General features: G+C 42.6%; 1 protein-coding gene and 1 pseudogene across 1 annotated transcript in view; one reads left to right on the top strand and one right to left on the bottom strand.

The window, feature by feature from the left end:
• Positions 1 to 39863: 39863 nt before the first annotated feature.
• On the top strand, positions 39864 to 43781 carry LOC132493225 (3-hydroxyisobutyrate dehydrogenase, mitochondrial-like; annotated as a pseudogene).
• A 24144-nt stretch (positions 43782 to 67925) lies between these two features.
• Positions 67926 to 72089, bottom strand: part of LOC132494216 (speedy protein E4-like) — a 6184-nt gene continuing 2020 nt past the window's right edge. The window contains exons 4-7 of the mRNA XM_060105227.1: positions 71827 to 71912; positions 70141 to 70309; positions 69856 to 69980; positions 67926 to 68055 (exon numbers count right to left, since the gene is read on the bottom strand). Coding sequence (XP_059961210.1) covers positions 67926 to 68055; positions 69856 to 69980; positions 70141 to 70309; positions 71827 to 71912 — 510 coding nt within the window. The remainder of the gene's footprint in view (positions 68056 to 69855; positions 69981 to 70140; positions 70310 to 71826; positions 71913 to 72089) is intronic.

Here is a 72089-nt window from a genome sequence, read left to right as displayed (position 1 = left end):
GTTCCCTGGCCAGAGATGGAACCCATGCTCCCTGCACTGGAAGCACGGAGTCTTAACCACTGGACCACTAGGGAAATCCCAGGGTTGTATGTATATTTTTGAATTAGAGTTTTCTCCGGGTCTATGCCCAGGAGTGGAATTGCCGGACCCTATGGCAGCTGTATCTGTTCTCTGCACGTCTCACATCAACCTCCTGCACTCCAATCCTTGCTCTCAACGTCATCTTCGGGGAACCCAACCTGTGACAGGGACCTTGACAAGAAGAAATGGCTCAGGGAAAAGCTACCTGGACAGGGAGGAGATAGAGGCCATCGACCCTGGGGTGTGGCGGGGAGAGTGGGCACAGAGATTTGTCATTTCACCCCCGATACTCAGCCCTCCTGGCTGCCCCACTCTAGGTCACCTCGGGATACAGAGGTGACCCGGTTAGAGTCCCTGCCTGTGCAGGAATCTAGGGGCACCAGCGGGTCTGAATAATATTAGTGCAGGGTCTCCTCCACGGCACTGGGGTTATTTGGAGCAGGTCATCCTCTGCTGGGGGCCCCTCCTGGGCACTGTGTGGGGTTCAGCAGCATCCCTGGCCCCACCCATTTGATTCCAGGGGCCTCTGCACCCCAGTAGTGACCACCACAGATTTTCCCAGACATCACCAAAAAACTGGGGGAGGCGGGGGCAGGATGACCCTGGGTGAGGACAGCTGTGTTGAAGCAACCAGCCTGGCCCAGGGCAAGGTCTGCCCCAATCCCGTCAGAGCCTGCATTTAGAACTGCCCCTTCCCTCTCACACCTCCCCTGCCCTGCAGTGGTCTCCGAGACATCATCCCCATGTAATCCATCACACCTTCTCAGTTTACTGTCCCCAGCACCTAGAGGAGTGTCTGATGTGTAGTAGATGCTTCATCAATACTTGCTGAATAAAGGAGTTGAATAAAGGGATGAGTGGATGAATGAATGAAGGTTACCATGGAAGGAGGGGGGAGATTCCCTTTCTGGCTCTCGGGGGTTGGGAGATCAAGTGAGAGATCCGTGCTAAATAGGCTGACCAGCCTTCTGGGTTTCCCCGGGAATGAGGGTTTCCCCACAGTTCCAGCGCTCAAACCTGAGCGGTCCTGGGCAAACTGGGGGTGGGTGTTGGTCACCCTATGTAAACAGTAACAATTCCAACTGCAATAGCAATGGCCAAGGACCTCTAGGGTCTTACTGACCAGGCAGAGTTCTTTACCTGGCAGGGAAAGTGACACAGGAGGGAGGGAGGAGTCTAAGGAAGAACATCCCACACGACAATGTGTGCCAATGGCCCTGGGCCCAAGGTCACACCTGACCAGGGCTTGCTTTTTTTTTTTCTACTTTACTTTTTCCCACGTGGGTATGCAATTGTCCAAATGCCATTTATTGAAAACTCCTTAATTTCCCCACTTTCTGTCATATCAAGTTCTCATATATCTCTTTCTGGACCTTTATTCTATACCATAGAGCTTTACGTCCCATCCTTGCACCACTAGGGCTGTTTCATCACTCTAACTTTATTTTTTATTCATTTATTTTTTTGGCCGTGCCGTGCGGCATGTGGGATTTTATTTCCCTGACCAGGGATCGAACCCGCGCCCCCTGCAGTGGAAACTCGGAGTCTTAATCGCTGGACCTCCAGGGAAGTCCCCAGGGCTTGCTCTAACATCCATCGAATGGTGGCGGGTGGACTCGGGGAGCAGCTGTCTGTGAGCCATCCTGTGTAGAAATGCAGGGTGGAGGGCAGGACAGCTGGAGCGGGAGGGGAAGAGGCGGAGGAGGGAGGGAGGGAGGGCGGACGAGAGACAGACAGAGAGTTTCCGGAGACAATAGCTCTGGCCATGTCCTAGGGCATGAAAGCTGAAAATAGCTCCTAGTGCCAGGAGCCTTGGAGCCGCAGCCTGTGAGCCAGGGTGACTGACTCTCCTCCCTGGTGTGTGTGTGTGGGGGTAGCTCTGGGCTTCTCAGGCTGGGAATGGGATGCACGGAGCAGGGACGGAGTAGGGACCCTTCTCTCTGGGACCTCGCGGGCCATCCTTAGCTCACAAAGCTGAGCCACTCCTGGCCCTACGAGTGGGGGGCTTATCCTCCCTGTCCCCTGGATCACACCCCCTCACACACAACTTCCCCATGTGTGCTCCCAGCAGCCAAGAGAATCTGTTTTTAAAAGATTTGGGGGAGGGGGGTAAACATACAAACAAGAGCAGAATGGATACTTTTTCAGAATGGGAATGGCTCTGTGTAACCCCACCCCCAGGGAAACCACAGTCCTGACCTCTAACACCCTTGACGAGTCAGCCTTGGTCTGGGCTTGCGGACCCATGGAAGCTTCCTCATCCCCTCTTTCAGACCCTGTCTCTCCCTCGGCATCTTTGTGAGAAGCACCTGGGGAAGTGGCACTGCTAGGCTGTACTGCTGCTAGAACTCCACCTGGGCTCCACCAGGCTCCAGCCCCCCGCCCTGTGCACCTCTCTGACCCTGAGGCACCTCAACTGGTAGGAGCGGCATCACCTTCCCTCCCGGGACTTGTGACACTTAAGGGAGACACCGAAAAGACAAGCGTTTGGCTCCCTGGCTGGCAAAGGGCAGGTGCTCAATTGTCATAGGTGTCCGTATCAGTGAGGCTTCTCCAGACAAACAGAATCCATAGGGTGTGTGTGTGTATATACACACACACACGTACATATGTACACGCATACAAAACTATACAGCTGTGTATATATGCAGTATGCATACAGACATATACACATATAGTATATGCAATACACACATACATATATAGACACATATATAAAATGCATCGTTTGTATATATACAGTATGTATACACACATACAATACACATACACATATACACTATACATACACACATATAAAATGCATAGTTTGTATATATACAGTATGTACACATGCATATAACATATGCAATAGACACACCTAGTACATATATATCATACATATATACACACATACAAAGATATTTAGATGTGTATGTATACAGTATACATACATATATAATATATGCAATACACCTACATACATATAGGCACATATATACACCTACATATAAAAGCATGTAGCATAAAAATATATATTACTGTACATATAAATTCATCATATATATCATATATATAAGATATATACACATATATATACACAATGTATACACACACATACACACCTATATGTAAATATGCGCATGTACATACACATATAAATACATATGCAAGTGTGTCTATATATAGTATATACATATGTACATATAATACCTATGCAACATATACACATACAGGTATACAACATATATACACACCTATATATAAATATACACTGTATACATACATACGTACAGCGTACATATACTGTATATATACACACACCCATATATCAATATATGGGTGTGTGTATATATACAGCATGTTCACATTTATAATATGTATACTATATATATACACATACATACATGTATACAATATATACACCCACATATATAGGCTTGTATGTATACTGTATATAGTACTTACACATATAATACAAACGCACGCACATATAAACATGTGTATACATATATATAATATGTATACACACATATAAAAATTAATGGGCTTGTATATATTCAGTATTTTTACATATATAGTTTTGTTTTAAGGAGTTGACTCATGTGACTGTGAGGCAGGCAAGTCCGGGCAGGACTCCGGGCTGGAGACACAGGGAAGAGCTGATGTCCCAAGGCCACTGGAGGAACAGTTCCCTCTTTCTGGGGAACCTCATTTTTCTCTCCAGTCCTTCAACTGATGGACGAGGCCCACCCACGCCGCGGCATTGACAGTCTCCTTTACGCAAAGTGGACCAATTTCAGTGTTAATCTCTTCTGAAAAATACCTTCCTGGCCACATCTGGAATAATGTTTGTGGTTGCCGGGGCCCCACGCAGTGCGCACATGAGATTAACCATCCCCGTGGCGATGATGACACTTTATTTTCTCCCTTGACCATTGTCCCTACTATTCCAATTAAAATGGCAGTGCCAGGAGGGCAGGGCATTTCCTTTTTTGCCAGTACTGAGCGTCCGCGGTCTGGTGCCTAGCATAGGCTAAATACACGGCATTTTTGTGAACAGAAGCCGGGATTCCAGCTGTCATATTTAATGAGGAATTATAGTCTTCTTATTGGGGGGGAGGGGGGGTGTCACGGTACGTCAAGGGCGGGAGTCGAACCCGCCACCCCAGGCCCCGAGGGGTCTCCTCGGGTCCCCACTTCGGGCCGGTGGGTGTGGCTGGGAGCAGCCGAAGACGTGCGTGCGTGCGTGCGTGCGTGAGAGCGGGCGTGTCCACAGGGTGGGCCGCGCGCGCCGCGAGTGGTTCGGCCTGTTCCCCGGCTCATTGTGCTCGCCTCACGCAGGCCTGAGTTCGCAGCAGCGCTGGAGGCCCGGGGCCTGTGACCACAAAGAGGGAGCCGCGGGCCGGACAGGAGCGCGGCGGCGGCGGCTGAGGCCCAGGCCAAGCCCCCTCCCCTCACTGCCCGGCTGCCTGTTTGCTCCGCCCCCGCCGGCGGCGCCGCGCCCCTCCCCCAACCGCCAGACTAGCACGGTGCGGGGGCGGCGCGCGAAGACATGGGGGAGAAGCTGGAGCTGAGGCTGGAATCGCTCGTGGGGGCCGAGCCCGCCGTCTGCCCGTGGCCGCTGCCGTTCTACGTAAGTGCCACCCGTCCCCTCCTCCCGGACCCCCGCCCCTCTTCCCCCACGGCGCGTGCTGAGCCCACCGAGAAACGGAGCGACTCGAGTCGCCAGACCTTCTTTGGAGCCCCCCTTCCCGCCCCGCCGTGGTTCTCCGCGGCCTTTTCCAGCCCCCGCGCGCAGGGTGGGCAGAGGGGAGCCGGCGCCGGCCGGGGGCGCAGACTCGGCCGCGGGGACCCCGGGCTTCTGAGGGGCGCCCGAGCCGGTCTGCGGTTGGCTCTGCAGGGCTGGGGACCCCGGTCTCCCCGGGCCTGGACTGCCGGCGGGCTTGCCCTTCTGTACTTTAGGATTTGACATGTAGGGTTTCTTTTGCCTGGTAGTTTATTCTTAGCGCTGTCAACGTGCTTAGGTTTTTTGTTTTTTTTTTTGAGGGCACCCTTTCCTCCTTCTCTCCAGTTTTTTGTGTTTCTGTTTTGTTTTGTTTTAGTTAGGCATTTTGTCCCTCTGATCTTGAGTGGGTGGGCTGGCAGGACACTTGGAGAGGAGGCGTGATCTTGAGTGGCCTTTGGAAAATGACACGCCAAAGGGAAATTTACACACAAGTCCGGTGATTCCAGAAATGCAGGGTGTCCGGCCAGGTGGGCGCCCGGCCCCTCGTCCCCTGTGGCGGCGTGGTGCGCGTGTACCTTGTCTCAGGGTTTACGCTTGGGCCCCGCAGCCCACCTTCCGGAGGGAAAGCGCAGCGGGCGGCTTGGGCCGGCGCCTTTGGGGCGCCCTTTCGTGCGCTCAGCTTGCGGGGGACCGGCCTCCAGGCGACCCGGCGGGGAAGCCCGCGCGACTCGCGCGTGTGTGTCAGTTTTGTGGAAAGTGTGCCGCGGCCGGGGTCGGGACGCTGGGACCGCCTGGAGCCGATGTTGACTCCGAGTCCCGGTTCTCCGCAGTTATCTGAGGTCCGAGGGTTTCCAGCCCTCCACTGCGCACTGGCGCTTTCTATTTTTGCCCTTCCTGTGCGTGGAGGCGCGGCTGAGCCTGGGCTCTGGCTTTTCCGGTTGGGTAACTCCAGGCGGCCCGGGTGGGCGGCCTGAGCAGCAGCGGGCCGGGCGGGGAGACATGCCAGGGGAGGGAAACTGAAAGTGGGGAGAACCTTCAGAACTCCAGCTGATCCACTTGCCTCGCCTCCCCGCCCCTCTTACTGCATTTGTCATGCCGGGGATGGCTGGTCGGCACATTTTTCAAAATGTAATAACTTGTGTATCCTTAGTAGCCGTGAAGCATAGTTCACTTGTAGTGCACAGTTGTAGGAGTTTTGATCGCCATCAGGCGGCAGAGCAATCCTGTCATCCTATTTGCTGCCCTTTGGCGCCAGGGTGCCTCTAGCCTCTTGGCCACTAATCTCCTCTCCGTCCCTAAGGTTTTGGCTTTTCCAGAAAGTCAGATAAACGGAACAACAGCATGTAGCTTTTTGATTCTGGCTGCTTTGGCTCAGCAAAACCTATGCGAGATTCCTCCCGGGTTTGTTTTTTTTGTTGTTGTTGTTTTAAATATTTATTTAGGTAGTTATTTACTTGGCTGTGCTGGGTCTTGTTGCGGCACATGGGATCGTCATTGCCGTGTGCAGTATGTTTTAGTTGCGGCGTGGGGGATCTAGTTCCCTGAGCAGGGATGGACCCCGGGCCCCTTGCATTGGGAGTGTGGAGTCTTAGCCACTGGACCACCAGGGAAGTCCGTCATCCCTGTTGTTGCGGGTATGAGAAGCCACTCCTTTTTCTGGCTGTGTTGTATTCCCTTTTCCGTTTGTCCATTCGCCTGCGGGTGGCAGGACTTGTGGGATGTTTCCAGTTTTGAGGGGATCAGGAATAAAGCTGCTGTAAACATCCCAGGGCAGGTTTCCATGTGACCTTGGGTTTTTACCTCACTTGAGAAAATACTCAGGAGTGGGACTGGGGTCTGTGCTAAGTGTATGTTTAACAATCCTTCTGCATCTTAGAAATTGGTATTTTTGAATATTGGAAGAGTTGAGAAATCCACTGTGACCCAGCACCCAGGCACTTGAAACGAAGTTGAAAGTTCCTCTGGAGATGGTCACGTTGTCGCCGTCACTGTCTTTTATTCGAGGCAGAGCGAGGCCACAGATGTGTAACCCTTGTAAGGAAGGCCTCGTGTGTCCAGGCCCTGGCGGGACCTGGCTTTCTAGCGGTGGGCGGTTCTGCAGTGGAGAGCGTCTTTCCCTTGCTGGCCAGACCTCGCTTGGCAGGGTGCGGGGTGTGCTGCCTGCCTGGCCGGGCGCTCTTTCTGCCGGTCAGCAGCCGTTCCTGGTGTGTCTGTCCTACTACCAGGCAGGCGGTCAGGGGCCCTAGTGACGTGCTCAGCGAGCCGCAGCTTTCCTAAAGCTTTGCGGGTAATGTCTGCTACCCTCCCATTTCCCTGCTGAGGAATTTTGCTTTCTCATGGGAAGTGAGGGGCAGTACTTTATAAGAGTTCATATTTTGTGATGACTCGATGCTGAATACATTAAGAAAATGGGCTCCTTCCAGAAGCTTAACTTCTCAGAAGGTCACATTTCGCATGTGACTGCACGTTTGAAATGAGTGAGCTTGTTTGTTCATTGATTCATTGATTCTGCAAGCACCTCCTGGATATTTACAGTGAGTGTTCCAGGGGGCGTGGAGGACAGTAGACAGTATTCTTTTTTTTTTTGATTTTTGAATTTTATTTTATTTTTTTATACAGCATGCTCTTATTAGTCATCAATTTTATACACATCAGTGTATACACGTCAATCCGAGTCGCCCAGTTCAGCACACCACCATCCCCACCCCCCACGGCTTTCCTCCCTTGGTGTCCATACGTTTGTTCTCTACATCCGTGTCTCAACTTCTGCCCTGCAAACTGGTTCATCTGTTTGAGACAGCTTTGTACTTCCCGCTTCCAGGGGCTCTTGTGTGGGAGCTGCGAAGCGGGGTTTTAGATGGTGCAAGGTGGAGGGTGGGCACTAGAACCGGTGCCCAGTGTCCGGGTGTGCGTGCGCTAGATGGGGCGTGTGGCCTAGGACTCCTGCCGGCTCGGTGACCCCGGCCGAGTGCTCTAAGGCTTCTAGGTCTCAGTATTCTCATCTGTAGCATGGGCTGAACAGGACTCACTCTCTCTGAAGGTTACAAGGTCGAACTGTGTTAATGCTTGTAGACCCTACAATGTAGAACACTTAGGACAGTTTGGAGCATCGTTAATTGTTCCACAGATATTACCTGGTCTGTTGAACGACTTTGCCTGGTACACGCCAAAGCGATTAGGAAATTGGTATATCCCAGCTTCATTTCCTTTCCATTAAAACAGGGCTCAGGAAAAAAAAATCTGTTTTTCAGTAGTCGTATCATATAGTGGAAAGAGCACTGGTGTGAAGGCAGCCTAGGGTTTGAATTCCAGGGCTTATGCTGTCTGTGGCCTGGGCAGGTTACTTTTGAACTGCAATCCCCACACTTGTAAAATGACATTAATAACCACTCTTTCTGTGGGTTCTTAGAATTAATTAAGCAGGTTATGTGTGTAAAGTATCCTGGCACTTGAATGAGTTGTCAGAACCAAGGGCTGCTGGAGACGATGCTTCCGCCCTAGGTAATCTCCCCTTCTACTGGGCGGCAGGTAAGCACAAGCACAGTAGTCAGTGCTCTGGAAGAAGTGAGTTCTGGTGCTACAGAGCACAGAATCTTTCTTTTTAATTTAATTATTATTTTATATTGGAGGATAGTTGATGTACAATATTGTGTTAGTTTCAGGCGTACAGTAAAGTGATTCCGTTATACATATATCCATTCCTTTTCAGATTCTTTTCCCGTACAGTTTGTTCCAGGCCATGGTGTAGAGTTCCCTGTGCTGTGCAGTAGGTGCTTGTTGATGATCTGTTTGATATAGAGTCATGTGTCTATGTTAACGCCAAAGTCCTAATGTACCCCTCCCCCCCCCAACCTTTCCCCTTTGCAGAGCACAGAATCTTGGAAGGGAAAGTTCAGGGTAAGCTTCTTGGAGGAGGTGCCATCCTTTCTAAGGATATGTAGAAGCTCCTGGGGTGGCAGGAGGGAGCAGTGTGTGTCAAAGTTTGAGAAATATAAGAAAATATGGCAAAACTAATGTACAGGACTCGAACTCAGGGTTTGGGAAAGAAATGAGAGTTGATACTGGAAACCTAGTGGGGCCCAACAGAACGGGGCCTTGTTTGTCCTGTCAGAAGTTTAGATGTTTATCCTGAAGGCTGTGGGAAACCCTAAAGAACAGTGAGATGGACTTCTGGTTTAGAGACTCACTTGGACCTCCATGTGCAAGGCACTTGATTGGGTGCAGGGTGAATTGTAATCTAAGGTTCCCACTTAAGTTATAAAAGGTTGGACTGGATTTTGCAGATCTGAGAGAGAATGGGTGGGGCCTGGTGACCAGTTAGAAAAGGGAGGGCAGCAAGCGTGGGTGACAGTTTACAGCTGCATCTTTTTGAGAGATACAGAGCACAGTAGGAAGGGATTGGGGGTGGGGAGAGGATCTTACTTCATCTTCAGTGCTTTAGAGGGGCCTGGTAGACAGGTCTGGGCCCAAGGTTCAGATCTGGGCTTTTGGGGAGGAGAGGTGTTTGAAGGCATGGGAGAGACTTAGGTTACCCACAAGAAGATCCAAAGAATCATAGGTCTGAGGGCTTTTTAAGTGGGTATACTGAGGAAGTTTATAAGCTGAAAGAAAGCAGCCAGCAGAGAAAGGGTGTGAAGATCTAGGAGAGGAAATGATTGTTCATTTGTTTTCAAAAAGCTGAATACTTATCGTGTGCCTGGCCCTTTTCTAGGATCTGGGGTTCTCACCATGTGTTACCTCTTCTGCAAGGACAGTTCAACTCATTCCCTGGTGAAGAGAAGTCAGATTATTCTTTGCATCCCATTCAGGTGTAGCAACTATTCTGTACCTCTGAAGGGACTTGACTTAACCAGAGTAATAAGTTAGAAATCAAAAGAAGTTAGAGCTGGAAGGGACCTTAAAAGCCACTGTACTTAATTTTGCCTAATATTTTACATTGATTGTAAGAAAAATGCAGAGCCCATTCTCTTCAGAATTCCTTCACTGAACTTTCTTTATGACTTTCATCCAGTGGGTCTAGCTTGTAAATTTTGGCCTCCTCCTAAATTTGCTTCTTCATCCACGTTACATTTTGCCCCGACTATGGCAGAAACTCCTGGGTGGTTTCGCGGCCCCTGGTCTCAGTTCCTCTAAGTTGATCTGCCTACTCGGGTTGAGTGATCTTCTAACATGACAAGATATGCCTAAAATAATGCTGCTAATGGCTTGCCCACACAGAGTTAGTGCATACTAGCCGCCCAGCGTGTGCTCTGCACAGAGGCCTGTAGTCTGAACTGTGCTTTGCCAAGCCTCCTGGGGCTCTTTGTCCCTGAGGAAGGGGAGCTTTTTGTGATCACTCTCTTTATCTAATTGGTCCTTCAGCTGCGGGGCGCCTTTTTCTAATCAGCGGAGGCATCCTTACTAAGCCAGTGGTAGCCCCAGGCCTCATCACTTGTGGGATACAAGCCATGCTCTCTCCCAGGCTTGCTTGGGCCAACATCTCTATTTTTATTTCTGTGTCTTCTCACACTTGGACCCCTGTTCTTTAGTCATCCCCACCTGCAGTATTTACAGTGCCCAGCAGGTGTCAGGCTTGAGTGTCTTTGCACAGGTGCTCCCTGTGCAGTTAATGCACCTCCTACTCCACCTCTGCATAGCCTCATCTTTCTAGACTGTACTTCAGGGTTATCATGAAGCCGTCACTTAGATACAACTTTGGCCTCCATAGGCACTTCTGTGCTTTATCTCATGTGATTGAAATTTTGACTTTATAGATCTTCCTCCTTAATGAGGCTTTAAGGACAGGAGTCATTTCTAATCCTTAGCACAGAGCAGATGCTTTTTAAAGGTGATAAAATGTATGGTTTAAATGACTCATTTTACAATAATTTTGCTTTAGCTTCTGATAGAAATAAAGTTTCCGGATGTTGTGTTCTTGCAATAAGAAATAAAGATGTGACCTTTCAGTTGTGTAAAGCTCATCAAAGCTGTGTAAGTGCGTCAGGTGCGCTAAGGAACGTGGAGCCAAGTGGGCTAGTTGTGAGAGAGAGAGACTTAACTATGTTAACAAAGGTAAGCCTTCATTGTGTCCTGCCAACATTTGACAGTTGCTTTTGGGCAAACTAAATTTATAAAATTTTAAACTGTTCCTCCCCATGAAAGGGATTGAATATTTGGCCACTTTGGTGCACCTGTGTCTTGCGAATTGTCCAATTGGAGATGGAGGTTTAGAAAGTGAGTTTCAGTCTTGTTTAAGTCTCTTCCCATCAGACTGGTCTCGTGATTTCCTACACACCATGTTACTTCCTGTCTACCTTTCCTTGGTGGTGTTCATGCGTGGATTGTCTCCTGTACCTGCTCAAACCTTGGTCCATTCTCATTTGTACCATGGAAGTTTGTCATGCCGGATACTGTCAGAACTCATTTTACTTCAGTTTGTGTTAAGGTGCAAAGCACACGTTTTGTATATTATCTGTTTTTTGTGTTTGCTTATATTTTTATGGTTTCTCTTCAAGAAATATTATGAGTAGGGAAATAACAAGACGTAAAGAGAAAAAACTCATCATTCTCTTTTAAGTTGTTAGAACACCTACCTGCAATCATAATGCACTGTGGTATGTGTTAAAATAGGAAATATATGTCATGTCCCGTAGGAGCAGGAAAGTCAGTGGTGTTAGTTAGCGTGTGTCATAGAAGTAATCACATGGCAGGTGACTGCTGGTTGGGGTCCTGAAACATTAGTGTGTGTTCCCTGTGTCCAGTAGTGGTCTGGAGAGGTCAGGAAGCGTGCCTTTCAATTTGAGGGAACAGAGGGTTTGAGGTCCTCTCTGTTCTATTGCTCTAGTATAGTACACTGCATAGCAGCTCATAAAATACTGTGTTTACAGTTGATATTTAAATCGCTGATTGATCATCAAGATTGGGATGTATCATTGGAAATGAAAATAGGAAGAGTCTTATGCTTTTTAGGTTTTTCCTTTTTTTCCAATGTCTCAGAAGGCTCTTTGATGGGGGACTTTTTATTCTCCCATACAATTGCACGAATACTTATACCCTGGCACTTATTTTAATGGCATTTTCAATTTATAAATGTCTCTGAAACACATACTGTAAACTATTTGAGGGTAATGACCATGGCCGTTGATGGCACATCTTAAATGTGCATCGTGTTAATGTTTGAGTGTCAGGTGGTCTACCATCAGTGCTTCCTTCTTTCACCCAGTTTTCTTCCTCATTTCCTTCTCCAAATTTGTCTCATTTTTCTACTCTCCTTTTGCTTCTCTATTCTTGCTTTCTCTTTCCCATTGCATGTGTCATTCTTCTTCTTTTTCTTCTTCTCCTTCTGACTTCATTATTATGGCCAACCAAAACCTTTTCTAGGATTGTCTCTATCTTCCTTTCCTCTTCATTGCCATCCACAAACTCTTAGAGAATATTCTTGCTTGACTCCCTTACTTCCTAGCATACCCATGTACTTCCTGGCCACTTTAGAACATTGAAAAGGGTTGGAATTTTAAAAAATAGGTAATTATAATCAGTCTTCTTTCACCTCTGGCATAAGACTCTTCTTCCTCAATCTGACTATTCTTAAATCTAGAAGTACTCCAGCTCATTGGTCTCCCTTACCCCCATGTTTAGGCCAAAGAACTTGTGAAACCTTAGCCCTGTTTAATACTTGAATTTATCAAAACAAAAGAGGGCTAATTCTGCCTAAGGGCACCAAAGAAGAATAAAGATGCCACAAAGAAATGTTTAGTCCAGATTTATAATGGACTCTTAAGTGCCTAGTTGAGTGCTAACAGTTAACTCACTTGAACAACAGGGAGGTCATGACCCAAACTAACATGTTAATTGTAAAGACACTTCACTTCACCATTCCTCAATGTAGCTGATAAACTGCATCCAGTTAGCTTAAATAACATGAATGATGAATTTCCCTGTGTATATAAATTGGGAGTTTCTAAAGTTTTCTTTTTCCCTTTGTACAACTACTGACTGGCACCTCGCTTGGTCAGTGCAATAGGAAATGATGACTAAGAAACACATTGTCTCAATATCAGTGGACATAATGTCCTAGTAGTCTATAAAAATCTCAAAATTCTTAATCTAAAAGGTAGGTCTGCCAATCTTATATCCTTTTCCTTTGTTAATATAAGTATCCAATCTATGAAGGTCTCAGTTTCCTTACTTAGAATATGAGGTGGATAGATTTGCTAATATCTAGGGACCTTTCCAATTTTAATATTCCCTAGTTATAAGGGCTGAGCCAAATACAATGGCTCCCTTAATCATTAACCTCGCTCATGATGAAAGTTATCAGCAAGTTCTACTTGTAAGAGATCAAACATTCATATCCATGTATATTGTAGCACATTGACTTTTACAGAACTCAAAGTAACATAACATAGTGACATTCATAGACTTAAGGTCACTGAGGTATACTTTACAATTTTTCTTTTCCCTAGGAAGGAAATGTAGATCCCTAGGAAGGGATTTCTTTCTCTGCCTTTCAGTAATGTAAGCCTTTTATTATCTCTTGGATCCTAAAAATGGGTAGGGTTTTGGCAGGTGGAGCTTAGGACAGACATTCCAGGTGACAGGGACAACAGGAGAAAGGGCAGAAGGAAGAATGGATTTTCAGAAAGACTTGATAGCTTACATGATGAGAGCAGCGTTTCACAATCTCTGTCCTGCAGAACACTGGTTTTAGATGATGTTAATGTAGTTACAAGACAGAAGCATTTGGGAAGAGCTGTACTCTACATCCCGACATGAAATTCAAGTTTCACTTTGTTACATTACATACTCTGAAAAGTTTTGGAGGAAGGAATTGATTTATTTTTGTTTAATTCAGTCTTACTCACAGTTACTTGACAAACCTATATTCAGCTGATGGGACTGTATTTTGTGAAAGGCCAATCGGAGAAATGGTGAGATGGAGCTTAGGCTATTTCTCTGTTGGGACAGGCATGTGATTATTTTTCTTATAATTCTTTACTGTTTGTCGTAACAATTGTTACTTTGCAGGAGTCAGTTTTTTTTTTTTACATCTTTATTGGAGTATAATTGCTTTACAGTGTTGTGTTAGTTTCTGCTGTGTAACAAAGTGAATCAGCTATATGCATACATATATCCCCAGGATTCAGTTTTAAGCCCTCTGTTTTTACCTGAGTTATTGGGAATCTTAGAAAGCTCAACAGTCCTGGAGTCTTCATCTCTGATGTAGTTTCCAGAAGCTCCTGGCACTTACCACTATTTCCTCTTGATTCTTTTCTTCCGACTTCAGACTTCTTATGATTATGAGCTGATGGTTTTCTCAGCCTCTAGTGTCAAAACCAGCTACCTCACTCATCTTCATTGTCTCAGTTACAAGGTGCAATATTTCCCATGTTTATATGTGTCAAAATATAAGTCAGGGATTGATACATAGCATATACATAATAAAAATTGTATTTCTTTTTTTTCTTTGTTCAGAGGTATCCAAACACTGGCCAAGTTCTTAAATTGAAAGTAGAGTGATCTAACTTATTCAGCTCATCCAACCATCAATGTTGAATATTTGTCTTTTTTCTTACACATATTTCTTGTATTCCAATTGTGACATTCTAGAGCACAGTGAGTACATTTATAACTTATTACTGCATTACTACCTTGGCTATTCCTTGACCAAAATTTACTTCATACAACTGACAGCCTAATTAACCTACTAGAGTTTTTTTTAATGTACGCATACATTAAAAAAAAAAACTCTAGTAGGTTAACTGCATTGCTAATAACTGAATTTTTACATCTCTATGCACCCATGTATGCAACACCAGATCAAGATATTATAAAATATTTCTAACACCCTACACGGTTCTCTGTTACTTCTTTCTGTTCCATACTCTCCCAGGGCAACACCTAAGCTGACCTCTATCACCATATATGAGATACATGGAAAGACACAGTGTGTATTCTTTGGTATCTGGCCTCTGGTTACATATCATTATATCAGTAGTTTATTGTTTTATTGTGTTTTCCTGATTTTTTAAACCTAGACATTCATACAGTGTCAAAGTACCACTGAGTTCTTCATATTATTATGCTGACCTCCATCTTCAGGGGCTTTCCACAGTCTTCCATGTGTCTTTCCACCTACTTTCTCTTCCATCTAATTATGTTTCATTTAACCAACCTCAGCCAGCCTTCCCCCATATTCCCCAACATGTAGCACTCCTGTGTTCAGCCAGTTTTGTCCCCTATTCCATAAGCCCTTTGTGCCATTCCTGACACTGTGCCTGTTCCCTGCCCGGAAGGCCTGTTCCCTACCCTCTATATACTTGTTCAAGACTCAGTTTAAATGCTACCTGTTCTGAGAAGTCTTCTCAGAAGAAGCCAGTACTTTTTGGAATCCTTCTTTAATGAAATCCCATAGCAAGTGTAATCTGTCCTCCCTGATCTGGTAATTAATTATCCATTGTTCCTATCATATAGTGTTTGTTTTCCTTGTGTGCTGTTATTATTTATTGAAGCAGATTACAGTGACTTGAACCAGGAACTGGGTCATTTTCCTCTTCCTTTTAGTGCAAGTTTCTGTGATATGAAGTTAAACTCTTTTTCCCTCACTTCCCATTCACCCTCAGCAGTTGTTAAACATGAAGTACAAGTGAAACTTATTGGTTAACAGGTTTTTGTGGTCCTTGGTTCTGGTCCCTAGGTCTAAGCTGCACTTCTGTAGTGTTAATTTGACTGATTTCTTATTGTCACATAACTCAGGCATTAACTAAATCATTACAAATTTAGCTACATATAAGATAGTATAAGAAAAACCCAGTGGATATCAAAAGTTTTGGCCTGGAGGAGAGTGTTGCATGAGTCCTAGTTTGGTGGGACTCACACTTAATGATCGAGCCTTCCAATATTCCACTGTAAGTAAGAAAGGGGTATGCAAATATATGGTTAATATTTAACAGTGTTGATAGAAAAGAGAAGAGAGAAAGGGACGACAGATACTTTGAGGGCCTTTTAGAATTCATGAACGATTATGATTGGATGGGGAAACAGAAGAACCGAGGGCTAACCTCCCACAAGTGAGGTCAGGAAAGAGAGAAGGGCTCATCTGGTATGCAGGTAGAGAGGTTTGACCTACAGAATCTTAGAAAACCTCAACAATCTGAGCAGCGTTGGCAAGAGGCAAACTAAAGGGCTAACAAAAGTCTGCAAAAGTCTCACACAAAGAACTCTAGCATGGTGTTCATCATCTAGCTAATCCTAACATGCAGACATTTATGAGAGTAAAGTCAGGTCCTTACCAGAGTGGGTTTCTTATTTGGGCAACTGGGTCAAATGAAGAAAGGCAGGTGTAGGCTGCCAGAGTAATAAATAAGGAGAGGAAAAACAAAAAGAATGAGACATATCATTCATCAGTGATTTCCCCCCAGTATTCTTAGCCTCCAGCTTATCTCTATCTTACTGCTAACACAGGAACTAGACTGAACAGTGAGGTAAAAGGTCTCTACAGAAACTGAGGTAATATAGAAAATAAAAAATAAAACATAAAATTGTAAATTTTCTTCCTAGGGGTAATTGAGATGATAGTTCAATAATAACATAAGATCAGGTGAAGTCTACAGCTTTTAGAAAAGCTGGATAAAGTAAGAAAACATCTGTTTGCTGGCATCTGAATGTTAGAGAGACACCAAGACATGTGGGCCAAGTTGTGGAGAGAAGGGAAACACAGACGCAAGCTTGACATTTGGTGCAGCTTTTCTCCTTTGGGCATTTGCTGATTCAAATCTTACAGCCTAGGAACTGAAAAGCCAAGGAGTTCAAAAGACTCTAACCACAGAAGCCAAAGGGCAACAGCTCAAGCTAAAGGCAACAACTAATGGAATGAGAAGCTAAGTGTATCTTTAGTCTCACAGGGCTGTGGGAACCATTACATTTAAAGCCTAACAAATACAAGGGTAGTTGGGAATAGGGAGAATCCGAACTTTCACATGGTAATCCCAAATGGCAACACCCGTAGGGAAGGACAAGACAGAAATAGACCAACCTTCACACAGACTGAAAAATGGCTTTGAATGAGCTCAAACTGAGAATGGACTAAGGTTACCAGTCCGTATAGTAAGTGTCTGCCTTGGGCCAAAGTAAATCTTTTCAAGAGAAAGATAACAACATCCAGAATGTGGAGGTATCTTTATAGTTTCTAAAATAAGTTAAGCCCAATTTTAGTATAAAAAATAATTGGACATAACCAGGAAAAAGACTAAATGATCAAAAGTTCAAAAAAAGAAGAAAGAAAGAAAAAAGACAACATAAATGGACACAGGAGGACAAGAGTTAGCAGGCCTTGGTTTAAAAAAAAAACAACAAAACTACTATGGTTAAACAAAGAAAATAGACACATGGCAAATAAGCATATGAAAAGATGCTACACATTCCATGTCATCAGTGAATTTTGAGTTAGAACAATAATGAGATACCACTACACACCTATTTAAATGGCTAAAATCCCCAAACTGAAATACCGAAGTTGGTGATGATGCAGAACAATTGGAATTCTCATTTGTGGCTAGTGGGATACTTGGCAGTTTCTTACAAAATAAACGTACTTTTACCATACAGTGATCTAGTAATCCTGCTCTTTGGTATTTACCCATAGGAACGGAAAAGTTCTGAAAAGTTATGAAAGTAAGAGCCTTTACAGTGAGAAAATTCTATGATTCTATGGTTTTTCAACTCATTAATTTGTGTAGTTCATCCATTTTACTCATTGTATACACTTAAGTATATTGTTCCTTGAAATGGCCATTCAAAGTTGTTTCCTGTGCCACACACTATTATTGTTAGGGTTGGTCCTGTGTAAATCTTACCCCCATTGAATTAGTATTAACCCTAAACAAGCAGCTTTCTTCCATAAGGAAACAAAAAAGAGGTTCAGAAATGTCCAAACTAAGGTTTTATAAAACTGTGTTATCAAATCTTATTTATCAAAAAACTTCAAACATAGCAGTATGAGTTCCCATATACCCTTTACTCAGCTTCCCCAAATGTTAACATTTTCTATTACTAGAGTATAATTATTGAAAGCAGAAAGTTTACATTGTCACAATGCTACTAACGATTTATAGACTGGTATTCAAATATTGCCTATTGTCTTGTGGTCCAGATTCAAATCTAGGATCCCTTATTGCATTTGCTTGTCATATCTCCCCATTCTTCTCTAATCTAGGATAGTTCCTCAGTCTTTTTTTGTCTGTTATGACCTTGAACTAATGGAAACTCCTAGCCAGTCATTTTGTAGAATTTTTCTCAAATAGGGTTTGTTTGATATTTTCTCATGGTTAGACTGAGGATATGTATTTCTTGACAAGAACACTTCAGGAGAGATATGCCATTTTCAGTACATATTAGAGGTACAAACAAATCTGTATGTCTCACTACTGGGGATATTAACTTTGATGACTTCGTTATAATGATAGCTGCAAAATCACTATTTTTCCCTTTGTAATTATTTGAGATTGTTCAAATATTCTGCTTCTTGTTTAATTTTCCCATACTAATTTTAGCATCCATCAATAATTTTTGACTCCACCCATTACTGTGGTGTTTGATGATTGTTCATTTTCTATTCCCATCATTCCCTCTACCTTTATTAACTATTATTTGAGTATAAGAAAGAGCTATTCTTCTCCTTCATTTATGTATTTATCTGGTTATTTGTTCATATATATACATACATCAGTGTGAACTTGTGGATATTTATTTTATTCTACGGGTTAAAATTTATTACTATCATTAATAGTTTTGTTTCTCAAAGTGTTCCATATTTGGTCACTGGTACTCCTTCCAGCTGTCTCCTATATTTTTCCTACATGGCCATACAATTTTTGAAGTAATATCTTATTTTCTGACACCACAAAATGCTCCAGACCCATCTTTTACTTTCCTCTGTCTCAGCCTTGAATCAGTCATTTCTCCATGGAGTTCTTGTTCCTTGCATTAATAATGGTATTCAGAAACCAGAATCTTGGTATGAGGTGGATTTATCACTATCCAAGCTACCTCATTGTGTTTTCATCAGAGAGAGCTAAAAATATATATACGAATACATAAAAATATACAAGTATCTCTATTTTCATATTATCTATCTGGGTGTGTGTGTATACACACACACGTGTGCACACACACACATTATCTATCATCTGTCTATCTACATATATATATAACTTCAAATTGATACATAAATTCAAATTGATACCTTGATTCCAATCCAACACCACAGGGTTTATTCTAGCCTCCCTTACCCTTTCCTTATTTGTAACTCTTTTCTTTAACAATTAGAAACCTAGGGCCTCCCTGGTGGCGCAAGTGGTTGAGAGTCCGCCTGCCGATGCAGGGGACGCGGGTTTGTGCCCCGGTCTGGGAGGATCCCATATGCCGCGGAGCGGCTGGGCCCGTGAGCCATGGCCGCTGAGCCTGCGCGTCCGGAGCCTGTGCTCCGCAACGGGGGAGGCCACAACAGTGAGAGGCCCGCGTACCACAAAAAAAAAAAAAACAAAAAAACAAAAAAACAATTAGAAACCTGATTCTCATTATTTGCAGTCTATTTATTCATTTGCTCAATTCTGGAATACACATAAAATATTTAAAAATCATTAACCTGTACACGTGTGAAAAATAAATTTACTAAGAAGTTCAATATTTTTGTAATTTCTTTTTTTTTATTAGTTGCTGCTTTATAACACAGTGAATCAGTCATACATATACATCTGTTCCCACATCCCTTCCCTCATGCATCTCACTCTCTCCCACCCTCCCCATCCCACCCCTCCAGGCGGTCACAAAGCACCGAGCTGATCTCCCTGTGCTCTGCGGCTGCTTCCCACTATCTATCTACCTTACGTTTGGTAGTGTATATATGTCCATGCCTCTCTTTCGCTTTGTCACAGCTTACCCTTCCCCCTCCCCATATCCTCAAGTCCATTCTCAAGTAGGTCTGTGTCTTTATTCCCGTTTTACCCCTAGGTTCTTCATGACACTTTTTAAAAATTCCATATATATGTGTTAGCATACTGTATTTGTCTTTCTCTTTCTGACTTACTTCACTCTGTATGACAGACTCTAGGTCTATCCACCTCATTACAAATAGCTCAGTTTCGTTTCTTTTTATGGCTGAGTAATATTCCATTGTATATATGTGCCACATCTTCTTTACCCATTCATCCGATGATGGACACTTAGGTTGTTTCCATCTCCGGGCTATTGTGAATAGAGCTGCAATGAACATTTTGGTACATGTCTCTTTTTGAATTATGGTTTTCTCAGGGTATATGCCTAGTAGTGGGATTGCTGGGTCATATGGTAGTTCTATTTGTAGTTTTTTAAGGAACCTCCATACTGTTCTCCATAGTGGCTGTACCAATTCACATTCCCACCAGCAGTGCAAGAGTGTTCCCTTTTCTCCACACCCTCTCCAGCATTTATTGTTTCTAGATTTCTTGATGATGTCCATTCTGACTGGTGTGAGATGATATCTCATTGTAGTTTTGATTTGCATTTCTCTAATGATTAATGATGCTGAGCATTCTTTCATGTGTTTGTTGGCAGTCTGTATATCTTCTTTGGAGAAATGCCTATATAAGTCTTCTGCCCATTTTTGGATTGGGTTGTTTGTTTTTTTGCTATTGAGCTGCATGAGCTGTTTATAAATTTTGGAGATTAATCCTTTGTCCGTTGCTTCATTTGCAAATATTTTCTCCCATTCTGAGGGTTGTCTTTTGGTCTTGTTTATGGTTTCCTTTGCTGTGCAAAAGCTTTGAAGTTTCATTAGGTCCCATTTGTTTATCTTTGTTTTGATTTCCATTTCTCTAGGAGGTGGGTCCAAAAGGATCTGGCTGTGATTTATGTCATAGAGTGTTCTGCCTATGTTTTCCTCTAAGAGTTTGATAGTGTCTGGCCTTACATTTAGGTCTTTAATCCATTTTGAGCTTAGTTTTGTGTATGGTGTTAGGGAATGATCTAATCTCATACTTTTACATGTCCCTGTCCAGTTTTCCCAGCACCACTTATTGAAGAGGCTTTCCTTTCTCCACTGTACATTCCTGCCTCCTTTATCAAAGATAAGTTGAGCATATGTGCGTGGGTTTATCTCTGGGCTTTCTATCCTGTTCCATTGATCTATCTTTCTGTTTTTGTGCCAGTACCACACTGTCTTGATTACTGTAGCTTTGTAGTATAGTCTGAAGTCAGGGAGCCTGATTCCTCCAGCTCTGTTTTTCGTTCTCAAGATTGCTTTGGCTATTCGGGGTCTTTTGTTTTTCCAAACAAATTTTGAAATTTTTTGTTCTAGTTCTGTGAAAAATGCCAGTGGTAGTTTGATAGGGATTGCATTGAATCTGTAGATTGCTTTGGGTAGTAGAGTCATTTTCACAATATTGATTCTTCCAATCCAGGAGCATGGTATATCTCTCCATCTATTTGTATCATCTTTAATTTCTTTCATCGGTGTCTTATAATTTTCTGCATACAGGTCTTTTGTCTCCTTAGGTAGGTTTATTCCTAGATATTTTATTCTTTTTGTTGCGATGGTAAATGGGAGTGTTTTCTTGATTTCACTTTCAGATTTTTCATCATTAGTATATAGGAATGCCAGAGATTTCTGTGCATTAATTTTGTATCCTGCTACTTTACCAAATTCATTGATTAGCTGTAGTAGTTTTCTGGTAGCCTCTTTAGGATTCTCTATGGATAGTATCTTGTCATCTGCAAACAGTGACAGCTTTACTTTTTCTTTTCCAATTTGGATTCCTTTTATTTCCTTTTCTTCTCTGATTGCTGTGGCTAAAACTTCCAAAACTAAGTTGAATAAGAGTGGTGAGAGTGGGCAGCCTTGTCTTGTTCCTGATCTTAGTGGAAATGGTTTCAGTTTTTCACCATTGAGGACAATGTTGGCTGTGGTTTTGTCATATATGGCCTTTATTATGTTGAGGAAAGTTCCCTCTATGCCTACTTTCTGCAAGGTTTTTATCATAAATGGGTGTTGAATTTTGTTGAAAGCTTTCTCTGCATCTATTGAGATGATCATATGGTTTTTCTTCTTCAGTTTGTTAATATGGTGTATCACATTGATTGATTTGCGTATATTGAAGAATCCTTGCATTGCTGGAATAAACCCCACTTGATCATGGTGTATGATCCTTTTAATGTGCTGTTGGATTCTGTTTGCTAGTATTTTGTTGAGGATTTTTGCATCTATGTTCATCAGTGATATTGGCCTGTAGTTTTCTTTCTTTGTGACATCCTTGCCTGGTTTTGGTATCAGGGTGATGGTGGCCTCGTAGAATGAGTTTGGGAGTGTTCCTTCCTCTGAAATTGTTCGGAAGAATTTGAGAAAGATGGGTGTTAGCTCTTCTCTAAATGTTTGATAGAATTTGCCTGTGAAGCCATCTGGTCCTGGGCTTTTGTTTGTTGGAAGATTTTTAATCACAGTTTCAATTTCAGTGCTTGTGATTGGTCTGTTCATATTTTCTATTTCTTCCTGATTCAGTCTTGGCAGGTTGTGCATTTCTAAGAATTTGTCCATTTCTTCCAGGTTGTCCATTTTATTGGCATAGAGTTGCTTGTAGTAATCTCTCCTGATCTTTTGTATTTCTGCAGTGTCAGTTGTTACTTCTCCTTTTTCATTTCTAATTCTATTGATTTGAGTCTTCTCCCTTTTTTTCTTGATGAGTCTGGCTAATGGTTTATCAATTTTGTTTATCTTCTCAAAGAACCAGCTTTTAGTTTTATTGATCTTTGCTATCGTTTCCTTCATTTCTTTTTCGTTTATTTCTGATCTGATCTTTATGATTTCTTTCCTTCTGCTAACTTTGGGGGTTTTTTGTTCTTCTTTCTCTAATTGCTTTAGGTGCAGGGTCAGGTTGTTTACTTGATGTTTCCTGTTTCTTAAGGTGGGATTGTATTGCTATAAACTTCCCTCTTAGAACTGCTTTTGCTGCGTCCCATAGGTTTTGGGTCGTCCTTTCTTCATTGTCATTTGTTTCTAGGTATTGTTTTATTTCCTCTTTGATTTCTTCAGTGATCACTTCGTTATTGAGTAGTGTATTGTTTAGCCTCCATGTGTTTGTACTTTTTACAGATCTTTTCCTGTAATTGTTGTCTAGTCTCATAGCATTGTGGTCGGAAAAGATACTTGATACAATTTCAATTTTCTTAAATTTACCAAGGCTTGATTTGTGACCCAAGATATGATCTATCCTGGAGAATGTTCCATGAGCACTTGAGAAAAATGTGTGTTCTGTTGTTTTTCGATGGAATGTCCTATAAATATCCATTAAGTCCATCTTGTTTAATGTATCATTTAAAGCTTGTGTTTCCTTATTTATTTTCATTTTGGATGATCTGTCCATTGGTGAAAGTGGGGTGTTAAAGTCCCCTACTATGAGTGTGTTACTGTCGATTTCCCCTTTTATGGCTGTTAGTATTTGCCTTATGTATTGAGGTGCTCCTATGTTGGGTGCATAAATATTTACAATTGTTATATCTTCTTCTTGGATCGATCCCTTTATCATTATGTAGTTTCCTTCTTTGTCTCTTCTAATAGTCTTTATTTTAAAGTCTATTTTGTCTGATATAAGAATTGGTACTCCAGCTTTCTTTTGATTTCCATTTGCATGGAATATCTTATTCCATCCCCTTACTTTCAATCTGTATGTGTCTCTAGGTCTGAAGTGGGTCTCTTGTAGACAGCATATATATGGGTCTTGTTTTTGTATCCATTCAGCCAATCTGTATCTTTTGGTGGGAGCATTTAGTCCATTTACATTTAAGGTAATTATTGATATGTATGTTCCTATTCCCATTTCCTTAATTGCTTTGGGTTCGTTATTGTAGGTATATTCCTTCTGTTGTGTTTCTTGCCTAGAGAAGTTCCTTTAGCATTTGTTGTAAAGCTGGTTTGGTGGTGCTGAACTCTCTCAGCTTTTGCTTGTCTGTAAAGTTTTTAATTTCTCCATCAAATCTGAATGAGATCCTTGCTGGGTAGAGTAATCTTGGTTGCAGGTTTGTCTCCTTCATCACTTTAATTATGTCCTGCCTCTCCCTTCTGGCTTGTAGAGTTTCTGCTGAGAGATCAGCTGTTAACCTGATGGGGATTCCCTTGTGTGTTATTTGTTGTTTTTCCCTTGCTGCTTTTAATATGTTTTCTTTGTGTTTAATTTTTGACAGTTTGATTAATATGTGTCTTGGCGTATTTCTCCTTGGATTTATTCTGTATGGGACTCTCTGTGCCTCCTGGACTTGATTAACTATTTCCTTTCCCATATTAGGGAAGTTTTCAACTATAATCTCTTCAAATATTTTCTCAGTCCCTTTCTTTTTCTCTTCTTCTTCTGGAACCCCTATAATTCGAATGTTGGTGCGTTTAATGTTGTCCCAGAGGTCTCTGAGACTGTCCTCTGTTCTTTTCATTCTTTTTTCTTTATTTTGCTCTGCATCAGTTATTTCCACTATTTTATCTTCCACCTCACTTATCCCTTCTTCTGCCTCAGTTATTCTGCTATTGATCCCATCTAGAGTATTTTTCATTTCATTTATTGTGTTTTTAATCGATGCTTGATTCATCTTTAGTTCTTCTAGGTCCTTGTTAACTGTTTCTTGCATTTTGTCTATTCTGTTTCCAAGATTTTGGATCTTGGAAATAGAATCTTGGATCATCTTTACTATCATTATTCTGAATTCTTTTTCAGGTAGACTGCCTATTACCTCTTCATTTGTTAGGTCTGGTAGGTTTTTATCTTGCTCCTTCACCTGCTGTGTGTTTTTCTGTCTTCTCATTTTGCTTCTCTTACTGTGTTTGGGGTCTCCTTTTTGCAGGCTGCAGATTCGTAGTTCCCGTTGTTTTTGGTGTCTGTCCCCAGTGGCTAAGGTTGTTTCAGTAGGTTGTGTAGGCTTCCTGGTGGGGGGGACTGGTGCCTGTGTTCTGGTGGTTGAGGCTCGATCTTGTCTTTCTGGTGGACAGGTCCATGTCTGGTGGTGTGTTTTGGGGTGCCTGTGGCCTTATTATGTTTTTAGGCAGCCTTTCTGCTAATGGTTGGGGTTGTGTTCCTGCCTTGCTAGTTGCTTGGCATAGGGTGACCAGCACTGTAGCCTGCTGGTCGTTGACTGAAGGTGGGTGCTGGTGTTGAAATGGAGATCTCTGGGAAATTTTCGCCGCTTGATATTATGTGGAGCTGGGAGGTCTCTTGTGGACCCGTGTCCTGAAGTTGGCTCTCCCACTTCAGAGGCACAGCACTGACTCCTGGCTGCAGCACCAAGAGCTTTTCATCTACCCGGCTCAGAATAAAAGGGAGAAAAAGTAGAAAGAAAGAATTAGTAGAAGAAAGAAAGAGAGAGAGAAAGAAAGGAAGGAAGAAAGAAAGGAGGGAGGGAGGGAGGAAGCACGGAAAGAAAGAAAAGGGAGGGAGGGAGGAAGGAAAGAAAAAGAAAGAGTGAATGGAAGAAGGGAGGGAGGAAGGAAAGAAAGACAGACAGGCGGGAGGGAGGGAGGAAGGAAAGAGAAAGAGTGAAAGGAAGAAGGGTGGGAGGGAGGGAGGAAGGAAAGACAGACAGGAGGGAGGGAGGGAGGGAGGAAGGAAAGAAAAAGAGTGAAAGGAAGAAGGGAGGGAGGGAGGAAGGAAAGAAAGAGAGAAAGAAGGGGCGGAGGGAGGGAGGGAGGAAGGGAAGGTAGGAAAAAAAGAGCAGGTAAAGTAAAATAGAATAAAGTATAAAATATAGTAGCGTTATTAAAATTAAAAAGTAATTATTGAAAAAAAAACGGACAGATAGAACCCTGGGACATATGGTGGAAGCAAAGCTATACAGAGAAAATCTCACACAGAAGCATACACATACACCTTCACAAAAAGAGATCAGGGGGAAAAATCGAAAATCTTCCTCTCAAAGTCCACCTCCTCAATTTGGGATAATTCGTTGTAAAAAGAGGAAAAGGGGGAAAAGTCTGAAATCTTGCTCTCAAAGTCCACCTCCTTAATTTGGGATAATTCGTTGTAAAAAGAGGAAAAGGGGGAAAAGTCTGAAATCTTGTCCTCAAAGTCCACCTCCTCAATTTGGGATGATTCGCTGTCCATTCATGCACTCCACAGACGCAGGGCACATCAAGTGGACCGTGGAGCTTTAATCCGCTGCCTCCGAGGCTGCACAGAGAGATTTCCCTGTCTCTTCTCTGCTCTCACAGCTCCCGGGTCTAAGCCTTGGACCTGGCCCCGCCTCTGCGCGTAGGTCGCTGGAGGGCGTCCGTTCTTCGCTCAGACAGGACGGGTTTAAAGGAGCCGCTGATTCGGGGGCTCTGGCTCACTCAGGCAGAGGGGAGGGAGGGGCGCGCAGTGTAGGGCGGGCCTTCGGCGGCAGAGGCCGGCGTGACGTTGCACCAGCCCGAGGCGCTGCGTGCGCTTTCCCGGGAAAGCCATCCCTGGGTCCCGGGACCCCGGCAGTGGCGGGGTGCACAGGCTCCCCGGAAGGCGGGGTGGACAGTGACCTGCGCTCACACACAGGCCTTGTGGCGGCGGCAGCAGCAGCCCCAGCGTCCCACGCCCGTCTCCGGGGTCCGCGCCTTTAGCCGCGGCTCGCGCCCGTCTCTGGTGCTTCTTTAAGCAGTTCTCTTAATGCCCTCTCCTCGCGCACCAGGAAACAAAAGGGAAGAAAAAGTCTCTTGCCTCTTCGGCAGCTCCAGACTTTTTCCCCCGGACTCCCTCCGGGCTAGCCATGGTGCACCAACCCCTTCAGGCTCTCTTCCTGCCGCCAGCCCCAGTCCTCTCCCTGCGCTTCGACTGAAACCCGATACCCGAGCCTCAGCTCCCAGCCCCGCCCCCCCCCCCCCCCCCCCCCCCGCGGTGGCCGAGCAGACAAGCCTCTCGGGCTGGTGTGTGCCTGAGGGCACCGATCCTCTGTGCCGGAATCTCTCCGCTTTGCCCTCCACACCCCTGTTGCTGTGCTCTCCTCCGCTACTCCGAAGCTTTCCCCCTCCGCCACCTGCAGTCTCCGCCCGCGAAGGGGCTTCTAGTGTGTGGAAACCTTTCCTCCTTCACGGCTCCCTCCCACTGGTGCAGGTCCCGTCCCTGTCCTTTTGTCTCTGTTTATTCTTTTTTCTTTTGTCCTACCCAGGTATGTGGGGAGTTTCTTGCCTTTTGGGGGGTCTGAGGTCTTCTGTCAGCGTTCAGTAGGTGTTCTGTAGGAGTTGTTCCACGTGTAGATGAATTTCTGATGTATCTGTGGGGAGGAAGGTGATCTCCGTGTCTTACTCTTCCGCCATCTTCCTCCGGGTTCTGTGTACATTTCTTCTTGTCTTTAGCCTTTCAGTATATATTGGGCATGGTTAATTACAGTATATTAAAATACTATTTTCCAAAGTTACTTAGGTTAGCTCTTTCCCACCTCCTTCAGTGTGTTTTTTTTTTCTTCTGCAGTGTGAGAAAATCCAGTACTTTGTATTCAACTCAGACTACCAAACCAGAAGTTCTAGCAGAAAAGGTGATAATCCATATGTGCAATAAGATCCTCAGGTGATTCTTTTCATTGGAGAAATATGAGGAACACTGCTTGACGTCTCTACAACTAAGATGTCTAAAATGAAACTTCAATTATTCCTTCTTCCAAACTGTCCCATCCTGCAAATCTTTTCTTCCTCAGTGAATGGTGCCATGATTCACACAAAAAGTAACTCAATGCAAAAACCTGGGAATGGTCCTCAATTCCTTCCTTTTCTTCACTTTCTGCATAGAGTGCATCATTAGGTCCTCTGGAATCTCATCTCTCTCTCTCTCTCATCACTTATATAATGTTTCTCTTCATCTTCATTGCCACCATCTTAGCCACTACCATTTCTCCTTTGCTCTACTTGAACAGCCTAGTATCTACACAACTATCTTTTCATTTAATTGCTTTCTCTTGCATCTAAGATAAAGTCAAAATCCTTAGCCTTATAGATTCTGGCCTTGCCTTTGCTTGTAAGTTGTATTTTCATACTTATAAGTACAGGCACACTCACACACACACACACACGTATAGTTGGTATTGTTAGTTTAGGTTTTGTTTGCCCTCCCATCCTAGCATGAGAAAACTAAGAAACAAAGTCAAACCAAAAAAAAAAACTTTAAAAATAAATTTGAATAATATCCTTTCCCTCCAGAACATTTCTCTAAGGCAGTATTACCATTAATGGCAGTACAGACCAGAATTTTTTCCCTTAGACATAAAGGCATGGTGAAGAAGTCTCATTAAAAACTGGAATCTAAGCTTTCAATGTCAAATTCTGTCTCTGATCTTCTGCAGTAAGCCATAATGATTAAAGTATAGGAATCTGAATCAGAGGTCTGGTTTAGTATAATCTTTTTTGTAATAAGCTTTGTACCTTAGACAAGTCATTTATCTCTCCATTCCTTAATTTCTTCATTTATAAACGGAGTTGTTAAGAGTATTGATATTCAAGGCTGATGAAAAAAGAATGCATCTAAGTACTGTATCGAACACTTTAAAAAGTGACCAGTTCAGGTTCTCTGCCCATTTTTAAATTGGAATATCTGGGTTTTTTTGATATTAAATTGTATGATTTCTTTAGATAATTTGGATATTAACTCCTTATCAGATATATCATTTGAAAAACTCTTTCATTCAGTAAGTTACCTTTTCATTTTGTGATGGTTTTCTCCTCTCTGCAAAAGCTTTTCAGTTTGATATAATGACACTTGTTTAATTTTACTTCTGTGGGCCATGCCTGAGGAGATAGACCCCCCAAAAATATTGCTAAGATCGATGTCAATGTATTTTTCCTAGGGGTTTTATGGTTTCAGGTCTTAAATGTGAGTCTTTAATCCATTTTAAGTTTATTTTTATGTATGGTATAAGGAAATAATTCAGTTTCACTCTATTGCAAGTAGTTGTCCAATTTTCCTAATACCATTTATTGTCTTTATTTCATTGTATGTTCTTGCCTCCTTTGTTGTAGATTAATTGATCACATAACTGTGGGTTCATTTCTGGGCTCTCTATTCTATTCCACTGACCTATGTGTCTGTTGTTATGCTAATACCATACTGTTTTGATTGCTATAGCTTTGTAGTATAGTCTGAGATCAGTGCATGTCATACCACCAGCTTTGTTTTCCTTTCTCAATATAGCTTTGGTTATTGGAGGTTTTTTGTTTGTTTGGATGATTCTATACAAATTTTAGGATTATTTGTTCTAATTCTGTGAAAAATGCCATTGGTATTTTGATAGGGGTTACATTGCTTTGGGAATACATACAAATGACCAAAAGACACACGAAAAGATGCTCAATATCACTAATCATCTGGGAAATGCAAATCAAAACCACAGTGAGCTATCACCTTACACCTGTCAGAATGGCCATCATCCACAAGGGAACCCTTGTGCACTGTTAGTGGGAATGTCAATTGGTGCAGCCACTATGGAAAACAGTACAGAGGATCCCCCAAATGTTAAAAATAGAATTACCATATGATCCAACAATTCAACTTCTGAGTATCTATCCAAAGAAAACAAAAACACTAATAAGAAAGGATGTATGCACCCCTCTGTTCATTGGAGCATTATTTATACTAGCCAAGATATGGAAGAAACTAGTGTCCATAAATAGATGAATGGATAAAGAAGATGTGGTATATATATACACACATATATAATGAAATAGTACTTAGTCCTAAAAAAGAATGAAATATTTTCACTTGCAGCAACATGGATTGACCTAGAGTACTAGGTGTGCTAAGTGAAATAAGTCAGACAGAGAAGAACAAATACTGTATGATTTCAATCATATGTGAAATCTAAAAACTAAAACAAAGAAAACAAAAGAGAAACAAACTTGTAGATACAGAGAACAAACTGGTGATTACTAGAGGGGAAGGGGGATAGGGGACTGAGAGAAATAGGTGAAGGGGATTAAGTGGTACAAATTTCCAGTTATAAAATAAATGTCTTGGGGATGCAATCTACCGCATAAGGAATATAGTCAATAATACTGTAATAATTTTGTATGGTGATATATGGTTACTAGACTTATCATGGTGACCAATTCAAATATATTTAGATGTTGGATCACTATATTGAACACTTGAAACTAACATAATATTGTATGTCAAATCTACTTCAATAAAAAGTGACCAGTTAACATTAATTGGTATTATAATTACATTTTCTCTGCATAAAGGCACATTTTATTGATTTTTTCATTATAAAGTATAAAAGTACCTTTTACTTTCAAGATGAGTTCTAAGATTACTTGCTAATGTTAATGTGGTCATTTAAAATACGTCTAGATATAATTTAATTTTAATTGCCTAACACAAATATGTCTGATATTCACCATTATGAATTCAAACCGTTTAGTAAAGATGTCAAAGGAGTCCCCAAAACATTTTTGTGTACTGCCTCTCATTGAACCCTAAATGCTAACAAGACTTTTTTTTGGAATGAGGGATCAAAGTTTTATACTCTTTAAGAACTAATGCTATAGCTGTTTTATTTTTATAAATAAAGCTCTTTCCGTTTACTTTGTAGTGTACAATTTTTGAATGGCCTGGAAAGAGAAAAATTATTCTTTGGGCTGACAAAAATGATAAAGAGGCTCATTGCTGATGAAGGGAAGAAGACAAAGAAGAATAGAGAAAGCAGGATTAGTTCCTCTTTCAAAAGGGGGGCAAGATACTAGAGCTTTCTGCAGGGAAACTGAAGCACACCTTTCTTTCTGAGATTTGAAAGGAAGAGATGCCCTACATTTAAATATCTAGAGTATATCTTCCATTTAAAAATGAACCTAGCTAATCATCCAGTGAGGAAGAAAAGAGTAAAATAGCCTTTGACCAAGTCTTTTCTGTGGTGTTAAATGCAACGAATTATAATGAATATCACATATCTAATGAGTTCAAGAATTCCCCTTGGAAGAATTGGTCTGTTCTTTACAAAAAAGAGAGTTCAAGTGAGTTATTTGCATTTGGTAGGGAAGCTCTACTGTCTAAATCATACTCATTTAAAGGTGAAGTTCAGGGCTTCCCTGGTGGTGCAGTGGCTGAGAGTCCACCTGCCGATGCAGAGGACACAGGTTCGTCCCCCGGTTTGGGAAGATCCCACATGCCGCAGAGCGGGTAGGCCCGTGAGCCATGGCCGCTGAGCCTGCGCGTCCGGAGCCTGTGCTCTGCAACGGGAGAGGCCACAACAGTGAGAGGCCCGCGTATCGAAAAAAATAAAAGGTCCAGTTCAAAGTCTGCCATAATTTGTTATTATATATGTAATTTTTGAATGTAATATACATTTACATATGTATATAACATCAACAAGAAAGTGACCTACTTTAGAGTCAAAAAAATATATAAGTGAAGTGTAAAAGGGTTGGAATAGATATACCATAACAGTAACAACAAAACAAAACAAGACAGCAACAACAAAACTGGAGTGGCTAAGAAAATATCAGAAAAATATATATTTTAAGACGAAAATTTTTACTAGAGACAAAGATATTTTATTTTATTTATTTATTTATTTTTCACTATTTTATTTTTTAAACAAATTTAATCAGTTATGCATATACATATGTTCCCATATCCCCTCCCTTTTGCGTCTCCCTCCCACCCTCCCTATCCCACCCCTCCAGGCGGTCACAGAGCACCGAGCTGATCTCCCTGTGCTGTGCGGCTGCTTCCCACTAGCTATCTACCTACGTTTGGTAGTGTATATATGTCCATGCCGCTCTTTCGCTTTGTCACAGCTTACCCTTCCCCCTCCCCATATCCTCAAGTCCATGAGACAAAGATATTTTAAACTGCTAAAATGATTATACCATCTTGAATGTATAATAATTATAAACTTATATGCACCTAACAACAGAACTTCAAAATACAATGAAGCAAAATCGACACAACGGAAAAGAGAAACAGACAGTTCTACAATAATAGTTGGATACTTGAATACCTTTCTTTCAATAGCAGAACAGACAGAAAATCAACAAGAAAATTAAAAAAACTTGAACAACATTATCAATCAACTAGACCTAACAGCCATCTATAAAACATTCCACCCAACAGCATCAGAATATACATTCTTTTCAAATGCATATGGATATACTATATGCTAGGCCATAAAACAAATTTCAGTATATTTTAAAGGATATAAACAATACAAAGAGTGCTCTCAGATGACAACAGAATGCAATAAGAAATCGTTAACAGAAAAAAATGTGTTGAAAATCACAAATGGAAATTAAACAATATATTCCTAAATAATTCATGGGTCAAGTAAGAACTCATAAGGGGAATTAGAAATAATTTGAGATGAATTAAAATGAAAGTATAACATATTAATACTTGATTGGTCGCACATAGTCTTTTGAAAAGCAGAGAGGTTAGACAAAGAGATCTAAATTAATTAAAAAATCATTTATTATTCTGGGAATAAAAAGAACTGGGCTTAGTCTCAGTTTTGCCTTTCTTTATCTTTGTGTCTGTTGATCATCTTGGAATAGTCATTACATAGTCAGAATACAGTTGCCATCTCAGGAATCAAATACTGTTATCTCTAGGGCTACCATAACAAGATACCACACACTTGTTAGCTTAAAAGAACAGAAATGTATTTTATCACAGCTCTAGAGGCCAGAAGATCAAACTCAGAGTGTTGAGAGGGCCATGTTCTTTCTGACGCCTCAAGGGGAGGATCCTTCTTTGTCTTAACCAGATTCTGGTGGGTGGTGGCCATCAATCACTGGTGTTGGCATTTTTTGATTTGCAGCTGCATCACTCTGGTCTCTTCCACTGTTGTCACATGGAATTGTCTCTGTGTGTTCCTGTCTCTGGAAACAATTTAAATAGAAATGTCAATTTTAAAAAAACAAACTGTTGATTACTATGCTCTATTTAGATAGTTCCTCTAACCCACACCCACCTCCATTTCCCCATATGTATTTGAGAAGGAAAGAGGAACTCCTGTGAGCTCTCATTTTGGAAAAAATCAATGATACAGTGTTTTACTAGAGATGCCTCTTATCTAAAATATTTGAATTAAATATAAAATCTGGGGAAATGATCACCCAGTTTCCCTCTTCTAGAGGCATGATCTAAATGATAGGCAGCAGAATATTTTATAGCCATGAGGTTTGCTGACATTATTGATTTGATCCAGAATCTGTATTTTCTCACTAAAGAAAACAGTATTCTCTCTTTCCTTTCTTTAATTTATAATGTTGATGTCTTAAGATTATTGTCAGAGAGGATGCTTGTAGTTCAAATGATTTGGCTGTATTTCACCAGTATTATTACAAGCTAGTCAAACAATGGCTGGGCTCCAGTATAGACCTCGGTCCCTTTGTTCCACTGGGATACGGATGTGAAAGCCACTGTTTCCTTATATTCCAAAGACCAAATAAATAAAACAAATAAATAAACACACAAAAAAAACAAGTAAATGAAACTATCTTAAAACCAACTTTCTTTTCTTCCTCATCCATGTTAATTCTCTTCTACCTAAAATTACTTCCTGGAAGTGATTTTTATGTTTCTTAGAGCCTCTTTATGTATATATCCACACTAATGCATATAAAACTGTTCCTTGTAGATCTTTTACTTTTTCCATTTGAAGAATTATTTTCACATGTCATATAGAGTTTATCCATTGTCCTAGATATGCATTTTTCCTGTGTATTTGAGAATCATAGGAAGATAAATTCTACTCTTGAAAATGTTAACTGGTGACTGAGACACAGAAAGCTATTCTTCTTATCATTTTTCAATAGTGAGTAGTAGATTCTGTAGGGGTGGAATTTTAAGATGTAAGTATACTGTTTTTCTACACTCCAATTATGTTCCCCTTATCATAGAAATTGACCAGTGAAGTGTGCTGCTGACTTTTCAGAATCCATGTACATACAATCCATTAAGTTATTAGCTATAACGTTGGTCAGAAAAGCATACTGTGAAATGTTGCTTTTATTTAAACTCCCACTATTTTCACTCCATGGTTTCAAGATTTGACTTCTTTATTGCCCTCTGGTGGTGGACTCTGTGAACTGCATATTTACGGGTCTGGAGCACATATCTTTCCGGAGGTATTCAACTCCTCAGGTACAAGCTAAAGAGTAGATGATAAGAAGCATTCATATTTATTAAAACTAATTAAGAATATCAGTAGCCTAACTGTTGTTTCTAAAAATATAAAATATTTATCCTTCTGTTGTCAAACAACCATATTTCATGAAAAGAAGTATAAATCCTTTTTTGCTTGCAATAAAAGAACAATGATTGAAGGTATTCTTCATTTGGACCAAATACCTTCTCTGAAAATATAAGTTAAAATAGGAGTTGAACTTTGCAAAATATTCTTTAGTAAATAATACTCCACATATAATTTCAAATTATCATTGAATTTTACCTTAAATTTAAATATCTATATTGACTTAAATGGTGTACTCTGTAATTTCGGATGATTCCCTCCTTTATATCTTCTTCCTCTCTTCAACAAATAAAATACATATGAATGCCTAACATGAGGTAGGGTATTCTCTGTGAAATAATGATGTTGGTATACTTGATTTTGACTTAGCAGAGGGATTGAGCCTCTATGTTGGTGAATTCTCCCCAGATGGTGCGTGGGGAGAGGGTCAGGCATGTCTCTGTGCTCCTGAAGTTTTCTCTGTGAAACTGTCAACCTCCAATATCAGAAATAACTTCCTTCGTCAGAAGGGCTTTTCAGACATTAAAAGTTTTCTCTTAAAGTGCAAGTATTTTTAAAATCTATAAAATATAGGGCATTATACATTTTCTTTAGTTACTACAATCTGAATTTTAACTGAGAAGACTGGGGACTCCATGTATGTGTACACGCATGCATGCATGCATGTTTGTGTGCTACACACATGTCTCTGTGTGTGTGTGTGTGTAGGTCTACTGAGGATACAGAACATATTCTGGACATGAACGAGCAGTGGTGTATCAGAAGGGAAAAGAATAAAAAGGACCAGCTTCACCTGCTTAATTTGTCCCCTGACCTGGTGTCGTCTTATTTTCCACCATCCTTTGCTGATCTGTATACTAAATACCCAGGGTTCCTGGGTACCCCCAGGTACCTCTGTAAGTTTTACAAGCCTATCAATATCCCATGTACAGTGGATGGAACCTGGACTTTTTGCCCATATAGTTTTCCTTTCCCTCAGAGTTTTTGTCTGAGTTATGTCATGGGGTAGGTACTGTTGTGAAAATTTGTGCTCACTTGTTCAATAGAAACTACTTATTTAACTGTTTAAACAAATAAACAGTATCTTGAGTCAGTTGCACGGCACCTCCAGTCTCCGCAAAGCAGAGTTACTTTGGGACAGGAAGTTCTTTTAGTTTCCCCTTAAATCAAAATACAAAGTTATTGAGCAATTCTAGGACCAACCCTATAGTTGCAAACTTGGGAAGAGATCACAGGATTCTGTAATCGTCTGCTTATCCCCTTACTGGGACAGCAAATAGCTCAATAGTTCTTATACTGAAGTTAAAAGGAAGAATAATACCGGAACAAAGTCTGCATTTAAAGTCTGTGTCTTATTTTTATTTTCTCTTGGCACATAGTAGGTAACCGTTAAATGTTCTCTTGATAAATATTAAAAACACACAAGATACTTCCTATACTAGGGGTCATAAAATTTCAACTTTTCTTTTGGTGTAGGGGTTGAGGATGAAAAGTTTGGAAACTTCTGGTCCATGTTAATGTTCCTGCTTTGAGAACTGCAGGGCGCAGCTTTTAGATGGAAAAGGTTGCCAAGAGGACCAGAAGTAGAATAAAGGCATTTATGTAATTCTTCCTTATAATTTCATTTATTGGTTTTCAGCATCTAACTTTGAAAAGTTGCCTGAGGCTGCCTAGGGTCTGCAATAAGGATCACAGCTGTGCTGTCCTACCCCCTCCCCACACGTGGGAACAGAGCCTCCCCAGCAGTGCTAATAGAGCCCCATGGCTTTCCGCCCACCTCGGTACTGCTCAAGGCAGTGGCTTTTTTCTACCAGCCTCACCCTTCTCCATGTGAATCTTTTTCTTCTTTCCAGTTTTATTGAGATGTAATTGACATGTAACACTGTATAAGTTTAAGGTGTACAGCATCATAATTTGATACATGTATATATTGCAAAATGATTACCACAATAAGGTTAGTTAACACATCCATGACCTTACACAATTAATTTACCTGTGTGTGTGTGTTATGAGAACATGTAAGATCTACTATCTCAGAAACTTTTGAGTATGCAATAGTGTTGTTAACTGTAGTCACCATGCTGTACATCAGACTCCCAGGATTTATTCATCTTATAACTGGAAGGTTATACCCTTTGACCAACAACTCCCCATTTCCTCCACTCCCCAGCCCTTGACGGCCACCATTCTACTCGGTTTCTGTGAGAGCAGCGTATTTAGATTACACGTAAAAGTGAGATTATGCAGTGTTTGTCTTTCTCTCTCTGAGTATTTCACTTAGCATAATGCCCTCAAGGTTCATCCAAGTTGTTGCAAATGGCAAGATTCCCTTATTTTTTAAGGCTGAATAACATTCCATTCTACATATGTGCCATATTTTCTTTATTCATTTGTCTGTCAATGGACACTATAGAAACAGAAACTCACTCAGTTCCTACAAGTGTCCAAGGTAACAATAGACAAAATATGGATGTTGGTGGGTGTAGATCCAGGCAGTAGGTTAGACTACATCCCACAGGCAGGAAGGCCACTATTTTAGGAGGAGCTGCTTTGAATATGAATCAAATAATAATTGATTTATATATCACCAGTTCAGAACTAACTCATCTGTTTTAGACACCTCACCACAGATATGAAATGAGAATGAGTGGAAAAGGAGGCTTCTGAAGGCAAACAGTCATAAAACCCATTATTATTCTGTAAAAAGGAGACTATACAGTCTTACCTTTAGAACCTCAAATCAAACAAAGAGATGTAGCAGCCTCAGTAGGATATAATCACAACAGAAAAAATACAAGCAGAAGGCAGAGGAAAAAGAAGTGCCATTTGGTATGGGAATAACTAGCTCTGTATGTCTCAAAAGCCTCCTATAAACATGTCTGGGTGTCAATATAGTGTGATAATTAATATCCATAAACCCTGAGTCTTAAGAAAAAAGAACTGTATCTTTTGCTTTCTTTTAGAAAGGGACAGAAAGGTAACTATATTTGCTTTAATAAATACAGAGACTTAGTGCACTTAAATATTTGATCAAATAATTAAAAAAATGTTTCTTACAGCATACATCATTTTCTGATGAAACAGGGGTAAAATAAGGTTCTAGGGTGTGAGGAGGGCATGAGGTATTATACACATTTTCTTTTCTGTCCTTTTGTAGCTGAATATCCTTTTCCAGGCCTAAAGAAGTAGTAAAATTATGGATCTAAGATTGAATAAAAGGTTTCATAGACATATTTTACATATATGCCATTAGATTTCCACAGAGTTATTTCAGGCTGCTGACAGGCTGCTTGCTTGAGCTGAGACCCCTCTAAACAAAGCCCAGGAAGAAACTAACAACTGTGAAAGCCAACTTATTTCTTCTGTGAGTAACTTGGCTGCAGAGCAGACTAATTACCCGTTTAACCACACTGTTTGAACTCATTGTACTTATCTGGGAATCACTATTCTGAAAGTAGAGAAGGGGACTAGGGAAGTTAAAAGAGACAAAAGATGTAAATATGGTCTCTTTGCAGAATCTCAAAGGTCAGGCAACAGGTTTATTTCTAATGGTTTTAAAAAGAGAAGCTGAGCTGTGGTTTAAAGGTCCACTTTGGAATTCAAGTTCTACCTCAGGTGCAGCCTGAATGCTAGTCTCCACCTGGAGTGAATCACTGAAGGATCATTTCTCAGCACATAGTCAGTGTTTGTTAAATTTTCATATTATTTTATCCCAGTGAATAATACTGATGAGGGATTTTGAAACTATTAAATTCCGCCAAAGGACTTGATTTTGTAATGATACCAAACCTTGGAAAATAAAGGAAGTAGAGATTGGTGAATCCTTGACAAATTATTAGAGTTATAACTGATTGTTTCATAAGGAAAGGTAGGGAATGGATCATTTAGGAACCTGAATGAATACTTTGAATCTCATCTATTTCTGTTAAAACTACAGGTTAGTTGAGTTCAAAAATTGTAGGTATAAAAATTGTGTTTTTTGGTAATAAAATTTGTTTTAACCCTTCTCTCAATTATGCATTTAAACGTTGACCAATTCACAAGTAACTGTTTACAGTCAATGGATTGGCAAGTGGCTTTGGGATCATTCATTTTATAGTCTGGGATTTCCAGTGTTATCTTTATTTTCCCATGTATACTCTATTTCATACATTTTATTAGCAGTAGTAGTAGAAATAGTAGTAGTAGTAGTATTATTTAGTTAGAGTAGAATTGTTTCTATAACTTCTTATGGTCAGACATATACTAAGCAACACACATTTTGAAAGCACTGGTGTTGGAGTAAATTCGATGTTGATGAGACTAGTCACTGCCCTTAAAGGAGCTTGTCTTCTAGTTGGAAAGATGTGACATATACAGTAATCTGAGGCATTAAGTAAATACATGGGTCTGAGGGCAGAAGATCCTGAAGGAAGCAAGCTGCAAAGAACTCATTTTGAATCCTGGCATTAATATTGGCAGATCTCCTCACACCTTTTTAGGACAGTTATAGACAAAGCAAGTAGGACTGGAGAATACACTACAATGGCCAAAATAAGATTTAATGTCATTTCAGCCTAGGGGATTCTTTCTAGGCTTTGAGCATAAGATAATTTAAATGCCACCTAAATAGTAAATTTACTTTAATGCTGACAATGTAGAAAAGGTATTTTGCTGCAAAAGTATACACAGTAGTAACAAGTGGATTTTGGAAGAAACTAATATTTTGCCTTATGCTGATACTACACTATTGCCCTAGACCTAGCAGCAGCCTTTACTCTTTGTTGTTTTCTTCTAAGACTAAAGAGTTTCTTTATTTTCTTCCACCAACAGATCTCAGAGCACTCTGAGTGCACTGGCCAGTTGGGACACAATTATCATTAGAATTCTTGGCTAGAGAAGAAAGCTCCTAATTTAAGAATGGCTTTTTGCCTTCTGAGAGCTCAGAAGAGCAAATTGCAAGCCATCTACATTTATAAAACATGTTTTAGTATGGAAGATTTCAAACATCTACAGAAGTAAAAAGAAAGAAGTAGAAGCTTTCATCAGTTGTTCTCATCAAATGTCAATTTCAGGCCAATATATTTTCCCTACATCCTCTCTGACTACTACCGCCATAATCCCCAGCAATTTTAAAGCAAATCCCAGGTTTCTTTTTCCCAGTGAAAACGTCAGTATACATATTTCTAAAATGCAAGAACTGCCCTTTTTAAGCTCAACTGTGTCATTATCACACATCCGCAAATAATAATAATTCCTTAATATCAACAAATAGCCAGTCAGTTCATGTTTCCTTGATTGTCCTATAAATGTATTTTTATTTTAATAACCATTATTTATTTGATTGCTGATCCAAACACAATTTCTTTTAAAGTATAGGTTTAAAAGAACTCAATTTGCTCATTTTTCTTGCAAGTGTTTGTCATTGAATTCAAAGCATTCATCCAGTAGGGTTCCCAACTGTCTGGATTATGCTGATTGCATCCCCTTTATGCTTATATATTTATCATGCTCCTTTGGCCCATGTATTTACTGTCAGTTGGTAGATAGATCTAGAGCACTGACATAATTCAGGTGTGATTTTTTGTCAAGTTTACTTCATAGATAATATTGATGAATTCCAAAAGGAACTATAAAGTGTCTGTCTTACTGTGACGTTGCAGCCATTAATGATCAATGTCTAGATCCATTAATTTCTTAAGGGTACCAAATGGTGATATTCTACTAATGAGATTATTATTCATTTACTAGCTAGAACATTATTTCATCAACTACTTGGTTGCCCTGAGTTACAGTTTAATTAGGAAAGGAAGAATAAATGTTTCTTTTATTTTATTTACCAGTTTTACAAAAAAAGAAAAAACAGGAGAGAGAAAGGTTGACTGCAAAGTAGCTTCCGAAGATGACTAATGAGGTATTTTCTTTCTTTGTTGTTGTTTTCAGTGAGGTTGTTATAAATATCGATGCAGAGATGGTCCCCTCTTAGGTTCACGGATCCTGTTCATGTTGGCTCCTGAGTCCTTTCCACACAACCACAGTAGTCTTTGAAGTCTTCCCAGCTCTCTTGTACGACAAGGTGTAACAGGAACATGTAGTTCGTTTCTTATGCTGGATTTGAAATCAGCTATTTCTCCAAGGAGGCATTATCCACTGTGTTTATTCAAACTTGTGTTCCTTCTAGTTTAACCTTCTCTCGAGACATGATTTTTTTTAAACAAATTACTTACTGAATTTTTTCACCTTTTCAAATCTTGCTATTCTCCAATCACTTCATTTCTGATTTTTTCTAATTTCTTTTATGTTTTTCTTAAAACCAGTTTCTATTCCTTTTAAAATTTCTTTTACTTTTTCCGCAATATCAGGCAATAAATTTCATTTGTTCTGTGGACGTGTCTTTCTGTCACGTTTTCAGGATTTGCTGGAACTTTCTTTTCACCCTTCTTTTTTCTTTTTTTTTCTCACTGATTTTCTACAGGATGTGAGTGGAATACTCTTCTGTCACTCCTTTTTAAATGAAATAAGTTTCCACTTTAGGAGGGAATCATAGATCAGAATATAATTTCTAGCTTCAGAACTCCAGGGCTCACTATCTTCTATTATTTTCACAACATAATTTTTAAAAATGACCTTAAAATTTCTAAAATCTTCCTCCTTGGCCCTCCTCTGCCCATTTACCCAGGGCTCCTCTTTCTTGTCCTTGTTGAGTATGGGGGTTTGTTCTGGAATGGTGCTTTGGTTTGATAGGTGTCAAGGTTTCACAGACCCCAGAACACTTGGCATCCTCAGAACATTTCAAAGTTCTTGCACTCAGCTGCAAAGTGGAGCCTGCAACGTTCACTCCTGGTTTCTGTCGCTCTTCTCAGTGTTTTTCAATCTCAGTGAGTTCTTGAACCATAGTAACCTTTGGCTCTCCTGAAAGAGAGAGAGAGTCCTTCCCTCATCTTCCTCCCACACACCTTGGGATACACATATGTAGGTCTTTTTCCTGTTGTTGATTTGTTCCTACCTGTCTGTATGTTGCAGTTCATGTGGACACCTTGTTGTAGATGTTGTCTGTGGGTTTTTGATCTTGCTATTCTAGATGCTTTTCTTTCTTCTTTGTGGGGGTGGGGGCTTGTGTATTGAGGGGAGGGGTGGCATATTCAGGAATAAAAATCTTCTCTGTAGCCACCATCATTTCCCCAGAATCCTCTGCCATTAATATTTAAAAGAAAATCATAGGACTCATTATCCGGATCCTTAGGATAATCATTACATTGTATCTGTCTTTTTTCCAGGCTTCAAGCTGCCTGTGGCTCCCCACGTTAGTATACTGACAGGACTGGGCAATGCCTAATTTGACAGGCTCTTTCTGTACTACCTTCCTCCTAATCATGACAGTCTTGTACGCTATACGTAGTCTTCTTTACTGATAGGGAATTTAGAAAATACAGGAAGCCATGGGTTTAATAGCTGAAAGTGGAATTAATGTATTATTTTTCTCAGGTAAAATATCATAAGACTCCTTAGGCCAAAGTTGTAAAATGAAATCGCAAATTTCCTGGAATCATTTTGCAAACGTGAATGCCCACATAAAGTACACTAGGACTTGAATCCAAGGAATAACACATTTTTAGAGCCTCCAGATTTATAAACTTAGTGCAATTCTGCATTACTTCTTAAGGCAACTGAAGAAAATAATTTTGTGATCAAATAAATATTGATTTTTTTAACATAGTTATTTTAAAAGTTTATAAAGCTTTTAAAAAATGTTAAGGCTCTGTCAGCCTCATCAGTTGTTATTTCTTTTCTAGAATCTTGGATAAAGGAACAGTCGTTTGAGGGGAAACATGGTATAAAATGGGAAGATAATCTAACAGTGAAGATAGTTATATCTCTTCCTGTGTGATGAACTACTCCTAAGCTTGGTGGTTTAAAACAGCAGGCACTTTATCTCCTCACAATTTGTGAATCAGCAGAATGGGCTGGGATCCCCTGGGTGGATCTGTCTTGCTTTCACCTGAGGTGACTCCTGAGGCTGCCATCATCTGGTTGCTGGACTGGGGCTGGTTGCTTTCACATGTCTGGCCATTGGTGCTGGCTGTGGCCTGGGCCTATTCTCCACTAGGTTAGCCAGGCTTCCTAACATGTCAGGTTTCCATGAGGACAAGCCCTAAAGCACGAGTACTCTCCAAGCTTCAGCTCTTGATATGCCATTGGGCCAAAGCAAGTCATGTGACCAAACCCAGGTCAAGGTGGAACAAAACTACACAGGGTGAGAAAACGGGGGAGAGGGGCATTTTCACTGGGGGTCAGTAGTCTAACAAACTGCTGCAATAACTATATAAAGCCCCCCGGAGGACAACGGGCAAAAAATAAATGTGTGCAGGGTGGGGTGGGGGTTTGGCATGGGGGGGCAAAGGCAGTAAACAGGGGCTACCAAAATCTGAAGATTCTGGAATTTTTGGAAAATCCACTGGGATTACAGGAGTTACACAACCATGTTCTGACACCAGAAGAAAGGTCCCAGTTGAGCATCAGGGAAGTCTAGCGCTCTTCCTCCATCGCATCAATTTCCACATTTCTTTGACTCAGCATATTTGTAGAATGAATCATGACTTTCTATAAATTTTTAGTTCAGTTTTTCAAAGAAATAGTGACCTCGCTTCTATCTGCCGTGCCACAAAAATGCCGTAGAAAAAAATTCCTTCTGTTAAATCGCTCACTAGGTGAAATTGTATGTGTAACCTAGTACCAAAGAGGTATTAAGAATCGCCACAGCCGAGCCGGCCCTCCGCACCACACACCCTATAGCAGCCAGTGGGTGAGCCGGGGGTCGAGGAGGTCACCGTGGGAAGGAGGGGCGCGGGCAACGTGTCAGCCTCCTTCCGTCTCCGTGGAGCCACCTCCTGCCTCTGGTACAGGGAGTCGTCCACAGCAGCCGTCGGTGGCCAGCCTTGAAGCGCTGTGTTCTATCTAGGTCAGTAGCTTCCAAGACTCCAGTTGGATTCATTGGAGTAGGCAACGTGGGGAATCCAATGGCAAAAGAGCTCTTGAAACATGGCTAGCCACTCACTATTGCTGATGTGTTCCCTGATGCATGCAAAGAGCTGCTAGATGCAAGTGAACCCGGTAGTGTCTTCTGCAGCGGATGTAGCCGAAAAAGGTGACAGAATTATTACAGTGCATCAGTGCGCTAGAAGCTTATACTGGAGCAAATGGAATTCAAAAAAAAGTGAAGAAAGACTATTAATAGATTCCAGTACTGTTGATCCTATGGTTTTGAGAGAATTGGCCAAAGAAGTTGAGAAAATGGGAGCAGTTTTCTCGGATGCCCCTGTTTCTGGTGGTGTGGGAACGGCTCGGTCTGGCAACCTCACACTTAGGATGGGAGGGGTTGAGCTGCTGTGGTGCATGGGCTCCCATGTGGTGCATCGTGGAGCTGTCGGGACTGGCCAGGCTTTGAAGATCTGCAAACACTTGCTGTTAGCTATTAGTAGGATTGGAACTGCTGAAGCTATGAATCTGGGACTCAGGTTAGGGCTTGACCCAAAACTCTTGGCTAAAATCCTAAATAAGAGCTTAGGATGATGTTGGTCAAGTGACACTTACAATCCTGTACCTGGGGTGATGGATGGAGTTCACCTGGCTAATTACTATCAGGGCGGATTTGGAGCAACACTCATGGCTAAGGATCTGGGATTAGCATGAGGCTCTGCTACCAGCACGAAGAGCCCAATCCTTCTGGGCAGTCAAGCCCATCAGATCTGCAGGGATGTTGTGCGTGAAGGGCTACTTCTCATTCGTGGTCCAGTTTTTGCAAGAGGAGGAGACATTCTGAGTTTGCCCTCTGGCTGTGAACACTGAAACATTGAAACGAAACTGTGTCTTGGAGCCCCTTATGGCTCACTCCACAGGAAAATGGGCTTAATCAAAGGTCAACTGTCTGCTTTTGAGTGTCTAGGTCAGGGGTCCCCAACCCCTTGGCCTCGGACGGGTACCAGTCCACAGCCTCTTAGGAACTGGGCTGCACAGCAGGAGGTGAGTCGCAAGCAAGCCAGCTATAAGCTTCATCTGCCGCTCCCTATGGCTCACATTACCGCCTGAACCCCACACACCCCGCCTCCCCTCCCTGGAAAAATTTGCTTCCAGGAAACCGGTCCCTGGTTCCAAAAAGGTTAGGGACCTCTGGTCTAGGTCACAATAGATCCTGGGATTTTTCACCCATTTTAAACTGCTTATTCTTTTTATCTATTTAACAAACATCATCTGTAATTTTTTTTTCTGCAAGCCACTGATGGTAACTGCTAGCTAGCTAGCTGATTGGCCTTTTTCAAAAGTTTGATTCCTGAGCATCTTCAGCTAAAACGCTGCCTACTTCACTCAGGATATTATTTACTCCACTTTACAAATAAAACTAAAATTGTTTTCAACAGGATAAAATCTATCCTCGAGGAAAGAAAAGAAATTGGTGTGAGAAAAGGTATTAGAGAAAGGGGAAGTATAGTGAATTACTACCTGTGTGCCTCAGAAAATTTGTCCTGTTATCCCAGTGGTGATATTCTTGCATTGAGATTACTGGTTTATTTTCTAGGAGTTGTTAAAGCAAGAGAACTCCTTGCTGCATGTTATGTAATTTGGACTCTGTTACAATTATCTTGGTGTGCCCCTCTTGTAACAACTTCCCATACTCAGCAAACTGTTTTTTTTCATATTTTTGCTTCCTTGTACATTTTTACTGCATATTTTTTACTTCAAAAGAATGACATCTTTAGAACTGTTTCAGAGCCAGCGATGATACGTGCTTTAGATCATTATTACACTATGCTAAATATAACCATATTCTTTTGAATTCCAATAAATTTCTATGCTGATAAAAAAAGAGAGGCACATTTCATCAATGTTTAAATAGTATCCTTCCTCCTCTAAAACTTAAAATAGGATTCAGTCTGATTCCTAAAGGGTTATTTTCTTCAACAACAAGAGCTGACTTAGGCCATTTCTTGGCAGTGGAATCTGAGCGTAGAGGTCTCTGACTGCCCTTTGATTCTCACTCACGGTATCCTGGGTGAATGTAATGGATGGGCGTGCCCTTATGACTTAGCCCACTGCTACTGCTCCTGATGAGGGTTAGTGGTGTGGGCCACTTTAAATCTTGCCCAGCAAAGTGCTGACATCTGGGGTTTCCTATCAAGTTTACCAGATATTCCACAGTAATTTCATAATTTACACAACATAAAAACACTGATCTTGAGCTTAGGAAAGCATTTCATTTAAACAGATACAGAACACTACTCTACAAAATGGTTTAAAATTTGTGAGCAATTACATTAAATAAACTCTAATATAAATTAATCTAATACAAGTAAACTAATAGTTGCAAAGCTACTGGTCGCTTCAGAAGCGGTGGCTACGGATAACTTCAAAGTTGTTTCCTCAGTGCATTAAGAGGCGAAACTATTTGCTGTCAACTTCTTCTTGGGGAAGCTTTTTTCCTTAGTTTGATGCTGATTCGCGTTATGAATGTATAGGAACCATTACTGGTTCTTCCTTTCCATATTCAGTGCACCATTATACTTCTATCCTCTTAAGATCTGGATATCTGTTACTGCTACTGTTAGCTGGAGCCTGGCAGGAGGAAAGCTATCAAGAAAAAAGGTCAACAAGTGTTAAAGAGTTTTAGCATACTACTGAGACTTTTTATCTACCATAATCATAAGAAATAATAATTAAAATTACAGCCTGGTCAGTGAGACTTTGAGTAAATTGTGGAAGCATCCATGTTTCCTACAGTTTCAGGGGATGGATATTTCCTGTTATTAACTCTATATCCTCGTCAACTGGAACAGAGAGACCTTTCTCTGTTGAAGCAGTTTTGTCTTTTTCCTGGGCATTTTCAGTTTTCTCTTATGAGAGACTTGTAAAGCTTACCTACACAAACTTACACATACACGTATAAAGCAAAGAAGGGATAGAGTAGTCTTGAGAGGACACTGTTTTGTAGCAGGCACACGAGACAGAGGTAATACTCCCTGATTGCATTTGCCTCCCTAGCCCCATCTCCTTTGTGGAAAGCATCAGCATTCTGAGTGGTCTCTGCACCCCACTAACTGGACGGAACACTGCATTGGCATTCTTAGGGAGCACTGATGGTCCCTACGGAAACTGTGGTTAGAGCTTGTGCAGCCAAAGTGCACAGGAAAGAATCAAATATACTTCATATAACATGCTTACTCTGTTTTGCTTAATTAGCACTTACTCCCTGTAAAAGGCTGATTTCTGCTTTGACAGGGAGTAATCGAACTCTGTATTCACCCAAACCATAAAATTAAAGTTAACATACCTCAGCTTTTCATCCTACTGGAAGAAATGTATGAAATCTAAAGTTATTTTTTAACTGCTGCTGTTTAGAATGCCTGAGGCCCATTTGCTGAACTTGTTAAAGAGCAGTGTTAATGAGGGTATTTTTCGTTTCTTTCTTTTCCGACCACAGCATGAATGCTCAGCCCAAAGTGTGCCCTGTTTCCCACAATAGAGACGGGGAAAAGTGCGAGTCTTTCACCACAAAGCATGAGACAACTACAAGTACTTCTCTCCCAGAGTTAACATTGATGAGAGTCTTTGTGGAAAAGGACTTCCTCTTTTTGCGGGAATACAGTAGAAATGCAAGTCATATTCTCCATAATTTCACTACTGGAAAAATAATTTTATAGTCCATATATATATATATGTTTGTGTGTATATATATATATATATACACACATAAATATATATATAATATATATATATATATATATATTTTGCGGTACACGTGCCTGTCACTGCTGTGGCACTTCCAGTTGCAGAGCACAGCCTCCGCACGCGCAGGCTCAGCGGCCCTGGCTCACGGGCCCAGCCGCTCCGTGGCATGTGGGATCTTCCTGGACTGGGGCACGAACCCATGTCCCCTGCATCGGCAGGCGGACTCTCAACCACTGCGCCACCAGGGAAGCCCCATAGTCCATAGTTTTTTATTGGTCTTCTTAAAAACATACACAGTGTTTACAATAAGGAGTAAAAGAGAAGATTTTCAATGCGATATTTCAAGGAGTATTTTGTAAAGGCGGGATCCAGTCCCAACTTTGGAAAATTAACACACACCTATGAGATCAAAGAGTCACCTGCAAAAAATTTTATTATGTTTTTCTTTCATACTAGTTTCCTAAAGGTGCATTGTTACTTCTTGGTAATGTAATAGTCAGAAATGACTATATGGTGGCCATTTGAGGAAGAAGTAGCTCTTACATAAGTGTCTAGTGACCTTATCTCTTTTGATACAATACCTCTTGGTTTCAGAGGCTTGCACAGATTTCCTCTAAATGAATAAACTTAGTAAGATTTTTCTAACTATCAATTAATCTAAAAGTAGATTTAGAAATCTACTTCTGAAGCAGTTAAGTAATTATTGGTCAGTTCTCTTTCTGATTGGTACTTCTTTCTGCAAAACAAATCCCTGTACTTAGAACAATGAATACCACCATCCCTGGCTCCTTGATTATTACACAGTGATGTTTCTTGAGAAAAAAGCTTACCCTTTTTTGGGGGAAACTTCAGTCCATGAAGTAAAACTTCATTAAAACTAGATCTGCTTCTAATGCCAGTGTGATGAAGATCAGTATCCCCTTTCTTTTGACTTTCCAGGCTGTGTGAAGAGAATGGTATGGTTTGGTTTAGGAAGGGTTGTAGCTTAAGAGGATTGCATTATGTTTCTGTGTCACTTTGGGGGTTTTTATTTCAATATTATATCCTGTTCTGTAAAAACACCATAGTCATTCTCTTACTTATTATTAAATAATTAAACGCTGCCCTTTGTTTACTTTCCCCTTCTGATCAGAAGACTCCTCTCCACTCTAGGCCTTGATCTGAGTTCCAATTCATCAGCTTGTAGTAGCTACACTTCTGGTTTCTTTCTTTTTTTTTTTTTTTGCTGTATGCGGGCCTCTCACTGTTGTGGCCTCTCCCGTTGCGGAGCACAGGCTCCGGACGCGCAGGCTCAGCGGCCATGGCTCACGTGCCTTGCCGCTCCATGGCATGTGGGATCTTCCCGGACCAGGGCACGAACCCGTGTCCCCTGCATCGGTAGGCGGACTCTCAACCACTGCGCCACCAGGGAAGCCCTACACTTCTGGTTTCTGAAGTCAGACAGATATGGGTCCCATTTCCGTCTTCATCAGTTATAATTTATTCTCTGATATATGCATACCAGAGCTGGCAGTGACAAACATTTTGCTTCTCCTTATTTTCCCAGGGTTCTGTGCATTTTAATAGAGGATCACAATATTTTAAGTAGAGCTGGGATGGGGTGGAAAGAAAGAGCAGGAAAACATGCTTTTAGGAAGGTCTGAAATACAAATCACATGGAGGTAACTGCTTGAGAGAAAACCACCCCTACCTGAGTATTGTCAATAAAGTAGCACAGGGAGGCAAACGAATCAATTGTTCACTAAAAATATTTTTCTTTAGAAGAATAAAATTCACAAGAAAGCCTCATTGCAAATAAAATATATTTGTTTTCCTAAAGGAAGATATTTGAAAAGTCATAGTAAATACCTGCTTTGACCTTCTGTGTCCCTAGTGTTCTATCTCCACTAAGTTTTATGAACACTACATAGAGGAGGAGCCTGAGTCTCAAAGACCATAAGTAAGAGATGGATTCCAGAGCCTTTGCAAGGTCCATTATGCCCCATGACTTCCCATTGCTTGTGCTGTTCATCCAGATAGGTGCTTAGGATACCAGAATGAATACATCTCTTTTGAGAGGTTTTTAACAGACATTAGATACTAAACCAGTACAACACCTAACAAATAGAACAGAATGCTTTATTTAAAGCAGAAACAGAATAAATGCTCACCTAGTATCGTTTAAATCCCCTTTAAATTATTTTTTGAATGAACATGTTTATATTTGAGGGTATTTTCTTATTTTTTCCTAGTTCCCTTTACTTGCACCTCCTTTCTTTTTCTCTTTTCCCAACTGAAGCGTTTATGGTTTCAAAAGTAATTACTTCTTGAAGAAAGTTTTTGTGTATACTAAGTGCTACCTAATGGAAGCCATAAGCATAGAGTCTGCTAGCATTTAGAGTGGTATAATACATAGCCAGGTTGAGTCAAGTGGGAGAGAAGGTTAATCATTCTTTTAAACTGGCAGTGTTGCCGGAGGTGGATTAATATGCTTTTTGAATCTCTTATGTGCTGTAAGTCTCCTTGATCACAATCACTAGGTTAATGGTTGAGGTTTTGAATTAGAGGTGTCTCCTGGGCTCAGCTGGGCCAAGTCCCTTCATCTCTCTGGCCATATTAGGTGATAGTTTTCTCATTTCAATACACGATCTATGTTAGAGGGAGTGTTGACTACACCAGACTTTTAACGTGGGCACCCAGAAAGTGGAAGAATCTCTCTATTGGTGATTAATCATAACTCTTTTCATTGTGAATATAGTCCTTCCCTTAGGTAAGGCAGGAAGACCATGAAAAATAGAAAGTTCTCGGGTGTCTGTGGAAGCTGGAGTGCTCTCGACCTGTCAGCTCACTGGCAGAGCAGGCTTCGTCCGGACACTAGAGAACAAAATGTGAAATTGGCACCAGCCAGCCTCTCCATTGCACAGGATATCCCTATTTAAATTTGACAACCAGGATATTTTACAATTTGAAATTCTTGTCATCTGGTTTTCTTTAGTTTTTTCTTTGGGTTGAAAAGACTGAGAAGCTTGTTAAAAAATCTGGAATTCTGATGGTGAGGCTTAACCAGATTTATTGAGTCATCAATCAGCAAACATTGACCAACGCTTACCATTCCCCCAGTTACTATACTAAGGACCCAGACACGTCTCAGATAGTGGCCTTGCTCATTCACTGTATTTACAGTACTTTTTTCTAAATGTAACCAGAGCTCAGGTAAAGACAAGACATTGATTTGAGTCTGAAGTAAACAAAGCTGACTGGTCTGATCCCTTCAGTTTCCAGAATTATTTTGTTTCAGGTAGTAATTTTCCCAGACCAATAGAACAAAGTTCTATCGTCTGTTTATTTAATATTTTATCACAATAGTCCTTGCCCCTTTGACCTCTAGTGAGGAAACTTGCATAAGAAACTGAAATATGCTTAGGTTCAATGGTTAAGTGCAGATAATGATATGAATGAAATTGAAAATGAAAAGCCAAAGGTGGAAAAGGCAGTTCTGAATAGATTAAGTAAGACAGAGGTATTTGAAAAATCAAGTAGAAAAGATACCATAAGGAATGGAGAGCTTCTGGAAGTCTTCTAATAGGTGAGGGGTTGGTACATCTTTTTTTTTTTTTTTTTTTTAATAACATGTCTGGCAGTTGTATGCCAGAGAAAGTTATAAGGGGGTTGACTATATGCATGAAGTCCAGTGAGAACACTGTTTCTGTAGGCCACTGACGATGTTCTGAGTGTACATTCTATAGTATAGTACTAGAAATTAAGTTAGGAAACAAAGGGTAATCTGATGTCATTTTAAATGAAATTTCACAAATGATTAGAGCTAAAAGGTGTCTTTTTTCACTCAGCCAACACGTTGAGCACGTACTATGGGGCAAGCACGGTGCTTATGGGTAAGAGATAAAAGAAAAAATAAAGGCCAGAGGAACTCAAAAGAGAGTGTGAGAGATACATGAACAACTCATTACAATCGAATAGGGATAGGCTATTAAATAAATAGATCATAAAAATATAAATTTGTAAAACAGAACTTGGAGTCAGTAACCCTTCTAGGGGATATTAAAGAGAATGCCAACAATGAGGGGGTCTTGGAATTAGGTTTTGAACGTCAGTAGGAATGTTCCACGTGGAGAGAAGGTCAGGGGCATACCAGGCAGAAGGAACATCCTGGACTTGAGAACCAACACAATATATTTAAGTGACTGTAAATGAGATTCTTTTTGACTAGAGCGTAGGGTATAAGTTGCCAAATGGTAGAAAATAGAGTATAAAAGTTAGGCTGGAATGAAAGTATAAAGTGTCATAATTCTTATGATGAAAGATAGGTGTTTTCTACAAAATGGGTTACTTATAAATATTTTAAAAATAGAGACCCCGGAAGAGGAGCGTGCCCGAGGAGCAGCCCCCGGACCGGAGCCTCGGGAGCGCGGGGCCGGTGAGCGAGTCCCCACGGGGTAGGTGTTGCGTCTGCAGGCCTTTAGTTGGTTGTGGAGCCTGCGGCCCTTGAAGAGCAGGGCTTGGGGTAGCCCGCCCTGGGCCCCGCGGTAGAGCCACCTGGAGGGTTTGACCGCTTCCCGGAGGTGGAGGGGCCGGGCTGGAGGACAGGGCTGGCTGCTCCGGATGGGGCTCCCCTGGGACTTGTGAGCTCCGGGTGTCCTGGGGGAGCAGGGTCCACAGGCTCGACCGGGACGTGCCGCGTCCTCCCCTCCGTCCAACCCCGATCCTCCACCTCCTCCTCGTCCTCCCCCTCCTGTCGCCGTCTCGGCATCTCGCGCGTGTGTCTCGAGGCGCGTCAGCACCTTGGTTGTCTAATGTAAGCGTCCGCCGCCCCCCTGGGTTGTGCCCTGTGGAGTCGCCCAGTGTAATCGGTGCAGGACGAGTCTGCAGGGCTTCTGTCCTGCTGCCTCGGGTGAGGAGGGAAGCGATGGGGCCTGAGAAGGGAGATGACGTGTCCTGGATCCTCACCGGGTGTGCACGTGGGGTCGCTCACAGGACTCCAAACTCCTAGGGCAGGTGTTCTGTCCACTTAAAGTCAGTTTTAATAAAAGATGTTTTCGAGCGTCGCACTTAAGTTTGTAAAGTTTGTACAAATCATGGCAAGACTGAAACGCACCTGAGTGTGTCCCTTTATTCTGGGTATCCTGTGGATGTTCTGATCTAAGTTGTTAACAGACTTGGAAGAGATAAACTATAAGCGTTTTTAAATTTCATATTTAATGACGGAGGTTTATTTTAATAGGATTCAATGTACACTCGCTACGGAAAAATAAAGTATCCCCTCAGGTACCACAGTCACGTGGGAGTTACAGACCTGAGGGTGGTTGCTCCCTCCTTATTCTCACAGGCCCTTCTGAAGGTGAAAGGACGGGTCTCCCACAGGGGTCTCTTGTGGAGCGCGGGGCGGGTGCTCGTGCACCCCGAGCCGCTTCAGTCGTAGCTTCACTGCCTGCGTTTTCCTTCTCCAGGTCCGCTTCCACTGTCACAGTCCTGCACGTTGTTCCAAGAGCAGCGGAAAATGAATCAGCCTCTGGTGAGTTTTGCTGTTTATGTGTTTACCTGCTGCTGTTCTTTTGTGATAACACCTTGGGAGGCGAATAGTTCAAAGGTTAAAATGGGAAAGTAGGAGTAGGTAAAAGATGTGGTTAGACAAAGCGTAGAGGAGCAGGTTAGCACCAAGTGTTTCTGGCAAGTTCTACGTGTAGATCCCAGGATCCTCTTAGAGCCACAGTACAAGCCTCGTGTTCTTGACATTTGTGGCAAAACACCATCCCTTGCTTGACTTACATTGTCCTGCCGAAGCACTTTTGTTCTCGAGCGTTAAAAGGTTTCCTTGAGGGGCCTCCCTGGTGGCGCAGTGGTTGAGAGTCCGCCTGCCGATGCAGGGGATACGGGTTCGTGCCCCGGTCTGGGAGGATCCCACATGCCGCGGAGCGGCTGGGCCCGTGAGCCATGGCCGCTGGGCCTGCGCATCCGGAGCCTGTGCTCCGCAACGGGAGAGGCCACAACAGTGAGAGGCCCGCATACCGCAAAAAGAAAAAAAAAAAAAAAGGTTTCCTTGAGGATCCCGCTGTAGGCCGCGAGACTTCCTGAGTGACAGCCCCTAACGTGTTGACATTGGTGCCTTCCTTGTGCTTCCTGTAAGACGAGAGCATGCTGTCCAGGGAGCACTCAGTGCATATAACTTGTCTGTTCAGTAGAACACCGTTGTCACATAGGTACATTGTTTTCAGTGCTCAGTCGAGGGATGCAATGAGGATCATCTGGAAGAACAGCCTTGTCACCCTTCCAGTAAATTTCGCTCTTTGTCTCTTACAATCTCAGAGGGTAGCGTTACACACCATGCAGTGCGGTCTCTGGCAAAGATTCTTGTTTCCCAGCTGAATTGTATAGTGCAGCCTGCGGTCTTGGTTCTGCCCCTCCACGGAACCTGATCCGGTTGAGGTGACCTGGCATCCAGCATACAAAGCAGTGGAGATTTGCCAGTCGTCACCTCAGACTACTGTCGCCTTGCCATCTGCAGAGTCTGCTCTGTTGGTTTCTGTGACAGATCTCTCCTTGCTGTCTTCCTGACTGATTCTTTCTTCCGCCCTCTTTGTGTGTTGTCTTTTCACCCTTGGTTCATGACTCTTCAACCCGTCTGATCTCACCCTCTGGTGCTTTTCACCTCCAACTCTGTCAGTTCTCCCACCTGGACCAGATAGATGCCTCTGTCCAGCCACTTGCCAGCATCTCTATGGTGTCCAAAGGGCACCTCGGATTACTAGATCCAGTAGATCCAGAAATGATTATTTACAGCTCCCCTGCCCCTTGCCTTGTCCTGTTGTCCCTGGTGGCTCATCGTTGCATCATCCAGCCTGTCACCTGCCCAGAAAAATGAGTTCATTCTAAAGTCGTTCTCCATCCTCTGTTACCACGTTGTAGTGTGAGCCTTGTTAATGTCGTCTTCTAAGTGGTTTTTATTCGTTCTCCTTCATCCCATACTTGCTACCATTAAAACAGCTCATCTGTTCATTCCTGTAGTTACAGAAACTTTTCTTCTGTGCCGCTACCTCTTTCCTCCAGCAGCTCAAGTGTATTCTCCACGCTGAGTATTTCTCCTAAAATATTAATCACAGCGTTTTGTCTGCATGTGGGAAGCACTTTAGAGGTTCCCTGGGTGACTGGACAAACGAGGTTGCCGTTCCGCGGAGCCATTAACCATCGAGCCTAGCACTGGGGGGAGGTCGTACCTCGCTGATGATGCGTTTGGATGGATCTGTGGGGTAAAATCCTGATCGGAGAGGCTTAGGAGAGAGGAGTGGGAGAACTGGGTTTGTTCTGGTCCCAACTTTTTCAAGACATTTTGCTGTGACGGGGAAAATAGAAACTGGACAGTAGCTGAGGTAGGAGCTGAGGTCCGGGGAGGATGTTGTGTTGTGTTGTGTTGTGTTGTGATGGGAGAAATAACAGTGGGAATGATCCAGTAGATGCGTGTGGGGGAGGGGAGAGCTGCTGCCCGTGGTCCTGGAGTGGGGAGGGGATGGCTGAGCAGGGTTGCAGGTGGGGAAGCCCTCCGATGGCTTCTCTGTTCTCAGGGAAGCAGCTCCTCAGCTGAGGGTGAGGGTGAGGTTGGGGGTTTGAGGGGAGAGCAGAGCTCTGGGGCCCAGCTCCATCGTGACCATCAGCACACACAGTGCATCCAGCTGGGAAGACTGTACTTGCCTTCCCTGCCTGGAAAGCCATCTCCTTTCTTAAATGTGGGAGTAATTACTCTTTGGGGAGCCTATGTAATTACATGGGTGCTTCTCAGCTCAAAGCGAATTGAGTGCCAGTTCTGGCCACGGACATTTTCTTCTCTGCTGATGGAAGGGTCCCCAGAGGAAGTGTCCTGCTTTCCTGGCTCTTGGCCTCAAGGACCCTTCACACCATCTAGTGTTCTGTCTTTTATCTTTGCCATAAGCATCAAATGTCTTCAGGTTGTGCATGTGATCTTAAGAAGCAATTCCCTGCTTCCAGGAGCTTCTATGCTCCTCGGGAAAGGCACTTCACAGACGTAATTACAGGAGAGGATGGGAATCCTGCCCGTCGATACGTAGGGAACTCCAGAGTGCTGACAAAGCAGAGCCTGCTTTTAGTTATTTATTTACTCATTCATTTTAATTTTTTATTTGTTTACTATTTAACTTATTCAGTTTCAGCTGCGTTGGGTCTCTGTTGCTGCGCGCGGGCTTTGTTCTCTAGTTGCGGCGAGCGGGGGCTACTCTTCGTGGCAGTGCGCGGGCTTCTCATTGTGGTGGCTTCTCTTATTGTGGAGCACAGCTTCTAGGCATGCGGGCCTCAGTAGTTGCGGGTCGTGGGCTCAGTAGTTGTGGCACGCAGGCTCTAGAGCGCAGGCTCAGTAGTTGTGGTGAACGGGCTTAGTTGCTCCGCAGCGTGTGGCATCTTCCCGGACCAGTGTTCGAACCCGTGTGCCCACCATTGGCAGGCAGATTCTTAACCAGTGTGCCACCAGGGAAGTCCGCGAGCCTGGTTTTAAATGCATTGTCAGAGCACGTGGCTCAGTGACTCGGGGAAGGGGGACGGCCCTGAAGTGACCAGGACTTGGGTAGCTGCAGAGGTTGGCGAGGCTCTCAGAGCAGCGTGAGGTGGACTGGATGAGGCTCCTGAGGTGCTGGTAAGGACCTCCTTCCTTAGGATGTGGGCCTCCCGTCAGGAAGAGCGGGACGTGAAGGCAGGCAGACCCTGAGGTTGACTGAAGAGCCTCCCCTCTGTGCTGGTTTTGGTTTCTTCCTGTGGAGAAACTGAAACATTGTAATTGGGACAGTGAGTCATCTGATCAAAAGATGTCATGTGTAGAGACTGTGGACGGCGTGAAATGTGGGGTGGGGTGCGGTGGGTCAAGTCAGGGGGACTCTGGGCTCCAGCGCGATGCCCGACAGGAAGGGGCGAGGCCGCGGCGTGTTCCCGCTCATCCTAGGCCCCGGTAAGCAGTATGGACGTTCCCTTGGGGTTTTTCTGAATCGTGAATGAGGTTGAGAGTATTTTCACGTGCTTAGAAGCTGTTTCTTCTTTTTAATTGGTAGACAGTCATTAGGGCAGTTTTAGGGTTAGGGGAGACTCAGAATCGAGCAGACAGCGCTTTCCTATACCCGTCCCTCTGGGTTCCCTCCCTTGGTAACATCTCTGCCCTGTGTGGTGCGTCATCTCAGTGACGGATCGGCATTGACACCTAATTCTCCCCTGGAGTCTGTAGTTTATATCAAGGCTCACTCTCTGTGTCCTACTGTTCAGGTTTGGACAGGTGTGATGACCTGCAGCCACCACTGCAGTGCCACCCAGAACCATTTCACTGCCCGAAACATCCCTGGGGGCCACCTTCCCTACCAGTGCCCCTAAGCCCCTGACAGCTGCTGGTCTTGTTACTGTCTGTGTTTTTTTGCCCTTTCGAGAATGTCACGTAGTTGGAGTCCTTCATTCTGTGGTCTTTTCAGACTGGTGTCTTTCTGTTTTTAAATGAAGGGCCTGTTCATGTCCACTGCCCGTCTTCCTGCCCCAATACTGTCTTGTTTTGTTTTGTTTTGTTCTGTTTTGTTTTCCTTGTCTTATTGGCTTTCAGAGGCGTCTTAAATGTTTCTAAATTTTTCCAGTTGGGGTCCTGTTAGTAAACATTGTTTTCCAAGGTTTATTGTCATTTTCCTGTATTTTCCCGCGTTGCTGTATAATTCATTACTTTTTTTTACTTTGAGAGGTTGAATACCATGCATTTCAAAAGCTTCTCAAAATCAGCACATTTGTGTGGATAAGATTCCTAGTTGAAGAGCACCCTCCTTGGTCAGGACTGGGGTGCAGCTTCTTTGCGGGGGGAGGAATGCATCGGTCTCGTGGTTCCCTTTCTGTTGGGTCTCAGGTCCCCTTTCTGGTTCTGGGCACTGCATCAGACACTCTCCTGGGATAGGCCAGGCAGGTGGGGTCCTCACTTCCTGGCTCCAGAAGTTGTGTGTGTCTGAGAACACCTTTGTTTTCCCCTGAGGAGCAGGAGGACTCTGGTGGTTGGGGAGCGGCGTCCTAGGACCGCGGCCCTTGGGCCCCCCCTGTTCTGTGTTATTTGGGCCCCGGCCATGCGTGGGAGGTCTCTGACACAGGGACGCAGCTGTGAAAGTCCTCTTGGGGTTGTGTCATTTACAATCCTCTGAGGAATACTCCTTTTCTTTAATGAAATTCCAGTGCTTAAGCTTTCTAGCCCCTCATGAAAGGAATCTCGGAAAGGAAAGGAGACGGGTCCTCTCTGCCCCCAAGCAGGGGAGTGAGCCGACACTGTTCACCGAACACTGAGAAAGTGGCCTGTGGGAAACGTGCAACCAGTTCTGAGCTCTGTGATGACAAGGCTGTCCGTGGAATCTCACTGTACCAAGGGGTCTGTTAAGACACATACCTCATGGGTTGTTCCCTTGTGTTTTGACACTAACCTAAAACCCCTAAATATGTGCAGTTCTCATTGCTTTCTTAATTTGTTATCCAGGTTCCCCGAAATCCATTTTCTTAAAGTTTAAAGTGCGAGAAGAGTGCAATGTTCTCATCTTCCCTTTACATAAAAGTGAATGTGGTCAAGCCGCTTAACCCATCACCAAATAGAAAATCATCTGGAACGTTCACATTAATGCTCTTTTCAAGCAGGAACAGTGCGTATATTTTTATGCCCATTACCAGTGAAAACTATAATGTTTTCTTATTGTGCTGTTTTTTTCGCATCGGGCAAAATGACAAGCAATTAGAAAAGCCCCACAAATTACACATTCTGTGAAATGACAAATGCAAAACCGGAAAGTAGAATAAGGTGCGCGTGATTCTACTTAGGCATTAAAATTAGAGTAGTTCATGGTCTGATCCCTCACTCTCTTGCATTTGGTAGTAACTTTCAGTGTGTGAACGAGTGGGCCCCCAGTCTTCATCCGGGCAGCCACAGATGTGACCAGCGACACCTGAATGGAATATGCTCAGAGCTTCTGGAAGACTTGCTGTCGATTTCTGAGCCAGGCTTCTCGAGGCTGAGCCGAGGCAGTTCTGCACAGACGCTCGTCTGCCTTGGGCGGCAACCAGCTCTTTCCCCCGGCCCCCCTCATCCCCCCACCTCGTGTGTCCTGTCAGCAGCTGGGCACCCTCAGCCTTCCCAGGCCAGCAAAGCCTGGGTCCCGGACATCTCTGCATCTGGAGCTGGGGGTCGGGTGACCTGGCATCTCAGGGGACCTTGCTAACAGGACCCATCCTGCCTCTTCGATTGTTCCACATAAAGAACTTTGATTTGCAGTCAATGTCAGGAGTTTGTTGCCATCTGAAACGGCCTCTGAGCTTGGCATGGTCTTTTCCTTAACCTCCTCCACACCATTCCTTAGTTACACTGTGGCACGTGGGGTCTCAGTGTCCTGACCAGGGATTGAACCCAGGTACCCTGCATTGTAAGGCAGATTCTTTAACCCTGGACCACCAGGGAAGTCCCTACCCTTATGTTTTAACAGTTTTGGAGGTCTTCACAGAGATCTTGGATGGATTCACCTAACATCACCAGGTAAACTTCGTTTCAAAAGTAGTGCACCTCATTCCTCAAAACTTTTAAAGTAGAACTATTATAAGATCCAGAAATTCCACTTCTGTGTATTTTTTCGGAAGAAAACAAAAACACTAGTTCAGAAAGACACATGCACCCCTATGTTCATTGAGCATTATTTATAATAGCCAGTGTATAGGAGCAACCTAAGTGTCCATCCATAGATGAATGGATAAAGAAGATGTGTCATATATACATATATATTTATATGTATACGTATATATATATATATATATATGTATATGTATATACATATATATATATAACTGTACACACACACACAATGGACTATTAGCCAGAAAAAAAGAAAAGAAGAAGAAGAATGAGGGGCTTCCCTGTGGATGCAGTGGTTAAGAATCCGCCTGCCAGTGCAGGGGAAATGGGTTCAAGCCCTGGTCCGGGAAGATCCCACATGCCACGGAGCAGCTAAGCCCGTGTGCCACAACTATTGAGCCACGCTCTAGAGCCTGTGAGCCACAACTACTGAACCCATGTACCACAGCTACTGAAGCCTGCTCACCTAGAGCCCATGCTCTGCAACAAGCTAAGCCACCGCAATTAGAAGCCCATGCACCGCAAGGAAGAGAAATCCCCGCTCGCCGCAACTAGAAAAGAGGCTGCATGCAGCAACAAAAACCCAATGTAGCCAAAAGTAAAATAAATAAATTTTTAAAAATTAAAAAAAATGAAATCTTGCCATTTTGTGGCAACGTGGATGGAGCTAGAGTGTATTATGCTAAGTGCAATATGTCAGACAGAGAAAGACAAATACGGTATGATCTCATTTGTATGTGGACTCTAAAAAACAAAACAAATGAACTAATGTCACTAAACAGAAACAGACTCATAGATACAGAGAACAAACAGGTGGTTGCCAGAAGAGGGTAGGTGGATGAGTGAAATAGGTGAGGGAGATTAAGAGGAACAGATAAGCAGTTAGAAAATAAATGAGTCATGGGAATGAACTATACAGCATTGGCAATACAATCAATAGCATTATAACTTTGTACGGTGACGGATGGTAACTAGACCATAACTAGAGTTAATCTTGGTGATCATTTTCTAATGTACAGAAATATTGATATTATGCACCTGGAACTAACATAGTGTTGTAGGTCAGTTACAATTGAATTAAACTTTTTTTAATTCAAACGAAAACAATCGTGTGCCTCGTTAACTAGAGATGCTTAGTCATACAGCAGTTCTCTAGAACATATTCATCCTGTGTAACTGTAACTTTATACCCGTTGAACAACTCCCCATTCTCTCCTCCCCCACCCCTGACAATTTATGGGTGACTCTTTTAGATACCTCACCTCATATAAGTGGAAACACACAGTTTTGTGCTTCTGTGACTGACTTATTTCACCTATCATAATGTGTTCTGTTTATATCCCCGTTGTCACAACTGGTAGGATTTCCTTCTAATAGGAAAGTCTGAATAATATCCTATGTATATACCCCATTTTCTTTATCCATTTCTCTGTGGATGAAAATTTGCATTTTTTTTCCTACCTTGGCTCTGGTGAATAATGCTGTAATGACTATAGAGGTGCATGTATCTCTTCTAGATATTGATTTCCTTTTCTTTGAATATATAGGCTATATTATATTGTATTATATTCTATTACATTATATTCTATTATAGTTATTGTGCTTCCCGGATCTTGTGTTTTTCACAAATTGAAGGTTTGCGGCAACTCTTTGTTGAGCAAGTCTGTTGGCACTGTATTTCCAACAGTAGTTGCTCACTTCTTGTCTTTGGGTCATATTTTAGTAATTCTCACACTATTTCAAACCCTCCATCAGCAAAAAGGTTACTACTCGCCGAAGGCTCAGATGATGGTTAGCATTTTTTAGCAGTAAAGTATTTTTAATTTTCTTTTTGTTTCGGCTGTGCTGCACACCACATCACGTGGGATCTCAGTTCCCCGACCAGGGATCAAACCTGCGCCCCCTGTAGGAAGGCGGATTCTTAACTACTGGACCACCAGGGAAGTCCCTAAAGTATTTTTTTAAACATCTTTATTGGAGTATAATTGCTTTACAGCGTTGTGTTACTTTCTGCTGTATAACAAAGTGAATCAGTTGTATGTATACCTGTATCCCCATATCCCCTCCATCTTGCGTCTCCCTCCCACCCTCCCTTTCCCACCCCTGTAGGTGGACACAAAGCACTGAGCTGATCTCCCTGTGCTATGCGGCTGCTTCCCACTAGCTATCGTTACATTTGGTTGTGTACATGTGTCCACGCCACTGTCTCGCTTCGTCCCAGCTTACCCTTCCCCCTCCCCGTGTCCTCAAGTGAATTCTCTATGTCTGCGTCTTTATTCCTGTCCTGCCACTAGGTTCATCAGAACCACTTTTTTTTCCCTTTGGTCTCCATCTCGCTTGGTCCCAGCTTACCCTTCCCCCTCCCCGTGTCCTCAAGTACATTCTCTACGTCTGCATCTTTATTCCTGTCCTGCCACTAGGTTCATCAGAACCACTTTTTTTCCTTTGGATTCCATAAATATGTGTTAGCATACGGTATTTGTTTATCTCTTTCTGAGTTACTTCACTCTGTTTCACAGACTCTAGGTCCATCCACCTCACTACAAATAGTTCAATTTCGTTTGTTTTTATGGCTCAGTCAAATTCCATGGTATTTATGTGCCCCATCTTCTTTATCCATTCGTCTGTCAGTGGACGCTTAAGTTGCTTCCATGTCCTGGCTATTGTAAATAGTGCTGCAGCGAACATTGTGGTACGTGTCTCTTTTTGAATTATGGACTTCTCAGCGTATATGCCCAGGAGTGGCATTGCTGGATCATATGGTAGTTCTATTGTTAGTTGGGTTTTTTTTGTAAAAATTTATGTATTTTTATCTATTCATTATTTTTGGCTGTGTTGGGTCTTTGTTGCTGTACGCGGGCTTTCTCTAATTGCAGCGAGCAGGTGCTTCAGTGTTGTGGTGCACGGGCTTCTCATTGCGGTGGCTTCTCTTGTTGTGGAGCGCGGACTGTAGGCATGCGGGCTCAGTGGGTGTGTCTCGCGGGCTCTAGAGTGCAGACTCAGTAGTTGTGGCACACGGGCTTAGTTGCCCTGCGGCATGTGGGATCTTCCCGGAGCAGGGCTCGAACCCATGTCCCATGCGTTGGGAGGAGGATTGTTAAACACTGCACCACCAGGGAAGCCCTATTTTCAGTTTTTTAAGGAACCTCCATACTGTTCTCCGTAGTGGCTGTATCAATGTACATTCCCACCAACAGTGCAGGGGGAGGGTTCCCTTTTCTCCACACCCTCTCCAGCATTTATTGTTTGTAGATTTTTTGGTGATGGCCATGCTGAGTGGTGTGAGCTGATACCTCACCGTAGTTGTGATTTGCCTTTCTCTAATGGTTAGTGTCGTTGAGCATCCTTTCATGTGTTTGTCGGCAATCTTATATCTTCTTCGGAGAAATGTCCATTTAGGTCTTGTGTCCACTTTTGGATTGAGTTGTTTGTGTTTTTTTGTTTGTTTGTTTTTGTGGTACGTAGGCCTCTCACTGTTGTGGCCTCTCCCTTTGCGGAGCACAGGCTCCGGACGCGCAGGCCTATCGGCCATGGCTCACGGGCCCAGCCGCTCTGCGGCATGTGGGATCTTCCCGGACCGGGTCACGAACCCGTGTCCCCTGCATCGGCAGGCGGACTCTCAACCACTGCGCCACCAGGGAAGCCCTGTTTTTTTGATATTGAGCTGCGTGTGCCGCTTGTATATTTTGGAGATTAATCCTTTGTCAGTTGCTTCATTTACAACTATTTTCTCCCACTCTTAGAGTTGTTTTTTTGTCTTGTTTATGGTTTCCTTACCTGTGGAAAAGCTTTTAAGTTTGAATAGGTCCCATTTGTTTATTTTTGTTTTTATTTCCATTTCTCTAGGAGGTGGGTCAAAAAGGATCTTGCTGTGATTTATGTCATAGAGTGTTCTGCCTGTGTTTTCCTCTATGAGTTAGACAGTGTCTGGCCTTACCTTTAGGTCTTCAATCCATTTTGAGTTTATTTTTGTGTTATGGTGTTAGGTAGTGTTCTCATTTCATTCTTTTACAGGTAGCTGTCCAGTTTTCCCAGCGCCACTTATTGAAGAGGCTGTCTTTTCTCCATTGTATATTCTTGCCTCCTTCATCAAAGCTAAGGTGACCATATGTGCGTGGGCTTATCTCTGGGCTTTCTATCCTGTTCCATTGATCTATATTTCTCTTCCCCAAAGTATATTTCAATAAAGGTATGTACATTGTTTGTTTAGACACAAGGCTGTCGCACACTTAACAGACTACAGTATAGTGTAAACAGAAGCTTTTCAGAAATTTCATGTGACTCGCTTTATGGCGGTATTGGCTTCATTGCAGTGTTCTGGAACTGAAGCTGCAGTGTCTCTGAGCTGGGCCTCTACACCCAGAAGTGGGATTGCTGGATCATATGGAAATTTTATTTAAAAGATTTTGAGAAAACTCCATACTGTTTTCCACAGTGCCTGCACAATGTTACATGCCTGCGTACAATATGCAAGGGTTACGATTTCTCTACCACCTTGACAACTCTCATCTTTAAAAAAAAATAAAAAATTGTAGGCATTCTAACAGATGTGAGGTAGTATCTCATGATGATTTTGATTTGCATTTCCCAGATGATTAGTGACGTTGAGCACCTTTTCATGTACCTGGTGCTGTGTTACGTCTTTCTAACACACATACACACACACAGAGGGATAGAAGGAACCTTTTGGAAGTGATGAGTATATTACCGTGATGGTGGTGATGGTATCACAGGTGTGTGCATATGTCCAAACTCATCAAGTTATATACATTAAACATGGGCTAGATTTTGTATATCAGTTCTACGTAAATAAAGCTGTAAAAGCCCAGCAACAAGTGGTGTATTTCATGAGCCAGTGAAGCCCAGGTACATCTTGTCTCCTCTCCCAGGGGTGAACCCAAGCAGCCTTTGAACTTGGCTCACTTTCTGTTTCTTTACTTTCCCCTTCTATTACTTTTGTGTTTCTCCTTTGTTTTCAGATTCCAGCTAAGTGGTTCCCCATCTGTGGCAGCAGTGATTCTGAGTTTGGCTCTGTCGTTTGAAGACTTGATGGTCTCTAAAGGGATTAAGTTTCTACAGAACTAATCTCAGTTAGGTGAGAGGTAACAGAGGATCTAGTTTGTTAGTCTTTTCTTAGTCTTTTCTGTTTGTCTATTTGTCTACTTTGACAAGCTCAAATCAATTAAGAATCTCTTGCCCAATGGGATGAGAACGGCTCTTTAATATCTAGACTGGTGAGTGTTTATTCCTGACCCAAGTCTAAGACTTAAAACTGCAGGTAAAAGTTCCATTTCTCTGTATGTCTGTGTGTCTGTAATTCAAAAAGGTCTTTACCTCTGACAGTGCGAGTATGTGATGTTTTCCTACTTCTGGATCTATTAAAGTAGATTGTAGAGTCTGTTAAATTAAAGGGTTTCTGTCCTGATTGGCTTGCAAAGATACAAATGTGCTTATAAAAATTATATATCCCTAAAATTCTCAGAGAGAAAGGAATTAGAACTTCTAATACTTTAAATGTGCTAGAAAAATATTCTTATTGAAATCAAGTCAGGGAATTCCCCAGCGGTCCAGTGGTTAGGACTCGGTGCTTTCACTGCCAGGGTCCAGGTTCAGTCCCTGGTCAGGAACCCAAGATCCAGCAAGCCCCTCGGTGCAGCCAAAAAAAAAAAAAATCAACTCAGAGATTTAAAGACTTCAAGTTTACATAATTTAGGTAAATCTTTGACACATGAAGCTAGTTTAATATTTTTGGTTTAATAAAAAGTTATTCGTATCTTATTTATCAGTATTAGGCATACATTTAAAACAATTCTACTTGGGTGTGTTCTTCCTAAATTTATATATGTGTGCCCATCAACTAAGCTCATATTACTTCTACTTAATGTTTAAGGTTATGAAAAATGTAAGTTTGTGTTTAACCACATTTAGTTTTTATTCTGACAAACTTTCTTTCAACAGTAACTATGTTTTCTACTGTGTTAGCTTGTCGATAAATTCCCAGATCTTCAGTTTACGTAAACCCTTGAACTGATACTAAATTGTGTTACTTACTGGATAATCATTGGATACCGAGGTCATTTCTAAGCAAGACAGAAACCTGAGGCATTGATTACTAAGCATAAGCTCAAGTTATATGCTCTTGCTGCATATGTTTACTTGTTACCTAGAGGCTCTGTCTGTGGGTGTGTTAATGAATGTGTTTGTCTCTGCCACTTGAATAAGTTGTGTAAGGGATGTTTGTGGCTGTGTAAAGTTGTGTTATGTGTGTTCATGAGCTCTGCTAGCCTGAAATGCTGATGTGTGATGGGCAGTTGTCAATCATTCACTCCTAGTTTTCTTTGTGAAATGGAAGTAACTTTGGTTCAAAGTTAGTATTAATATACTATGAATGAGACTTGACCCATAGTGATGTTATCGGCTGGAACAGAACTCAGGTTCAGCTGCTCATCGCTCAGAAGTCAGTGTTGCAGAGACAAGGGTTGGTGGAAGAAGAAAGATGCTTTATTCAGGAAGCTGGCAACCTGGGAAGATGGTGGGCCAGTGTCCCCAATACCATCTCCCAGTTGCCAATGAGAGGGAAAAGGGGTTGATAGGGAAAAGACGGGAAGTCTCTGGGCTGTGCCGGTGGGGGCTCCATGCAGAGTAGCAGAGTCAGCTCTGACCATCCTCTTGAAATTGGTCATGCAGCGGTGTGGTCAGTGTCATGTTGATTGTTTCAGGCACAGTTAATCTTCAATTCCAGTGTTGGTTTGTTCCCATTTCCTTGAGGCCAGTTCCTGGAATTGTGTAAGCCATTGGTTCAGGTCTGCTCAAGATGGAGCAGCTTGTGTCATAGCTCCAGTCTGGTCATCATACAGTTAGCTTTCTCCTCTTGTAGTGGTTTTAGTATCTGCAAAACAAGTTAGGAGTGTGTGTCTGACACTGTTACTTATGTCCTTCGGGAGGAACTAAAGATTCTGTGACTGCTGTTGTCCTAATCAGTAACTGCTTGAACCTGTTCTTTGGTGACTCAGGGGAGGCCTGGGAGACTGCAGCTATTTTACAAACAAGAGGCAGGGGACATGGAAGGGCCCTGCATGGTCCTGCTTGGTTCCAGCAACCGAGAGGTACACCTTTGTATGCAAGATAATGCAATGTAGTTTTGTTTATTAACAGGAACAAAAATAGTTTGGTCCTAAAGTAAAATGACTGATTGTTCCAGCACCAGAAAGAAGATAGTGAAGGACACAACCTGAATGAGTATAGAAAGTTGTAGGAGACGGGTAGAAAGGGAATTTTATTTGTCTGAGCCGAAGGCAGCTCAGTTTTGATGTTTATTCCAGAGATTTTCAAAAAAGAGCTTATGGTTCTCTTAGTAGCAAATATTATATTGATGCAAAGCTGGAGTTTGGTTTTCTCTCTGTACAAATGATAAATTTTTTTCATGGAGTATTGGTCTCTTTAATAAGTGGTTGGAAAAGTTGTTCTCTAAATCTGCCTAAACAGCAGAGATTCTGTATCTCACTGGAAGAGGTTTCTGCACCTAGTTCTGAATTCATCCGGCCTTATTATGTTTTTGAAAATAAATGCACAGGGACTTCCCTGGTGGCTCCTTGGTTAAGAATCCGCCCGCCAGTGCAGGGCACACTGGTTCAAGCCCTGGTCCGGGAAGATCCCACGTGCTTTTAGAAACTAGAGCACGGAAAGACTAAGGTCACGTGAAATTTGAAACGCTAAATATTGTCATAGTGTTAAGCAGTTTGAAGATTGTTGGAAGAAATTATTTGTCATTCATTCAAGCAATAAACATTTGATGAATACTTGCAAAACATAAAAAACCTCTAGAGCCCGTGAGCCACAACTACTGGAATCGACGTGCCTAGATCCCATGCTCCGGAACAAGAGAAGCCACCGCATGGAGACGCCGACGCACTGCAATGAAGAGTCGCCCCCGCTCCACTGCAACTAGAGAAAGCCCACGTGCAACAACGAAGACCCAATGCAGACAAAAATAAATAAATATATAAATAAATGTATTGGGGGGAAAAAAGAAAGAAAATAAATGCACAACAAAATTTCTGCATTTCTGAGAAAGTTAAGCTTCCTTAAAACTGTGTTCCTTTTGGTCTGTTTTTTTTTTTTTTTTTTAAAGTCTACTGTCAGGAACTCCCTGGCACTTCAGCGGTTAGGATTCTGCGCTTCCACTGCTAGAGGCCTGTTTTCGATCCCTGATCAGGGAACTAAGATCCTGCAAGCTGCGTGGCGAGGCCGAAAAAACAGCCAAGACAAAATAATCATCTCTTGGCTGTTAAACAAAGTCAAGGACCTTTAGTTCCTCCTCAAGGGCTATTGGGTAATATTCTGAGCCATGTCCTTGGAGCTGTTTGGCAGAGACTGAAACCCCCAGCAGGTGGAAGAAGTTAATGCATGTTTCCCACAAGCACGTAGACCCCAGACCAGTTGGAACCAGAAGGCTGATGATGTTGAGTCCCCGTTACCTCACCACTGACCAATCAGAAGAATGACCGTGAGCTGATCACGCACCCTGTAACCCTCTCTTCAACATGTAGCCCCTTTCTCTTTTCCCTGTATAGTCCTCAAGCAAAACTTCAGGAGGGGAGAGTTGGTTCTTCGGGACACGAGTCCACCTCTCTTCTGGACTGCCGGCTTCCTCAATAAAGCTATCTTTTCTTTTACCCCAGAGTTGTCTCTCAGTATTGGAGTCCTGAATGATGCAAGACCTGCCTCATCTTCTGTAGTTTTCTCTACATGAAAAATAATTGAGGACTATTTTTCAGAGTTAAGAAATGTGGTTGGATAATCACAACGCCATTAAGCAACACCTCGTTGGACAGCAAAGAGGCGAAGCCGACTGGTAATGACCACACACATCCTGACTGTGAGAAGACTTTCATCTTTATTGTAGTTCCCCAAAAGCTGCATCGCATGGTACTCTTGAACAATCTAAAATAACATACAAACATGCTGAGGCAAGTTAAAAAATTAGGACTGAATTCCCACAATTCAATAATGAGAACTAAAAAAATACAAATTTATGCTTACAAGAATTGGGAGGAAATACCCACTATGCTATAAGTAGAATGGAAATATTATGTAATAGATAAAATCAACAATCTCTCTTGAAAATGTGAGTAAAATTGTATATATGTGTAAATATACAACAGCTACAGTTCTCATCACAAAAGTTTGTAGTAATAAGATGTTTCAAAATGAAGACTATTTCAAAACTATTTAAAATAAATATATAAATATAAAATATAAAAATACAATAATTTTATAGGTGACATTTTCAAAATAAGCCAGTGAAACTTAAGTCATGAGTCATGACCCTGTGGCTGTAATTATATATATATATATTTTTTTCTAACTATATATTTTAATGTTATTCCCTCCTATTCTGAGCCGCTACACTCCACCTTCAAATGCTTCTCGACTGGGGCAAACAAGTGTATAAAAAATGGGACCTCCAATGTTCGTCTCAGGGGAGATGGAAATGAAATGATCTGAAAATTGAGGTGGTGCCTTCCAAAAGGGTGGAATCTGAATAAACCCTGTTTTCTTATTGTCCTGCCACAGACTCCTAGAAGCACACCCCGCTCCTAGGAGTATAACACGAAAACTGGCCTCCGCTCATTCTAGAAGATGCTGGCTTCTTCTCGATGATCTGCACAAGAGGCTTCTCCCTTCCTTCTTCATGGCTGTCGTCAGTGTCTGGATTGACCTCTTGTTGAACATCCTCATCTCTCCTGGGCTCTGTGATCTGGAAGTAAGAGAAGGAGCAAGGATGTCAGATTTCAAAGTGGCAACTGTCCAGATATAAAGGTTTTCACATTCTTAGTCAATTCTAACCAGAATTGAGACTCATTTATGATTGGAGTTTTATCTCAAATTCTCCATTCTGAACCCCAGTCCTGAACCATTCATTGTTTTCAAGTGCGATTCTTGGACTTTGGTGACCCTGACTCCAAAAACTACTGAATACACCCAAGGTCAGGCCCAGTAATCTTCTTTATAGCCCAGCCTCCAGGTGATTCTGCTCAGGGAGCTGGCATTTGGAGAATGCTGCTTTAGTCTTAACTCACCTTGGTCCTTTGGCACCACTTAAATTCTGAACTCGGAAGCACACTACAGATATCACTGACAAGTCAACATCGTGGACCAGGAGACCTGAGGCCGGATCCCTAACCCTAACCCTGCATCCTAATGTCTATGTTATTATTAAGTTTTCATTTATTTACTTATTTTCTTTCTTTTATTTTTGGCTGCATTGGGTCTCTGTTGCTGTGTGTGGGCTTTCTCTAGTTGTGGTGAGCGAGGACTACTCTCCGTTGCTTCTCCTGACGGCTTCTCTCGTTGCGGCGCACGGGCTCTAGGCGCACAGGCTAAGTAGTTGCGACTTGCGGGCTCTAGAACGCAGGCTCAGTAGTTGTGGCTCGTGGGCTCTAGAGCGCAGGCGCAGTAGTTGTGGCGCACGGGCTTAGTTGCTCCGCGGCATGTGGGGTCTTCCCGGACCAGCGCTCAAACCTGTGTGCCCTGCATTGGCAGGCGGTTTCTTAACCACTGTGCCAACAGGGAAGTCCCTGGGTCCTAATGTTTAAATAATACTCAGCCCTAAACTTGGTTAGTGTTATGTGCTGAATGTTTGTGTCCCCCAAAATTCTTATGTTGAAATCTTAAAATCTTAACCCCTAAGGTGCTGGTATTAGAAGGTGGGGTCTTTGGGAGGTTATTAGGTCATGGGGTAGAGCCCTCATGAATGAGATTATTGCCCTTGTAAAAGAGACCGTGCTGTGTTGTTTCTAAGCAACACAGTCTGTAGTAGGGCAGGTTGAATGGATGAAGACAGCTAGTTTGCAAGATTTAAACCAAATGTTTGCTCAATCCTCTGCCCACATCTAGAACTCTAATGTGTCAATTGTAATAAGCCATGCTGAAGATGGCATTCGTTAACCTTCAGTCGTTGTGATAAACCCCCTTGACCATAAACGTGAGGGGGAAAAGGTGAATTGTACTAGAGGAATCATTGGTCCAGAAGTGGTGAGTCAGGGGGAATAAAGAGTCACAGGTGATCTGGCCATAGGCAATTTGAAAGTAAATTTGGATGAATATAAAGCTAGTCATAATTCATCTTTTCTTATTGAACGTGTGGGCTGTTCTATCTAATATCCTGTTTGTAGACATTTACTTTGTTGTAGATAAATGCTAGAACCCATAACCCTGAGGGATGTAAGGCCAAAAATGAATGAAAAAGAGAAACTGGAAACACAGTATATGGAAAAGAATCACCATCTCGTCAAAGCTGTTATTTGGACCCAATTGCTTTGGGTGAAATAACTTCAGTGAGACCCATGCGTCTGGGACAAACTGGTTTCCCCGAGGTCTGGCGCCCACGGGCCTCGCGGTGCTGGTGTCTGTGTGTGGCTGTCAGTCCGTGGCTGGCGCAGAGTTGGCACGTGGCTGTGTGCCTGGCTGGCCCCCTTCACAGCGTGAGAGGTGATGTGGGTCCAGCAGTGGGATTCCTCCGATTTCCTCAGTAGACAACACGTCATTCCACCCGCACCTTTGCGCACGCAGACCTACCTTTGCGCAGGCCGATGACCTCAGGCCTGCGTAGTCCTGGGGCCTCTGGGGCAAGAGGGCACGATCTCTTCCCCACACCCAGAGCTCTGGATCAAAAGCCTGGATCTGGAAGGACAAACAGCCCCTGGCAATGAGGATGCCGCTGCCTCCCGTTGCCCCGCCTCCGGTTCTTTCTCGTCTGTCCCCAAGTCCCAAACTGAGTCCCCCATGATCCCCACCTCCTCTCCGTCCCTCCCCCTCCCCGAGACCGCCACAGCCCACCCACCTGTTCGCACTCTTCCCGAGTGACCCATGTCTTCCAGCCCATGGAACGGATGAACTGGGAACGCAGTTTGTGGAACAAGGCATGCTGGGAGCTGTCCTTTCCATAGAGGAACGAAACGATGGCCTGCTTGGGGGCCTGGTTGTTCTCTTCCATGTCGCTGGCCACATAGCTGGGGAAAGACATCAGGTCGCTGTCATCAGGACAGGAAGGGCCTCCACTTGAGATCAGCTTCCCAGAAAAGAGGCAGGCTGAGCATCCTCACACGACCCACCCAGCCCTGCCCAGCGTCACCGGGAGCCGCCCAGTCATCAAGGAGCCACTGCCAGGCAGGACCTTCAGAAGGGTGCCTCTCACACCTCGATGATGAGGACACGATCCAAACCCCCCGTTCCCTTCAACTTGTTTTATGTGCACACACCTCTCTTCCTATGTTGTAGGTACATGTACAGTTCCTGAGGGCAGGAGCTGATCTGATCTGTTTGTGCATTCATCCCTCTCCTAGCAAATGACACATTTAGGGCTTGGTTCATATTGATGCATGGATTCAACAGCCTTTTGTGAATCTCTGTTCCCACCACCTCATATTCCCCAGCATGTAGGGTGTACTTTATAAAGTTTGTTAGATGAATGAATGAATGAATGAATGAACATTTTATCTCATGGCCAAATGCAATACTGATTACCTAGAAGTCTCACAATAACAAACATTTGCCCAATGAAAAGAATTGTGCTGAGTGTTTTGGGAATGCATTGACATTTTGATGAGACCTGCCTTCCACATGGTGTCTAGTCTAGTGGGACCGGGGAAGGGGAAGGGGGGAGATAAGAAATGACTATAATGCAAAGCATCACATTATAATACAATTTGAACTAAAGTGCCTCTGGGATGCAGAAGTTAGGGAGATGGGGCATCGTGAAGGTTTTGGTGTTTGAACCCACTTTAAGGATAAGGTCGTTTTCTTCAGATAAATGTATGGCAAAGATACCTGGATAGAAAGCTCAATAGAAACTTAGAGGGCAGGGTATTTGGAAGGAGCAGTGAAACACAGGAATAAAGTATCAGGACGGTGTGCTGGAGATTGCAGAGAGAGTTAAATCCCAACGCAGAACTCTGGCCTTGATTTGGCATGTCATTAGCCAGTGAAATTGTGTGAAGCGGTCAGACCTGTGTTTTGGAAGGATGTTCAGGCAAATAGAGCCAACTGGCTTGGGACACTTGGAAGAAACATCAGTGGGGAGCATTTGACACCAAATCCGCGCTATGTGATACGGGCCCCGATTGTGGCATTTGTCGTGGGAACGCAGAAACGGAAGATAATCACACTTGGTGCTGATGACGGAAGACCTGAGACCGGAGAATTCGAACCGGAAACGTCTCAAGTCTGTTACTCGGGGGCAGGATGGTGTCAGTTCTTTCTTCCTCTCCTCTTAGGAAAGTTTTGCGTTTTGCTTTGTTTCTTTCAGTGTTTTAATTGACATTAGGGTAGTTTGTTTTGACCATGAATGCTATAAAAAACAGAACATGGTTTGAAAAAGAAACCACGGTACCGTAATCCTGTCATTTTCACACCTAGAGTCAGTACAAAGGGGTTTAAAAAAATAGATGAAAGGTCAGAGCCCCACGTCTCTCCCTCTGCCCTCCCAGGGTGTTGAATATTGATGGCGGGGATGGAGCAAGGTACTCACAGAGCTATGAAGAAATGGATTCTCTGGAATTGCCAGGAGAGGAGCCCGGCCCGGCTGACATACGCTATCACCATCGACAGGAGATACTGATGGAAAGAGGGGAAAAAACGTAGGAGAGAGGTCACATCCTGGAAGAGGAGAAAGAGTGGGAGGGAGAAGGGAGCAGGGGACGAGGAATGGGTGGTGCCACTTGGAGGAGAGACCCCCGTGTGGGGTGAGCCTGACTATTTGGGGAAGGGGAGAGGACAGAAGGTCAGAGTTGG

This window comes from Mesoplodon densirostris, chromosome 7 (genome assembly GCF_025265405.1).
Source record: "Mesoplodon densirostris isolate mMesDen1 chromosome 7, mMesDen1 primary haplotype, whole genome shotgun sequence".
In the NCBI taxonomy this organism is placed as follows: domain Eukaryota; kingdom Metazoa; phylum Chordata; class Mammalia; order Artiodactyla; family Ziphiidae; genus Mesoplodon; species Mesoplodon densirostris.
The sequence above is the reverse complement of the archived record's forward strand: the minus strand, read 5'-3'. Positions and strand labels throughout refer to the sequence as shown.